Source organism: Helianthus annuus, chromosome 16, assembly GCF_002127325.2.
Source record: "Helianthus annuus cultivar XRQ/B chromosome 16, HanXRQr2.0-SUNRISE, whole genome shotgun sequence".
In the NCBI taxonomy this organism is placed as follows: Eukaryota; Viridiplantae; Streptophyta; class Magnoliopsida; order Asterales; family Asteraceae; genus Helianthus; species Helianthus annuus.
In genome coordinates this window covers 200098583-200170671 of record NC_035448.2, presented here as the reverse complement: position 1 = coordinate 200170671, position 72089 = coordinate 200098583, and the positions used below count along the sequence as shown (strand labels likewise).

General features: G+C 37.1%; 3 protein-coding genes, 1 long non-coding RNA gene and 1 pseudogene across 9 annotated transcripts; 1 reads left to right on the top strand and 4 right to left on the bottom strand.

The window, feature by feature from the left end:
- Positions 1–14049: 14049 nt before the first annotated feature.
- Positions 14050–17566, bottom strand: LOC110915424 (zinc finger CCCH domain-containing protein 68). 2 transcript variants are annotated; one of them, XM_022160123.1, is made up of 5 exons: positions 17316–17566; positions 17200–17239; positions 16056–16198; positions 15854–15978; positions 14050–15023 (listed from the first exon to the last, which is right to left on the bottom strand). In XM_022160123.1, exons 3-5 carry the CDS (start codon positions 16191–16193, stop codon positions 14186–14188), a joined length of 1101 nt encoding a protein of 366 aa, XP_022015815.1. In that variant the 5' UTR covers positions 16194–16198; positions 17200–17239; positions 17316–17566; the 3' UTR covers positions 14050–14185. The 2 variants fall into 2 exon arrangements, with proteins under 2 accessions (XP_022015815.1, XP_022015816.1); XM_022160124.1 differs by lacking the exon at positions 17200–17239.
- Positions 17567–19280: 1714 nt separating this feature from the next.
- On the bottom strand, positions 19281–20031 carry LOC110920370 (basic leucine zipper 23). Its single transcript, XM_022164581.2, has 3 exons — positions 19684–20031; positions 19385–19596; positions 19281–19287 (listed from the first exon to the last, which is right to left on the bottom strand). The coding sequence occupies exons 1-3, from the start codon at positions 20029–20031 to the stop codon at positions 19281–19283; spliced, it is 567 nt and encodes a 188-aa protein (XP_022020273.2).
- A 21681-nt stretch (positions 20032–41712) lies between these two features.
- LOC110915397 lies at positions 41713–43992 on the top strand. The gene is made up of 3 exons (XR_002578957.2): positions 41713–42455; positions 42546–43024; positions 43442–43992. It is a non-coding gene; the product is annotated as an uncharacterized LOC110915397 (long non-coding RNA).
- Positions 43993–45408: 1416 nt separating this feature from the next.
- On the bottom strand, positions 45409–50377 carry LOC110915400. Of its 4 annotated transcripts, XR_004883424.1 has the most exons (8): positions 50223–50377; positions 50050–50139; positions 49826–49919; positions 49125–49213; positions 48914–49025; positions 48526–48763; positions 48049–48126; positions 45409–45575 (listed from the first exon to the last, which is right to left on the bottom strand). XR_004883424.1 is itself a non-coding variant. In XM_022160093.2 (6 exons), the coding sequence occupies exons 1-6, from the start codon at positions 50256–50258 to the stop codon at positions 48543–48545; spliced, it is 642 nt and encodes a 213-aa protein (XP_022015785.1). In that variant the 5' UTR covers positions 50259–50377; the 3' UTR covers positions 48312–48542. The 4 variants fall into 4 exon arrangements, 3 of the variants coding, with proteins under 3 accessions (XP_022015785.1, XP_022015787.1, XP_022015788.1); XM_022160093.2 differs by lacking the exons at positions 45409–45575; positions 48049–48126 and having other exon boundaries at positions 48312–48763; XM_022160095.2 differs by lacking the exons at positions 45409–45575; positions 48049–48126 and having other exon boundaries at positions 48312–48763; positions 50050–50136.
- Positions 50378–57081: 6704 nt separating this feature from the next.
- Positions 57082–60859, bottom strand: LOC110915401 (annotated as a pseudogene). Its single transcript, XR_002578960.2, has 3 exons — positions 60611–60859; positions 58719–58769; positions 57082–58258 (listed from the first exon to the last, which is right to left on the bottom strand). The product of XR_002578960.2 is annotated as a protein BASIC PENTACYSTEINE6-like (transcript).
- Positions 60860–72089: the final 11230 nt, after the last annotated feature.

The window sequence follows — 72089 nt, the reverse complement described above, 5'->3', positions numbered from 1 at the left end:
AAGGAACGTTGTGTTTTGAGAAAAGGATTTGGGTTCCTCTGTTTGGTGGTTTAAGAGAGGTTATCTTTGATGAAGCTCACAAGTCGCAGTACTCTATCCACCCTGGAGCGGATAAGATGTACCAGGATCTTAAGGATTATTACTGGTGGCCCAGGATGAAGGGCGATGTTGCCATTTACGTGAGCAAATGTTTAACTTGCGCCAAAGTTAAGGCGGAATAACAGAAGCCTTCAGGACTTCTGCAGCAACCGAGAATTCCCCAGTGGAAGTGGGAAGAAATCTCCATGGATTTTATTACAAAGTTGCCAAGAACGCCAAGAGGCCATGACACTATCTGGGTGATAGTGGATCGCTTAACGAAGTCAGCACACTTCTTACCTATCCGCGAGAAGGATAATACAAGTAAATTGGCTGAAATCTACATGAGAGAGATTGTTACACGCCATGGAGTACCTCTCTCGATTATTTCTGATAGAGATGGGAGGTTCGTATCGAGGATATGGCAGTCCTTCCAGGAAGCTTTTGGCTCAAAGCTGAATATGAGCACAGCTTTTCACCCGCAGACCGACGGCCAAAGTGAGCGGACAATTCAGACGTTGGAGGACATGCTGAGAGCATGTGTGATGGATTTAGGCGGTAGCTGGGATAAGCACTTACCCCTGGTTGAGTTTTCCTACAACAACAGCTACCACACCAGTATTGGTGTCGCGCCATTCGAAGCGTTATATGGGCGCAAGTGCAGGTCGCCGCTCTGTTGGTCTGACGCAGGTGATAGACAATTGGTAGGTCCCGATGTAGTTCAGGAAACTACAGATAAGATCGCGCAAATCCGAGATCGCATTAGTGCGGCTCGTGACCGTCAGAAGACCTACGCAGATCTGAAGAGGAAACCTCAGGAGTTTGAGGTTGGGGATATGGTTTTGTTGAAGGTATCACCCTGGAAGGGTGTGGCACGCTTTGGGAAGCGTGGGAAGTTGAATCCACGCTACATTGGTCCTTTCAAGGTTTTGGAAAGAATTGGGACCGTAGCATACAAGTTGGATCTACCTGCCGAGCTGAATAATGTTCACGATACATTTCACGTATCCAATCTGAAGAGAAGTCCAACTCAAGTTAACGTTGCCATTCCTACCGACGAAATTCATATTGACGACACGCTCCACTTCGTTGAAGAACCTGTTGAGGTCACGGATTGGAAAATTAACAAGACCCGCCGGAGCAGTGTCAAGCTCGTCAAAGTTCGCTGGAATGCTAGACATGGTCCTGAATTCACCTGGGAGCGTGAAGACCGAACGAAAGAGAAATACCCCCATTTTTTTCCTGAGAACCCTGCTTCTACAAGCAGAATTTAAAATTTCGGGACGAAATTTATTTAACGGGGGGAGAATGTGACAACCCTCACTAAACCAGGTATCCGTACGACTTAATTAACTATTAATTATTGCCTAATTACTGTGCTTAACTGAGATTTCTGATAAACTGCTACCTGATTGTTGATACTTGTACATATCTGCATCATACTTTGATTTTTCCGTCACTACATTATTCATTTACTGAACATTAGTGACAAACATGATGCACACAAGCACAGTAGCATTTGAACGGATAACCTATTTGACATGCTGATATAGCCAGCATCAGGCAGACACTGCCTCTAAAGGCCTGATTGAGCCAGAAAATATTTTACTACACCCGTAGTGTGTGTAGGAATACAAGGGTTGTATAATTGCGTCTCTAGGAATAAGATACAGAGATTGGATGTGCCAAAAACGTATTTTAAGCACAAAACACAGCACTTTTATCAACACACTAGCTTCTAGCTAATTAATAAAGTGCCAAAACATGAGGAATTATTCCTGACACTTTGCAGAATAAATTGTGTCGCTAAAAATATTATTTACAACGCTTAAAGGATTACTTAAGCACTTTAACGGATTACTATCCGACAGAACAACCGGACTATACCCGGAACATAAAAATATTGCCAAAAATATTATTAGCCTTTTTCTGAGCCAGTTAGGGTCCCTGATTACCCTAACACCCGCTTTATAACGCATTAAACAACTAACGGGGTTAATCCCTAAAGTTAACCGACTTAACCAAACTAAACTCTAACTGTACGATCAAGATCCAACCGGGTGACCCCACACCCCTTAGGGCCGGTTTGGTCCCTTTAGAACTAGAGGGTACAAGCTTTTTATTATTTTATTAGTTTCGTGGATATCTAGAGCAGGAAACCGTTGGACGATGATCTTACTTTTCTCTATAAATACACACACACACTTAAGATAATTACACACACACTAACCACTTCACTCTCTCTCTTGCTCCCTCTCCTCTTCTCGGCCGAACACACCCACACTCCATCCATCCATTTCGGTTTTTGATCTTGCCATTCCGAGCATATACTAGTGTCGGGGATCACGTATAAGGAAGCCGGAAGCAAACGGAAGTTGAAGGACCTCGCTCACTTGCTTTTATCCACGCCGTTTTCGCCAAAGATCTTCCCTAGCCCCGAGCTAGAGGTATAACATTTAAAACTCGTTCTTGAACGTATCTAAAGTGGTTAAAAGGATTTTTAACGGTTAAAAGTCGGTAACCCATCTTTTGAATCTAAAAAGTCTACTAAAACATGAAAATCGTTGGATAAAAGGTCATGTCTTGTGTAAATGTCGTAGTATTTGAATATGTTGATTGTTGAGGCCCGATCTACGATGTGGTGGCTCTTATCATCGTTTAACCCGACTTTGTTAAGATCCCGAATCTTGACATACACTTGTTTCTTTTGTACAAGGGTTAAAAGGTGAAACTCCACCACACGGGAAACATGAACTTGTGTAAAAGTGTTTTGACATGAAAAATGGTATTTAAAACGAGCCGATCTACGTATGTATAAGTGGTACATGCGTAGAACCAAGTGTCGAGAAAATCATGTTTTTATATAAGTTGGATAACATGTTTACAAAGGTGATTTTTATAAACTACAAGTGTATGAACACTTGTGAAACGAAAGATCCGACAAAATAACAATTTTTACAAAAATTGTCGGGAAGTTGTAAAGAGTGATTTGTTCTAAAAACGGGGTTTTTACAAGACTAAACTATTTTATACATAGATCCACTAAATGTAACGAGATCTACACAATAGTTTTAGAAAAACTACAAGTTCATGTAATATTGTGATTTTACATACTAGTCTACGAGTTAATGTGTTGAAACTAGTTTGAAGTGTTGGAAATTGATTGGTTGATTTAAAAGAAATTGTTGAAGTGATTTTGTAAAAGAAAATGATACGCTTGAAAGCGTGGCCACCTCCAGTTACAGGGGAAACTCTGGCGAAATTTTTCTAAAAATCTAACACTTAGAATTATTTACAAGTGTTAAACTATTTTGAGATGTTTTCAAACTATATTTCGCCATGACTTTATTTATTAAATAATCGGAGGTGGGATTTTCACAAAAACTAAACGTGATAAATATTTATTCGATAAATATATTTTTCACAACGCTGTTTATGATTATTTTGTGAAAATGTATAAATATTATTTTTAGAGTAAAAATAATATTTACTAACTTTGTCGAACCCAAAATAATACCAACGCCTCCACGACAAACATATAAGTTACAACGGTAATTACTATTACCATTTAATCGCCAAAACGTAACTTACGCTTTATACGGAAATATTCACGAATGCGTATCTTGTCAACGTATTATTTTGGAAAATATTATGTAAAGAGAAAATATATTATTTTTGAGAAAAATAATTATATTTTGGAATGAGAAATAAAATATATTAAGTGAGACTTAATATTATAAACACGCATGTATTAATTCCCCCATCCTTGGGAAGGAAAGTAAATTACCAAGTATATGCACGGAACGGTTGTCTAACCGTTTCCCGAAAAATTAAACTATAAAGCTAAGGCACGGCCATCCGTCTAATAGAATTAGCACATGTAGGTCGTTGCGCAGCAGTTGGATATTTGGATTACTTGGTATTGTGACGCACTCACTGTGAGTTCATGTCCCCCTTTTCTCTTAACTGTTTTCAGTTTTATAAACTGCGGGGGTGAAATACATGTTACTATGATTATGAATACTTGATACATGGTATGGTTAGCGTAAGGAGGTTTGTTACTCAGATCATGTGAGTGGGTAGGCACAACTTGAGGCCATTAATCCTCGTAGTAGGACCGAGGGACAGGAGCGATAGATCTATCTGGGTGTAGCGAGCCCAGCCCCAGGTCCAGCATAACGGACCTCGGGGTGACTTAGTGCCCGACGCATAAATCCGCTAGGTTTGAGTCATCCCTACTTGCACTTCACACATATCAATGGCCTTGCAAACCATTGGTGATCTCTCTCTTTTTCCTTATTTGCTACATACCAGGTTTTTGATAAAGATAAAGGTTTGTTTACGCACTTTCGCATGAACTCGCTCAACATTATTGTTGATTTTTCAACTTACATGTATTTCAGGAAATTAACGATCTGGCGCGGTATGGCTTGTTTTCCGCTGCATTAGGCCCGAGGTCATCCAGGGTTCGAGGCTTGTGACTCTTTCCTGGACAAGTCACAGTCCTTGAATCATGTTTATGTTAAGTTTGCATTTGTAATGTTTAGACAAGTTGTGGTTGTTGGGTGTTTAACCCGTTAAGACAATGTTTTACTATTTTATTATCAATGGATGATCTTGCATATTTTAAATTCATATAGCTTGTTATGATTAAGCTATGGTATTAAGAAGTCACACCAAATTAACCACGCTTCCGCAAAGCCAGGGTGTGACATAAGACACTAAAGTTAAAAGTAAAAAAATGTTGAGATTAAATTGTAAAAGATGAAAAGATTTGGGTTGAAAGTAAAAAAAATAAAGGGGTTAAATTGCAAAAGATGAAAACTTTTGAATTAGAAGTGAAAAATCAAATTAATCAAAGGGATTAAAATACCAAAGATTTAAACTTTAGACTTAAATTGCCAAAGATTGAAACTTTAGAGTTAAAAAAGAAATCAATTAACAAAAGAGATAAATAGATTTAGTTAAATTGATGTTTAATATTAGTATTATTATTTTATTATTAATATTTAATAAAAAAGATAAATTAAAAAATAATGGTGAGAAATTAGCAGAGAATAACACGTGTTAAAAAAGGATTTTTGTTTATTAGTATAGAAAGATATGTTCTCGCAATACAGAGTGTGTTGTTGGTGCATTATATATTTTCTAGGTTTTACAATTTCTATCTTTTTATATATTAAGTAAATTCAGATTTTTAATATTATTTTGAGTTAATTGCCAAAATCGTCCCTGAGGTTTGGGCACGTTTGCCATTTTCGTTTAAAATGACACTTTTGTACCAAATTGCCCCCAACGTTTGTAACTTTTTGCCATTTTCATCCAAACCACTAACTTAGTTTATTTTTTCTGTTAAGTTAATGATATTTGGATGAAACTGGCAAATATAAAACCACAGGAATGATTTTGGCAATTTACTCAAACCCTTTTTAATTTCTTTTATTTAATTATTTTTTGTTACATATATAATAAAAAAGAATATACATGGAGTTTTTAGAAAAAAAAATTAATAGTTTTGTCACATAATTTTTATAAATTTTCATCCAAATCACTAACTCAGTTTATTTTTTCAGTTAAGGTGAAGGATGTTTTAAATTTTATAAATTAAGACATAAATTAATTTACAGCTTCTTTATATAAATCAGTTTTATAAAGAGAAAACGTCATTGGTGTGCAACACATAACAATCGATTACAACTTTTAGTATTTATCAGTTGTAGAGATAGAAAAAAAATTATAAAACATTACATATTTTTTAAATGTGTTGAGCACCTAGTAAATATGTTGGTAGAAATAAAATATTTATTTAATTAAGATTATGATGGTAACTAACTAATACTTATTCTGAGTGACTTGAGTAAAGAAACTTTTGGTTCATAGCATTATAATTACAATTTGGTGGGTAATTTTAAGGTTTGGTAACGATACGTTGTTTGATAGGGGGGAGGCCCTGGCTTCTGTTTTTCCTTAGGAGTGAATTTAAAAGAGTAGAAGATGAATTACAAACTTGGTACATATGATAAGATTTTTTTATTTGACATTTTTTCAATAAGGTCACCAACATTTTAGTTTTAAAAATTTAAAGGTTTAAGTAGATTTTATTTTTATAAAACTGATCTATATTAAAAATTAGAAATTAATTTATGTCTTACTTTATAAACATTCTTCGCCTTAATAGAAAAATTAACTTAGTTAGTGGTTGGATGAAAATGTATAAAAATTATGTGACAAAACTATTATATTTTTTTCATATAAAAGTTGCATGTATATTCTTTTTTATTATATATGTAACTAAATTAATTAAATAAAAAAATTTAAAAGAGTTTGAGTAAATTGCCAAAATCGTCCCTATGGTTTTATATTTGCCAGTTTCATCCAAATATCCTTAACTTAACAGAAAAAATAAACTAAGTTAGTGGTTTGGATGAAAATGACAAAAAATTACAAACGTTGGGGACAATTTGGTACAATGGTGTCATTTTGGACGAAGATGGCAAACCTGCCCAAACCTCAGGGACAATTTTGGCAATTAACTCCATTTTTTTTTGTATTATGTTATTTTTATCTTAACTTTTTTTAACATTCCTACAAATCATATAATATTAAAAATATATTATTATATTTTCTAAAAAAGAAAAAAAAAAAGAGAGAGAGAGATAAATGACAACACAAATCATAGCTTAATAAAAAAAAAGTTAAAATTTGTTTGATGAATATTATTTTTTTACTTAGAGAAAAAAGACTATATAATTTTAACTATGATATTCTTTTATTTTTATTTTAGCTATTCAACCACAGGAAATAAAAATCTTGATAATAAATATGGATATATGTAAATAGCTGAATCATTTCAAAAATATTTAATCAGACATATGGGGCCGTTAATGATCCAGCAAATGCAACAACCTTGCAAACAATAGCACTGTATGGTTCTGGAGAAAAAACTGCTGAAAACTATCTAGCCAGCTGTGAGATGATGAAAAGACGGTGCAAGAGAAAATAATATATTTTAATGTAATTTTAATTTTATTCTATACTGTTTTTCTGCATTAAAAGATCTTTAACGTGTGTCATTCATTCGTGTTTTTCACTTTATGAAATGAACGTGTTTTGGGCTTCTCACATCTGTCCCTAATCGTGTCTGGAGATGCGACAATTTATCTTCTGATCGTTTGGATTATAAGAGATTTTTGTATTCTTTTACTTATTCTTTTCAATACAATGTGATAAATGTCAATCTTATTTATAGGCTTATTGATTAACAAACAATGTGACTTTAACTAACCAGCTTTACTACTGTAAGGCTATGGGTGTGGGGGTCATGGATTGGAACATTATTTCCACATAGGATCATTAATTATATGATACACCATCCCCCTCCTTGATTGATGGTGGTTTTCATGGATTAAACTACGATTACCACGACCCTCCCATTTGATAATTTTAAGACAAAATTAAATTAAAAAAATAAAGGAGATAGTGGTTTGGGTCATGACCACACCCTTAGGGTAGTGGTTTTGAATTATGGATTAAAGATGGATGATATGGTGCTTCGGTGGACGGTCACGATGGTCATGAAGGTCATGACCACACCCTATAGCCTAACTTTAGATTCTCTTATAAAATATATATCCAAGACTAAGGAGAGAGATGCCCGGGAAGCGCTTCGTGGCGAACCTACCTTATAATAAGGGGTAGCCTCCGCTATCCCTTAACGTTCTGGCGGTAGTGTAAATTTTGGAAAAAATTTTATGTTTTTTTTGACCTTTTTTCGATTTCGTTACCTATTTTCTTAAACGTTACCCATAAGGATTTTTTAGATCCGTCACTGGAAGCGCTTCAATGTGAAAGCATCTTATTACGGCATTTCTTTTATACTCCTGACATAAAAAGTTTTAGTCAATTTATTCGTAACTAAATTAATCGAAATCATATGCAAGGTTATTTGGCATTATCAAAAACTAAAGTGGTTGAATATCCAAACCTTGAGTTATTGGTATTGCATTAACCTATTTAAGTAAGGAGGATACTTGTGGACCGGCTCATTGGTATTGCATTCACCTATTTAACATTTAAGTAAGGAAGATATTTGTGGACCGGCTCATGACCCACGATGGTGCTAATTTGTGTCATATATGAGTTAGATGTTCGGTTATAATACTAACAGAATATCGATTGATAAATGGATACCCTCGTGATCTTAGAATTTATATGTTTTATTCTTAAAATGTTTGTAGACACGAATTGTTTGAGACCGTTTTTATCAAGGTTACACTAGAGTGATCAAATTAGAAGTTATATATGTAAATGCAAATTTGTGAAGATTGAGACTACAAATCATTTCTGTTAATGGAGGATAAAGATTATAATATCCAATCGATGTAGAAAGATACCACTGGAATGTATAGTTTTTTTGTTTGTATTTTATTTTAATATTATAACCAAGTGAAATGTAAATTCTTAAATATTAAAAGTTTAAACATGATAAAAAGAGTTAACTACATGGATGGTCCATTTAGTATGCACAGATTGCATAAATGTCCTTAATTAACACGGATGGTTTCAAAGGTATGAATTTTGTAACTATGGTGGTCCCGTACACCTAATATCCGTTAAATTTCTCTGTTAAGTGATTGTAAAATGTCTGTGTTACCCCTCTAAAAGATAAAACAAATTAATAAACCTTTTTTAAATATATATATAAACACTTATAGGAAATCGACGACGATTAGGGTTAGGGACCGTCACAATTATAAATTGCAAACCACCAGGAGGATCAGTGTAATTTCAAAGTTCTGAGGACCAGACTTGCAATATGAGCATACCACATGGACCATACATGTAATTAACTCTGATAAAAATAAGATCCTATTACTAGGTGGTTTATACTTCAAATAATAATAATAATAATATTAGGTTATGAAGTCTAATATTTATAAAACATTGGTTTACCTTTTATTAAAATATATAATAAAGATATCCTCGTTATTCGTGGAAATGAATTAGTACAATACTGTATACAAAAGAATTGCAAATTATGTAAATAAAAGTTATGTGCCCGTAAATGATTCAAACAAAAAAGTGTTCAACTACTCTGTCCTTGACTATAAGAATGAACAAACAAAATTATTGAATGATTTTGGTTAACGCACGTATACAATACACTTCCCTTAAAACAGATTCCACACTCCCTCTTAGACGAATGCACATTTCTCCCAAGATTTTCCATTTATCAAATTGTTGGAGTAGTACATGGAAGGTTGATCAGACAAGATTAAAGAGGTTCAGCAATCCAAACTATCATCTTCCAGCGTAGTGATGGGCAACCACAACGGGGGTTTTGTACCTATTTGGTTAGTGTTTTGTGCTTACCACCATCTGACGAAGGGGGTTTTCCTTCGATATTTTGCTATTCCTGGCACACCCCAACCGATGAAAGAAACATCAGAGTGAGACGAAAACAAGATTGTTCGAGACTTCATAACGACTAATTGTGATAATATATAAATAATTCAAATTTCATTTCATACTAAAATGGAAAGTACATTGTTTTGAAGTGGAAAGTATAACATATTTTAAATAAATGTAACAGCATGAAATAAAAACGTAAATTAAAGATTAGGCGTGTTTCTAGTCCACCATAAATATCATTCTTCCTGCGTCATCACTAGCTTCCTGCAACATGTATTAAAATATAATCAACAAAAGTTGGCGAGTATACAAGTTTGAATACATAGCATAAGTGTGAATAAAAGTTGTCTCATATCCAACATGTTATTTGCATGCATTGTTTATTAACATACTAGCATGTGTAAACTATAAGTCAAACTAAAGTATACCGCAATCGTGCATATCCTTGTCGTTGAAACAATACAATAACCAGAGAAGAACACCCAATAACCAGTTTTGCACAACTGACTAACCGAAGCAACGTTTAAAGCAAGACTAGGGATATATAATAGACATTAGTGAGAGAAATATGAGGGGTAACAACAGATCCAACATCCTCAACTGTCATTGATGTAGGCATGTAGCACTAGCGGACAACAGAGGCATGTGAACCAGAAGTCAAAGATATAAACGATGATAAGTAGGGTGACATATGATGAGATGCACCATCCAAATGGATGAAGAATTACCTGAGGTATTAGACGAAGACATGCCTGAATGGACAGGACCGAAGTGTGCATTCAAATGTGAAAAACATTGTCTCTGTTGTGTTGTCTTGTTAAGCAAAAATGGACACTGAGACTTCAATGATTCTTATGTTTGCAGTATGCACATTGATCAAAAGCAACGTTAACACCACATGTAGACGAAAAAGAATAATCCATAATGAAAATTATTGAAAGCCAATTAGGACAATGACACAAATGAGAGCAACCAAATACGAAACTTAAATCAAACCAATCAAGTCGAACGGAGACAAATTTTTCATCCAAACTAACTTTTCGCCAGAACCCAATAATTCGTTAGAGACCAATTTTTCACCAAAAACCAACAAATCGTCAAAATCAAACAATTTTTTAGAACCCAGCGACTAAAAAAAACTTTACGAGCGGATCACAATACACGCCTTCCAATGAAACCAATAACACCAAATATGAACTCAACAACTGAAGCAAATACGAATCTTAATACACCAAAAACAATGAAAATAGAATATACGAACCAACAGCGAGCAAAGACAAATATAAATCCGAAAAGAGTAGGGATGCCCAAAAAAATACATACGAATGGACATGAAGAACTACTACCCAAAATATATTAACACCAAAATAAAAGATTACCTCCAAAGAAAACTAAATCGTGTATGTGTTCACAAACCAAAGTGTCAATTTATGCTTTCATGGATAATGATGTCAGCAATAACCATTTAGTAAATGCATTTAACAGGAGTTGAACCGGTGACTCGGGGATTGGATTGTGAAACCCTATGTAGCACGGAAACGGGTACGCGAATGGGGTACGGGGACGATACGGGTACGGGGAACGGTAAAACTCAAAAATTCAAGATACGGGTACGGCAAAAAAAATATAAAAAAAATAAAATTATATTATAAAACTATTCATACATAATGACCTTGTCTGCGTCTTTCAATCAAAATTAAACACATATATTTCAATCAAAATTAAACACATATAGATAAAGTACATGAAATTTTTATTGATAAAATTCTAACACAAATCCGACTTTTTACCCATAATAGATATATAAACAATTGAAAACGAAAAAAAACTTGTGAACCAAAAATTAGAAAACAAAAAACACACTGTTAAACACAATTGACTATCCATTATCCAATATAAAACTCACCACTTGTGTAATTAGTTATATTAACACTTGATATAAGTTAACTTTAGGGAAGTTTAAAATTAAAATTGAACTAAAAGGTTATATTTGTAATTTTATTTGAACTAAAGGGTTTAATGTGAAACTTGGTTTTTATTCATTTCAAATATCACCCACGTCTTCCTCAACCCTGTAACTTCCATCGCCGACACCACCTGAACTCCATAACCGATCTCTTTGTTCTTTGTTTCTTATCATCGGTCGACATTATAGAATCTCCAAGGCCTTGATTCGGTTTTATTTATAATTAAAACCCTAATTTTAATAAGGAAACGTCCCCGAAACGCGGAACTGTCGTCCCCTTATTCCCGGAAACGTCCGGGGGACGTCCCCATGGCGTTTCCGGCGCGTTTCCGTCCCCACGCCGTCCCCGGGACGGGTACTCATGGTTCCATCACGTCCCTATGCTTCATAGGTGAAACCGGTCGGTCGGATCGGTTTTTGAAAAGGGTGGACCGGTTTTTTATATACTTTTTCAGATTTAACCCTATTAATTTTTATAATATTTACGATACCTTCCGGTTCTTACGTCCGGTCGGGCCAGTCGGACCATTGAACCGGTAAGAAGACCAGTTCGACGTTCGGTCCGATTCTGAAAACATTGCCTAAATACCAAGAACAACTATGAACCAATAAAATTTACCGCCACTAATTATGAAGTATCCATCATATCACGTGAACACATATTTTATATTAGCAAAGTCTAGATACAATACCGTTTAGCGGTGACAAATCTTCAACAATCACTTGCACTATAGATCGAACACAGCTCTGATATCATGTTGAAAGACAAACATGTACAGAGGAATAAGGAAACATGAGGAACAATTAAAAGAGAAATACAAATTATATAGTAGGGCTAACTAGCTAATGGGCCAAGCCCACGCTAACAATCTTCATTATTCTAACAGATTGATGGAAATCGTAAGATCACACCCAACGTGTTTTCCCACTGTTGACATAAACGTGTCCCTACTTATTGGTCCTAATATACTGTATACACACCCCAAGCATAATAGTTGACTATTCTAGCCTTTTGATTAAATCTATATATTTTTGGCAAATTAGATTTAAATAATCTCAACTTACTGTTATTGGCCAATAATAATCCCAACTCATTTAATCATCAATAATAATCCGAACTATTCACTTTTGTTTGTAAAATACTCCCAGTTAAAAAAACACTAACTAGGTTAAAAGTTTGCTGATGTGGCATCTGATGTGGCCCTTTTAGCTGATGTGTCATATGACGTGGCAGCTGATGTGGCAGTCTATGTGGCATTTTTGATGACGTGGCAGCTGATGTGGCTGTTGATGTGGCATTTTTGATGACGTGGAAACTGATGTGGCAGGTGACGTGGCAAGCCACATCAGCAAATTTTTAACCTAGTTAGTGTTTTTTTAACTGGGAGTATTTTACAAACAAAAGTGAATAGTTCGGATTATTATTGGTGATTAAATGAGTTGGGATTATTATTGGCTAATAACAGTGAGTTGGGATTATTTAAATCCAATTTGCCTATATTTTTCAAGTAATAAGCTAAGAGATATGTTGAATATGAATTATTATCATTGAAATCGATGTGTCTTGATTGTTTAAGAATGCATAATTATGTTGTTAAATTGAATTTCAAAGATCAACATATTCAAATGAGGGTAAATTTCATGATCCAAACTCTACATCAGATCTCTCTCCCTCTCTTGTCACTCATTTCAATTGTTCTTAATCTCGAATAGAATTCTTTTTTTCTTTTTTTGAATTCCAGACTGTTTGATTATTAGACATTTATAGTTGATATATATAACTTAGTATATAAACATAGGATTAGGATCAAATACAAAGGATCCTAATTGTAAGAAGTGTAAGAAGGATTTATAGAGTGACAAGTGTCCAATAACCTAAAACAATCCACTACACAAAAAAACCCCACTACAAAAAAAAAAAAAAAAAAAAAAAAAAAAAAAAAAACCCTTAAACATCCACCACCACCAAAAACCTAACCCCCCCCCCCCACATCACCCACCCAAATTTTTTTTTTTTTTTTTTTTTTTGCCGAGGGGTGGGGGTTTAGGTTTTTTGGTAGGGGTGGGGGTGGGTGTTTAGTTTTTTTTAGGTTTTCGGGGGGTGGGGTGGGGGGTTAGGCTTTTTTTAGGTTTTTTTTTTTTTTTTTGGGGGGGGGGGTTAGGTTTTTGGGTGGTGGTGGGGTGGGGGTGGGTGTTTAGGTTTTTGGTGGTGATGTAATAGGTTTAGTTTTAGCTTATTGGACACTTGTCACTATATAAATCCTTCTTACACTTCTTACAATTAGAAGCCTTTGTAGAATAACTTGACCCAACATAACAGTATTTATATTTCACATATATGTTAACCTTTAAAATTTGTTATATTATTATTAAATTAAATTAAATTAAAATTAAATTAAAACAGAATACAATTTGAAACAGGTTCCGGTTTCTATACGTTTTTTAGAAACTGATTTGGTAAATTAAAAACGACACCACCTTTTGTAAGCAGAATTTGGGACCGAACCGCGGTATAGATTGACCAGTTTCCAGTTCCATTGTTCGGGGTATCAGTCGAGTTTCGACCCAAGGGACGCCGCAAACTTGATACAGAATGAGTCGGTAAAGCATTTATAGACGACTTCAGATATATCTCAACTAAAAAAGCTAAAACCATAAAATCTCGAAAACAAATTTTAAACCGAGAACTAAGAAATTTAACTACACTCTCCATCAAACCGATCTAGATGTTCATGTATGTCTACCAAAAATTCCACCCGAAAACTTCATCCGTTTCTCACCGTGCTGTTCTTGACCACCTCCCCCAACCCCGCCCTTCACATGCTGGAACCGGCAACCAGACCCATTCCTGCAACCATTCGGGCCATTAAAAAACACACACGGTCTCTGTTCTCGGGACCCTGTCAGTTTCACAGATCCTTGAGGTTTATCATTCTCTTGAGCCATCCCATGTAGCGAGATAAGTCTCCGGTAGTAACCCGCATCCTTGACTGCAGCAGGTCCGCGTTTGACCGAATCATCTCCTAACCCGTACTCATTGATTAGCTTTCTTAGCTTTCCGACATCAACTTTTTTGTTGGAACTCGGGTTTTGGCTTTCTGAGTTGCTATGAATCTGCTCTATCATGTTTCTTACGTCTCGAGGCAGAGAACGACTAAACGGTGCTGATGGCGAACACGTGCTGTAACCACCAACAGCTGGCACGGGAACCGATGAATGTTCATGAGGTTGAGCACGGGTGATTACGGAGCTCTGATTGGTCTCGAGTCCGTGTTCCTTTGTCAAGTTCTCGAGCATACCTGGGTTACAAAGAAGCTGAATAAGCAACTCGAGGTCAACTTGACTTCCGGGTTCCTTGGATTTAATTAAAGCCACGAGTGCGATAGCCGTTCCGATCACTTCATCTCTTGGTAAAAGAGGTTGTGTGGTTTTTTCTCCTGGTTTTGCTGTGGGGCCAGGTGGGATTAACGGGTCATTAGGTGACGTTTCATCGTTAATGACGTCAAGGGGGATGACAGGGATCCTGCTACCATCGTTAAAATCGAGCGTGTTTGGTGCAACATAAGGACTACAAGAAAGTAGATTAACATGTTGATTATATTCATATTATATTAAGATAAAATCACCATAAATAGTCAATTTTCTGTGTGTTATAACAATGAGATTCGCCTTTTACTCGTGTATTAGACTTTTATATGATTAGCTGTCACATGCGATAGTCTTCTGTACACCTTGGTTAGAAAAGGCTAACACGAACATACCATATAATGTGAACGGTTTACATCACGTATTAAATGATACGCGAATCAAATTCGTGTATCCAAATATTAGATTCGCCGATCCCTAAAAATGTATTTTCCTCTTTACATTTAAAAATGATACGCGGATATAAGTTGATACGCATAATTATTATTTATGAAACTGTTCTGACATGACCATACATAGAAAACTTATTATTTTCTTGAGAGTTAATTGCCATTTTAGTCCCTGTGGTTTGGCCCATTTTGCCAGTTTAGTCCAAAGGTTTCATTTTTAACATCTGGATCCAAAAATGTTTCATCGTTGCCATTTTGGTCCAACTGACTTAACTCCATCCATATTTGTTAAGTCTGCCAAGGGCATTTTAGTCATTTAGCCATAAAGGGTTAATAAAAAGAAAAATGAAATGACTAAAATACCCTTGGCAGACTTAACATATATGGATGGAGTTAAGCCAGTTGGACCAAAATGGCAACGATGAAACCTTTTTGGATCCAGATGTTAAAAATGAAACCTTTGGACTAAACTGGCAAAATGACCCAAACCACAGGGACTAAAATGGCAATTAACTCTTTTCTTGATTTTCTTTTACATTAAGCATGTCAAATTTGTTTAGAAAAAGGGTTAAGAAGGTCTTACTTAGGAGGAATGGCAGACTTGTGATAATAGATTGCTTCAGCAATTCTTGATTCTCTATGGAGTTGGATATGTTTTTCTTGGCTCTCTGAGCCTGCTTCCATTTTCCAATTAGGGTCCACCAAAAACTGTTTCATTTAAGGATTTAGAAACATGAAAGATAAACTATAATTAAGTTACTAAGAAATCATGGATTATATCTTACCCGAGGTGGACACGTCCAAGCTATTTGTGGAACATGATGAATATGCGTTTTTATGGGTTGAACCCAAGATGTCCTAAAATGGTGTTTCGGAGGATGTTCGCAACGGGTTCTAAGTTCACTTCCCCTTTTTCCTAACATTTCATCTAAAAAACAAGCAGAGTTAGGGGTTGTTTGTTTAGATCTTAATGAGGCTCTTAATGGTTCAGACCTCTTACTGGTTCAACACTTAATGGTTCAGACTGTTTGTTTCGCGAGCAGATGTCTGAATGATTCACACATTTGCCTCTGAATGGTTAAGCATTATACTGAATCTGAATAGTTAAGACCTCTGATATGAATTTGTCAGACATTTGCCTCTGAACGGTTAAGCATTGTACTAGCTCTTAATGGTTCAGACCATAGTCACAAGAAACGCTAAAAGACCCTTGTATCGCGTACCAGATCGCGGTACAGAGTCGTCCCAATCGCCTCCGGTACACGTACCGGATCGCTAATTTGGACCGTTGCCGAATTAGCGTTCCCAAATGAACCTACCCCCCCCCCCCCCAAACGTACCGATTTTTAGAAAGGCCCGAATTGCGTACCCGTTTTCATACCGCGTACCGCGTTCCATGTGACTATGGTTCAGACCTCTTACTAATTCAGCACTTAATGGTTCAGACATTTTATTGGTTCAGCACTTAACTATTCAGAAGTTGCCAAACAGCCCCTTAGACAATTATTATGCACAATGAAATGTTACAATCTAATAGTGTTTACCAATTAAATCTTAATATGATCATCGCTATAGACATCTTAATAAACAAACAGATACGATATTCGGTTAACAAATAACAAACACCAAAAGAAACAATTCATAGGGCTATAAATTTTTGGTTACTCAAGTGTTACATAAAATATTTAACATAATCATATTATTCATTTATACCTAAAATATTTCTTTTGATTATGATTAAGATATGGTATATCTTTCCTTACTAACACAAATGATAACATAATTTCATAACCACCCAATGGAACAGTGCAAGTGGCAAACAAATAACAGAATATGTGCAGGGTATTTATGGAAAATCATATCCCCCCCCCCCCCCCCCCAAAAAAAAAAAAAAAAATTACAAATACATAAAAGTTTGACCACACATACCTCACAACAGCAGTTAATGAGAAACACCAAATATAAACTCCTGAAAACATTAAATGAAAATGCATCAAACAAACAGAGGTGAAAATCAAAATGAGCAACGAGTTAAGTGTACAAACCTATGAGAAGTGATAGTAACAAAACCCTAGAATTTGTAAAAGTGGATGAAAAACCCTAAGGGTCATTTTTGAAGAAAATAAATGTAGAGGAAATTGTTTGGTTGGCAGGTGCTGATGAAAGTTAATGTAACAGGTGCATGACATACAGCTGTTTTGGAGTGTAGTTTCTGGTTTTCAGGCGAATGGATTCTGGTTTTCCGATTCCCGGAATGTGAGGGTTTAAGGGATATGGACGTTGGAAGGAGGTGGAATTGTTTATTTTTTGCTTTTCTTGTTTTAAATATTATCTTTTACCAGCCCAATATTTTCTTTTTTTCCATATTACTTTAGTAAGGTCGTGAGGTATGGGGCTTGGTTTGGGTAAACGCCTAAGCCATCACTCCGGGTAGGCTTGGGTTGGGGCGTGGTCTCTTGGGGCTTGGCTTTCAAGCCGGGCGTGGGGCGGAATGGCCAAGCGAGCTGGCGGTATTTCATTGGTTCACCCCGCCACATCAGGCGGCTAATTCAAATTTTGAATTTAAAAATTCAAACGGTCTCCCCATACCACCAAACCGCCACCCCGGTCTCTCAACATCCTCTATATATTTGTAACCCTCAACCCACTGGTCCCCCCATCCTATGAACCGAAACCCCACCAGCTACCCATTCTTGAACCCGCTACCTCACTGGTCCCCCCCCCCCCCATCCCACGAACCCAACACCGCTATGGCATCCTGGACCCGTGAAGAAGAAATGGCACTCGTCACTAGCGTCGTCGACGCTATGAAGGGGCGGCCACCGGGCCAAACAAAATATTGGACGGAAGCATTCGCGGCCTACCGACGTAACGTCGGTAACAACCGCCACAACCTCAACGCGTGCCAACATAAATGGCGCGAGCTACGGCCCAAGCTCGAGCATTTCAAGGCTTACTACGAAGCCGTTTCAAGGCTTCCAAGTTAAACTTCAATTTTTCACCCATGCTTTGACTAAAATACATTTTGGCCCTTTGCTTTTAGCTTTGTTAAATTGTGTTTTGAGTACTTTTCCTTTCCAAGTTAAACTTCAATTACAATGCAATATTAGACCATTGAGGTTTAATCTAAAAAATTTATAATGTTTTAACTTTATCATTGTACCATATATAATATACATTTTTTACTTATTGTTTTTAATTATTTTCGTTCGCTAATTTCTTTTTTAAAGAACTAAATGTTTGGATTCAACTATACATTGAGTTGAACAAAGTACGTCAAGACATGCGCTTTCATTTGATTTGCGCATGACATAGTGCTTGGACTAATCTATTTGCAACGTACCCACGACGTATCGCCCGCGGGTTGTATTATGAATATTAAAATTTATGTGTCGGTATAAATTCGAGTTGGTATACGTTTCGATGTAACCTTTTTTGGGGAACAAGTCAGGTCAAATATAATATGTTTTTTGATTGTTTTATTTATGTTTCTAATTCTACGTTTCGACCCCACCGCAACACGCTAAGGGTATAATTTTTTTCGTTGATATGAATATCACTTTTGGTTACACATGTTAGTTTTCCCTTGATACACATTTTATGCTTTTTTGTCTGTTTCTTGTGTATAAGTCGGGTCACATATAAATACGATATACTTTACATTTTTATCCGGCTACAATGCTATTGAGTTAAATTGGATACGTCAAAATCTGCGTTTTCATATGTTTAACGCATTACATAACGCTTCGACTAATCTATTCGGTGTTTGCAATGTACTCGCGCTGCAATACGCGCGGGTCTAATTACTAGTTTATAATTATATGAAAGACAAAAATGCCTGATAGTCCCTGTGGTTTGCCAATTTTTCATCTTTAGTTTTTAACTTTCTAAAATTACAGCTATAGTCTCCAACTTTTGCAATTTCGTTCCCGGATAGTCCCTGGCGTGGATGGGGGTTAGTTTTTGGTGTTAAGTGGATGTGAAATGACCAAAATACCCCTAGTGTTAAATTAATACCTAAAAAGTTAAAAAAAATATAGTTAATATTAAATAATTGATGTGGGACCCACCACCAACCTCACCCACTTTATCTTCCCCACTTCATCTTACTCACTCTTCACCAGCACCACCATCTCCACCTTTGACCACCACCAACATCCACCAACCACAGTCATCCACACATGTTACCATGTGCAAACACTTCAGAACCTTAGAATCACAGTCATTTACATCGAAACCAGGGTCCATCGATGCACTTCGTTGCATATAACACGGATTTAGCAAGAACCTACCTGCTAAATTCGGATTAACAACACTCTGATCAGCCTGATGTTATTTCTGATAAGGAAAGGACCAGATTTTTCCATCGATTCTCCTTTTAATGTCCACAAGCAAACACTTGAGTATCCTTACTTCTGATTCTAACCCGATCTGACTTTGAATCCTCTTCATTAACTGTTGATTCAATGCCCTTAATCTAACCACTTCATCTTCCAATGAAGCTGCTCGCACTTTCTTTTTTTCATGGTACTTTCTCACGGCTTCCCGGTTGCCCAAAGAACGTATCTTGGTTTTTTTCACAAAGGATTCAGCAGTAGGGATGTTTTCATCATTGCTCAAAGCGGGTAGAATCTTGGTGTGCACATGGTAACATGTGTGGATGTTGGTGGTGGTGAAAGGTCGATATGGTGGTGGTGGTGAAGATTGAGGAAGATAAAGTGGGGAAGATGAAGTGGGTGGGGTTGGTGGTGGGTCCCACATAAATTATTTAATATTAATTATATTTCTTTTTACCTTTTTAGGTATTAATTTAACACTAGGGGTATTTTGATCATTTCACATCCACTTAACATCAAAAACTAACCCCCATCCATACCAGGGACTATCCGGGACTGAAATTGCAAAAGTTGGGGACTATAGTTGTATTTTTAGAAAGTTAGGGACTAAAAGTGAAAAATGAGCAAACCACAGGGACTATCCGGGCATTTTTCTCTAAATGGAATGAAATGTGTGATGCATCTGTGTCACCCTACTCTCAAATACATAACCTTAGGTCCTTTAAGTTTTAATAAATTTTCAGATATTGTTCTTTAACTACGAAAATTACACTGGTTGTTCATTATGTAACTATTTTTCATCTGACAGCGTCCTTATGGCTTAACTTGGTTAAATTTTGACATTAAGTTTAACCATATGCCTCTCACATGAGAAATTTTGGTCTTTTTACCCTTTTCCTTGAAAAAAAAACTAATTACATTAAGGGGTTGTTTGTTTACCTCTTAATGGAGCTCTTATTGGTTCAGATCTCTTACTGGTTAAGCACCTAATGGTTCAGACTGTTTGTTTCACAAGCAGATGTCTGAATGGTTCAGACATTTGCCTCTGAATGGTTAAGCACTATACTGAGTCTGAATGGTTAAGACCTCTAATCTGAATTGGTCAAACATTTGTGTAATAACTCTCATCAAAATCCATAATTAGGATGATAATTAGTCAATAAGAAAACCTTAATTGAGACACCCAAGTAATTCTGCACTAACCCTAAAATTTCCAGAACAATCGGAATTAGGATCAGGGCCCCTAAAACTCAGGGGGGATTAAACCCTATTGATAATTATCTTAAAAATGTGTTGTACAGATTGAATTTCGATTTTTAGATGATTCATGCAAGCTAGTCCCGTTTCCAGCTAGTCTACGTAATTAGACTGCACCCCTTACGGACCGTAAGGGGAAATGCCATACGGTCCGTAAGCCTGTCCAAAAATCACTATAAATAGCATACATTGGCACTTGCCTTCTGTTGTTAATACGACGCACAAATTCTCTGTAGACGTCAAGATATAGCAAGAACAGTCACAAAACACACACCTTAGTATCAAATTGCTGCCGCAAAACAGGGTAATCACTCAATCGCTATTACGATTCATTTTCCGACTGATCAATATATCCAATGAATGTTTAAGTGCCGCCCACATCAGGGTGATACTTTCTCGTTCGTCGCTAAATCGATGGATGTTTAAGTATCGCACTTTGTCGTTCGTTGTGAGAATTTGATCTCGTGAGTTATCGTAACTGCTGTATTGATTACTAACCCGGTTTTGTGTGCATTATTATTAAATTAGGTTAACAAGGCTAAATCCATATTCTGCCCGTGTTAAATCTGCAATGTGAGTCATTCTCTTTTTATCAAATGTTTTACAATACTCCAAATTATTTTCAGAATTATAATTACAATGATTAAGTTTATGTAATCACCAAATTACAGCCAGTATGTGGGGTATTGTGCACATTACTACTGTTTTAATCACATTAGGTGGGCGAACCTAAAATTAAGTGATATACGTCATTCATTGGGGCAGCCAATGGTGATATGACCACAGTCACAGATACGGTCGAGTGACAAATACTTTGGGTAGTTGGTTGATATCTGAAACATATGTAAAAACTCTTAATACTGTAAATTATAACAAATGTGTCGTTTTAGTAAAATGAATGATTCACTCAGTATTTCCCCGCTGACAAAATCTTTTTCAAACATGTTTCAGGTGATCTATTGTAATTCAGGAAAAGTGCTGAGAAGCAGTGCAGGCTTAAAATAATGGCTCATTATAAAATAAAGAAATATGCTTTGTAAAAATAAGGATTTCTCAGTAAAACCATGTTATTGTAAATTACCGGGAATTTATCCCGAGTTGTGAAATAAAATAATCGGGAAAAGTTTTTAAGCTTTAAAACGATCCTGATGATAAAATTCCGCTGCTAAAATCACATAATTAAAGGTCACGGGATTTCTGTCCCGCGGCTCCTGAAACGGGTCAAACCGGGTCGGGGGCCGTGACAGAAATGAGGTGGTATCAGAGCCACTGAGTTAAGCTAATTAAGTATTTAGAGATACTTAATTTTTTCCTGATTACTATTATGTGATTATGTGTTTTATTAAACTGATTATTTGTTAGTTACAGTATGGGTAAGAAAAAGCTACAAGATATCTATCTTAAATTAGATAGGTCAATCTATGAAGAGGGAAGTTCATCTTCAAAACTCCCTACAATTCCTGAAGAAGGAATATTTGTGCGAAAAGCACAATATGAGAAACCGCTTTCTCCTAGAAAAAGGAGTATGATTATTAAGAAAAGTAAAGAGCAAATCCGAGAAAAGAGGATTAAAAAGGAAACCCAGGAATTACTTAATAAATCACCCTGGGAAGACAAGCTAGATGAGAAATGGGCAAATTTGTATATGCTAGCTACAGTAGCAGAACATGCAAATCTTTAAAAAACCCTAAGTCTAGTAATAGCACTTCCCAGTAAATAAATAAATAAATCCGAGTGTGTTCTTTCCTGTATTTTGTACAAATAGTGTGCAATAAAACTTTGATGTTTATTTGTTAAACTTTGTTCCAAAGTTTTAACTTAGTATTTTGTGCATTTTGCATATATGCTACACAGCATGAATGAGATATCTGAAGCCTTTCAGAACCTCGATCTTTACCCGGTGAATGTAGAAGTTTCCCAAGATTTCACTGGATACTTTGCTGATGTGGACCAACCTGTAGAATTCAAGGCTCCACCCTTGACAAAGCCAAAACGAAAGAAAAGAAAGAATTATGTATGGGGTAGTCGTATCCGTAGGAAAAAGCCAGCTCCGAAACTTCCTAAAATAAACAACCCTTTAGGAAAAGGAAAAGGAATTGTAATCAAAGAAAATTCCAAACAGCAAGAAATAGAAACTGAAGTCAAGAAAGATTCTAGGCAAATGGAAAAACAGTTTGAGGAATATTCTAAGGATATAGAAATGGAAGTAGGACAAGGTTCTAGAACAACTCAGATAGAAATTGGAGAGAGCTCCAATCAAAACCAAAACCAGGGAATAACTTTTCAGGATGAAATAGATTTTCTATTGGCAAACTGTGAAACTATTCAGCCTGTCAATACGAATGTTTTTACCTATCCTGCTGAAAATCCACTTCCTATGAACTTTGAACCAGCAATTCCAGAACCAATAGTCCACTCTCAACCTGTAGAAATGGACGAATGATGGACAAATGATTGGCAATTTCAAAATATTGTCAACGACCCTTATTCTTTTTTTCCACAATTCGATCCAGAACCCCTACCTAATCCACCAATGAGTAACGAAAATATGGCGGAACTTCGTCATTATGGTGAAGAATTGATGGATGCAGGAAATAGAATCAGGGAGATAGGAGGACAAATTGCCTGGAAATATGATGAAAGGGAAATGCGTTTTTAGAACGACAAGTGGCAAGAGATAGGAGGGTAGTAAAACTATAGTTGTGTAAATAGTGAAATCAGTCTGTAACATAACTCCGAATAAAACCTTGTAAAATATCTGTATATAGTGATGCATACTATAACGGATATGAAATAGAATCGAGAAATCGATAGTTTTAACTATATGTGTATTGTAAATTGTCTGATTGTTTATGTATAAATGCTATTTATCAAATACTAATAAAAATTATATATATTATCAGATAGCAAATATTGGTAATGAACCGGTAAATGAGGTTAATCAATCGGAGCAACATCCAGGAGATCAATATATGACTAGACAAGATATTGAAAATATTGTTGCTCAAGGGATAGCCAACGCTATTCCAGCATTCGTTGCTGCTGTAAAAAGTCCAATCGAAACGCAACATATCGTTCCTAGTAGACGTACTTCTGAAGATAACTTCAGTAATAGTATAAATGGGGGCAATAATCATGATAATGAATCTCAGCACACGCCGCTCCCTAAGAAACAGAAAGCTGCAACACCTGGTTGCACTTTCAAGGAATTCCTTGCTTGTAAACCCACTGAATTTGCAGGCAATGAAGGGGCAACTGCATCACTGCGTTGGTTAGAGAAAACCGAAGCAGTAATTGCAATAAGTAAGTGTGCCAAAGATGATCAGGTCATGTACGCATCAAATCTGTTTAAAGAAGGAGCACTCGAATGGTGGAACACTGTGTTACAAGCTAAAGGAAGAAATAGGGCTTATGCGATGAATTGGGAAGAATTTAAGAGTCTTGTCGAAAGAAAATTCTGTCCCGAATACGAAAAGGAACAAATGGCAAATAAGTTCCTAACTCATCGGATGTTAGGTGTGGATTGTCGTGGTTATACTTCGACATTCTTTGAATATGCTAGAGTGGTACCAACACTGGCTTCGCCAGAACCGGTACTCATTTCTCGTTATTTGGGGATTAATTAGCGAAATTCGAAATATCGTTAAGGCTGCGAGACCTCGCACTATTGACGATACAGTAGAATTAGCTAACACCCTAACCGATGAACTGATACGCACAAGAGATGACGACGGAAAGAAGGAATTAGCTCAGAAAATTACCCAAGGATTTAGGGTGGGTAATAATAGTAGCTTCAAGAAAAGAGGTGCAGGGCAATCTTCAGCACAGCCATTCTGCAAAATTTGCAAAAAGAAACATTTTGGAAAATGTAATAAACTTTGCAATTTTTGCAAAATGATAGGACATCGTGAAGAAAACTGCAGAAAGAAATCCATAATTTGTTACAATTGTGGAGAAGTCGGACATTTCAAAACAGAATGTCCTAAGTTAGTCAAACCAGTAGACAACAAAACCAAGGCGACTGAAGGAGCTACTAAGAAGAATGCCAGAGCATTCCAGCTAACCACTCAGGAAGCAGAACTCATCCCGGATGTGATAGCCGGTACGTTTTTAGTTCACAACATTTATGCAAAAGTATTGTTTGACTCTGGTGCAAACCAAAGTTTTATAAATACTTCATTCTGCCAAGCTCTTAAGTTACCCTTAACTACCATTAGGCAGATTTTTACAGTCGAAACCGCAGATGGGAATTCAGTAAAAATCAATCAGGTTTTGCAAAAAGTAGGAATAGAACTTGCAGGTCATAAATTTGCTGCAAACCTATTACCTATGAAATTAGCTGAATTTGATGTTGTGTTAGGAATGGATTGGTTAATAGCCAACCATGCTCTAATCATTTGTGATAAGAACTCTATAGAAATTCAATCACCTACTGGAGAAGTAATCATGATTACAGGAGATAAACCTCGAAAGCCACTGAAGTTCATATCAGTAATGAAAGTTGCTAATTATGAACGAAAACAAGGAATAGTATATATGATTTCAGTAATCATTAGTACTAAAGGTAAGGAACTTAAGGAAATTCCTGTAATCTCAGAATACCCAGATATATTCCCGGAAGATTTACCTGAGTTACCACCAGATAGGGAGGTAGAATTCAGAATTAATCTAATTCCAGGAACTACACCGATAGCCAAGGCACCCTATCGATTAGCTCCTACCGAAATGCTAGAATTGAAGAAGCAATTAGATGAATTACTAAGCAAAGGATTTATACAACCTAGTTCATCCCCTTGGGGTGCAACAGTGTTGTTTGTGAAAAAGAAAGATGGATCGATGAGAATGTGTATCGATTATAGAGAGTTAAATAAGGTTACAATTAAGAATCGATACCCATTACCTAGGATTGATGATCTTTTCGATCAATTGCAAGGCGCTAGGTACTTTTCTAAGATAGATTTGCGCTCCGGATATCATCAACTAAAGGTTCAAGAAGAAGACATACCTAAAACTGCTTTTAGAACTAGGTATGGACACTATGAGTTTACAGTCATGCCCTTTGGGTTAACTAATGCACCTGCAGCATTCATGGACATGATGAACAGGATCTGTAAACCATATTTGGATAAATTTGTAATTGTTTTCATAGACGATATACTTATTTATTCAAAAAGTCAGGACGAACATTGTCAGCACTTGCATGCACTCTTAACTTTATTAAGAAAAGAAAAGTTGTACGCTAAATTCTCGAAGTGTGAATTTTGGCTACAAGAAGTGCAATTCTTAGGACACATGGTGAATCATAAAGGTATTTACGTAGATCCTGCTAAGATAGAAGCAATTACCAATTGGAAGGTTCCGCAAACTGCAATGGAAATTAGAAGTTTTATAGGTTTAGCCGGATATTATAGACGGTTTATTAAGGATTTTTCCAAGATAGCTGTACCATTAACTAAGCTAACCTGTAAAGCCATTAAGTTTGAATGGGGACCTAAACAAGAAGAAGCCTTCAGATTTTAAAGCAGAAATTAACCAATGCACCAATCTTAGCCTTACCAGAAGGAACAGAAGATTTTGAAGTATATTGTGGTGCTTCAAAATTAGGATACAGACGTGTGTTAATGCAACGCAAGAAGGTAATTGCGTATGCTTCCAGACAATTGAAAAAGCACGAGGAAAACTATACGACTCATGACTTAGAATTAGGAGCTATAGTTTTTGCCCTTAAGATATGGAGACATTATCTGTATGGAAGTAAGTTTACTGTTTATACAGATCATAAAAGTTTAAAGTATATATTTGGGCAAAAAGAGTTAAATATGAGGCAAAGAAGATGGATGGAAATCCTGAGTGATTACGACTGTAATATTCAATATCACGAAGGAAAGGCAAACGTAGTCGCAGATGCCTTAAGTCGTAAGGATCATGAGAAACAAAGGCGAGTCCGTGCTCTTAGAATAAATCTACAAGTAGATTTAATGGAACAATTGAAGGAAATTCAGGAAACGGCGATCAAGGATGATACCGAAGGAATGAAAGGTTACCTAAAAGAATTGGAACAAGGAAATGATGGAATTTGGAAATTCCACAAAAGCAGAATTTGGGTACCTAAACAGGGAAATTTAAGATCAAAGATTTTAGAGGAAGCTCATAAATCTAGGTATACTGTACATCCAGGAAACAATAAGATGTACCAAGATTTAAGAAAGAATTTCTGGTGGATAGGAATGAAAAAGGATATAGCCGAATACGTATCTAAGTGTCTAACTTGTTAACAAGTTAAAGCCGAACACCAGAAACCTTCAGGACTACTACAACAGTTAGAAATGCCTGTATGGAAATGGGAACTCATAACAATGGACTTTGTTACTAAGTTACCCAAAACCAGAAAAGGTAATAATGCGATTTGGGTAATTGTGGATCGATTAACCAAATCTGCTCATTTTCTACCAATGAAAGAAACCTTTAGCATGGAAAGGTTAGCCAAGCTGTATGTGGATGAAATAGTATCCTTACATGGAGTCCCACTCTCCATTGTATCGGATAGAGATAGTCGTTTCACTTCCCGTTTCTGGACAAGCTTCCAAGAAGCAATGGGAACCCGACTTAATCTAAGCACTGCATATCATCCACAAACAGATGGACAAAGTGAAAGGACAATCCAAACTCTAGAAGACATGCTCCGAGCATGTGTAATCGACTTTGGTGGTAATTGGGATACCCATTTACCATTAATTGAATTCTCCTATAATAATAGTTATCATTCAAGCATCGAAGCCGCTCCATTCGAAGCACTGTATGGACGCAAGTGCAGAACTCCCGTATGTTGGGCAGAATTAGAAGAAAGTCAATTATCAGGTCCAGAAATCGTACAAGAAACCACTGACAAGATAACTCAAATCAAGGAAAGATTGAAAACAGCCAGAGATCGCCAGAAAAGCTATGCAGATAATCGCCGTAAGCCACTAGAATTCCAGATAGGAGACAAAGTACTATTGAAAGTTTCTCCTTGGAAAGGAGTAGTACGATTCGGTAGGAAAGGAAAACTGAGTCCCAGATATGTTGGACCATTTCCAGTGATCCAACGAATAGGACCAGTAGCTTATCGCCTACAACTACCAGAAGAACTAGCTGGAGTACATGATGTATTTCATATATCCAATCTCAAGAAATGTCTATCAGACGAATCCCTGGTAGTACCTCTTCAAGACGTAGAGGTAAATGAAAAGCTGAAACTCATAGAAAAACCTTTACAAATAGAAGATCGAAAAGTCAAGTTTCTCAAGCACAAGCGACTAGTACTGGTGAAAGTCAAGTGGAATTCAAAGAGGGGACCAGAGTATACTTGGGAACTGGAGTCAGAAATGAAACGGAAATACCCTCATCTATTTCAATAAATCTCGAGGACGAGATTTTTCTTAAGGTGGGGAGGATGTAATAACTCTCATCAAAATCCATAATTAGGATGATAATTAGTCAATAAGAAAACCTTAATTGAGACACCCAAGTAATTCTGCACTAACCCTAAAATTTCCAGAACAATCGGAATTAGGATCAGGGCCCCTAAAACTCAGGGGGGATTAAACCCTATTGATAATTATCTTAAAAATGTGTTGTACAGATTGAATTTCGATTTTTAGATGATTCATGCAAGCTAGTCCCGTTTCCAGCTAGTCTACATAATTAGACTGCACCCCTTACGGACCGTAAGGGGAAATACCATACGGTCCGTAAGCCTGTCCAAAAATCACTATAAATAGCAGACATTGGCACTTGCCTTCTGTTGTTAATACGGCGCACAAATTCTCTGTAGACGTCAAGATATAGCAAGAACAGTCACAAAACACACACCTTAGTATCAAATTGCTGCCGCAAAACAGGGTAATCACTCGATCGCTATTACGATTCATTTTCCGACTGATCAATATATCCAATGAATGTTTAAGTGTCGCCCACATCAGGGTGATACTTTGTCGTTCGTCGTTAAATCGATGGATGTTTAAGTATCGCACTTTGTCGTTCGTTGTGAGAATTTGATCTCGTGAGTTATCGTAACTGCTGTATTGATTACTAACCCGGTTTTGTGTGCATTATTATTAAATTAGGTTAACAAGGCTAAATCCATATTCTGCCCGTGTTAAATCTGCAATGTGAGTCATTCTCTTTTTATCAAATGTTTTACAATACTCCAAATTATTTTTAGAATTATAATTACAGTGATTAAGTTTATGTAATCACCAAATTACAGCCAGTATGTGGGGTATTGTGCACATTACTACTGTTTTAATCACATTAGGTGGGCGAACCTAAAATTAAGTGATATACGTCATTCATTGGGGCAGCCAATGGTGATATGACCACAGTCACAGATACGGTCGAGTGACAAATACTGTGGGTAGTTGGTTGATATCTGAAACATATGTAAAAACTCTTAATACTGTAAATTATAACAAATGTGTCGTTTTAGTAAAATGAATGATTCACTCAGTGTTTCCCCGCTAACAAAATCTTTTTCAAACATGTTTCAGGTGATCTATTGTAATTCAGGAAAAGTGCTGGGAAGCAGTGCAGGCTTAAAATAGTGGCTCATTATAAAATAAAGAAATATACTTTGTAAAAATAAGGATTTCTCAGTAAAACCATGTTATTGTAAATTACCGGGAATTTATCCCGAGTTGTGAAATAAAATAATCGGGAAAAGTTTTTAAGCTTTAAAACGATCCTGATGATAAAATTCCGCTGCTAAAATCATATAATTAAAAATCACGGGATTTCTGTCCCGCGGCTCCCGAAACGGGTCAAACCGGGTCGGGGGCCGTGACAATTTGCCTCTGAAAGGTTAAGTATTATACTAGTGTCACACCCCGACCACGTGTAACAACAAAACGTGGCGGAAACGTCAGGGAGTGTTGTAACAGAATCATTGTTTCATAACACATGGAAATTTAAATATTGTTTTATTGATTAAATGAACTCGTTGTTCTATTACAATCACATAAGTACAACTATGATCTTCCAAGTTTTAAAGTTGCTAAGGCACGAGTCCATCCTAAATGTAGCATGCATCAACAATCATCTCAAGACAGCACCTGAAACATGTGTAAAAATAGGTACGTCAGCATAAAAATGCCTGTGAGATACATAGGTTTTGTGAAAACGGAGTTCATGACTTATGTTTGAGAAAATGTTTAGTCATGAACTTTGTAAATTTGCTTTGTCTTGTAAATCATTTGAAAAACGATAGGATCAGATGATATGTATAAATAAGAGAATAATGTATGGTTAACTGAATAACCATGTAAAATGAGTTTGTATAAGTTAAGTTTGTTTGAAAAACAATGTTTTAATAAAACGTTTATGGTATATATAAAATATACCTTGGTTTTAAGAAAGTTGAATAAGTAATATATTAAAATATATTTCAGTTCCAATATTGTTAACCCAAGTGTACTAAATAACACCACGGTATGTAATGCAATGAAAACACTTATATATAAGAAGTACCAGCGGCGTATCTACCATGTTTTCATCACATTACACTCGTTCTGTTATCTAAACACTAACCAAAACCAAATCGTTTGATAGATAGTATATTAAATATACTTTAGTTGTTCAAAATAATAGTTTTCAGTAGTATACTACAGGTATACCTTGGATTTATAAATAACACATTAAACTATGCTTTAGTTTTGTAAGTAACATATCAGAATATGCTTTGGATGTGATAAATAACATATTAAACTATGTCTTGGTTTGTAAATAACATATCAAAATATGCTTTGGATGATTACAAAATATATGTTGGTTCTGTACAACACCACACATGAGAGTATATCAAACTATACTTTAAAGGTGCGATTTAAGAATTCATTCAGACCTGGTGCATCAAACTACACCTTTGAGACTATAAGGATACCACAAAGGAAATCCCTATTTGGATGGAGAAACAAATTGGTTTCAGACATTCCATGACAACAGGAATGGGGTGTCTAGTCCTATAGCGCTATATCATACTACCAATCGGTCTGGTGAAGAAAATAAGTACTATTCCAACAATTACTTTTGTAATCTTTGAGAAATCAGTGTTTAAACCATAGATAGTCATTTAGTTTGTCAAAAGATAAATACTAACATGTATAATCAATTATACTTTGAAATCATGAAAATAACAGATAGGTACACATGCTTCACCCCAAAACAGTTTGGAAAACAGTAAAAGAGGGGTTCAATGTACTCACCTGGGATTGCTTTGGATTCCTTGTATAATAACCGGATAATGCTAAAGATCACGGAATATCAACGGCACCTAATAGGTAGCTTATGTTAATATACCGGACCAAATCGGAAGGATCGGACAGTACGCGGGTTCGTAAACCAAACGAGTATGGAGACTCGTGTAATATGGCTTAGCAAAGCCAACATACTAAAATGAAACCTAATCTAAGTGCTTACGGTCCATCACGACCCGTTTAGGTAGCTTATGCTACCTTAACGCGTCGTTCGCGTAGAACGCGTTCGGAACGCCTAACATTGCGACCACACGGTATAACCTCGGAAGGTTATAGCTATGGTCACCAAATGTGTTTGGTCGGGTCCTAATGACCGACCAAATGGTTCGGGTTCGAAAGTATAAGCGATGGTTTAAATCGCTTACCTTACGACCCTATATAAGCACTAAACTAAAAGTGACGAGCTAAGCATGTTAGAACATGCTTAACTAAGTTTAGAAACAGGTTTGGCATCAAAACAAACGGCTTTGATGCCCACGAGTAGTTTGGTTACAAAATACGCAAGAATGCGCATTTTGGCCGAAACTACGACTCGTCACTGAGCCTAGATAACGTGGTAATCAGTAGGTATGGTCACTATGGACCATAACCATCGTGATCACGCTCACGTTATGAAGTTCCATGAACTTCACATTGACCAAAAGCTGGTCAATGCAGAAAGTCAACAAAACGTTGACTTTCGGACTCGAAAAGCGAATAAAAGAGCGAAAGAAGACTTACGGAGGGTCCCCGAGTGCTAATCAAGACCAAATAGCTCAGGTATGAAACAATGGTTTCAACTTAGAGCTCTAAGATCTGATTTTGTGAATTTTACACTAAAGGGGGGGGGGGTATTTATAGGAAAAGTGGAACCGTTAGGATCGTTTTATCGAATATCGTGCCTTGATCTCGTGCGTACATGTGTCCAAGTGGATAAGTTCAGTGAACTTGACCCTTGGCTCTTCATTGGGTGAAAAGGCATCGCCCTTTGATCGAACGAAAGGCCAGATTCTGCATTAAATGCAAAATCTTTCTGTCAGACATGTTCACGCAGCCCGCCTAAGGATTTGGCAAATCCTTACGCGCCCCGCCTAAGGTTCCCAGACCAGAATTTTCAATTTTGGTCCCTGCACTTCAGAAACACGTATTTTGGCCCATTTTTGGCATGTTTAAGCCCCGTTAACCTCATTTCAAGGCTCTAAGATGAAGTTAAAGTGTAGGGGACTTGAAATATGCTTAAAAATATTACGGATGTCGGTTCGTTTGGCCGTTCGATCGCGATGTTCGCTTAATTACGACGGAATGCGCATAAGCGTGAAAGATGATCCAAATGACGCGACGAATGGATTTTTCTCATGCCAAACACTAAGGCATAATATTAGGATGCTTACATAAATTTTTGGATGTCCGGATGTATTCAGAACGTGAGTTATGCGCGAAAGTGCAAACTTATGCACTTTTTGACACTTTTAGTCCCTGAATGATCCAAAAGTTTGTTTTAGCATACCAAACCCCTCAAAGCCTATTTCTAAGCTATGTAAAGGATATATATGGTATGTTTAACTTATGGACATGTTCCGGAATGTTCGTTACAGTTCAAATTGGCATACTTTCGCAGTTTGTCAAGTTTAGTCCCTGTAAGCGAATTAACTTGTTTTTGCCATACCAAAGCCTTCAAAACTTATTTCTAAGTTATGTAAAGGTTATTTAAGGTATGTTAAGTGTATGATGGTCTCCCGGAGTATTTTTCGCATTAAACTGAGTACGTTTATGCACCAGTTTGCGTATAATTCTCCAGAAAGCGTTGTAGAGTATGAAATTGAACAAGAATTGATATGTGCAAAGCATACACATATTTATACAAATCCCAAGTATGAAATACAATATTTCCTTGGTTTGGCATTTGTTTGATGGTTGGAGTGACACAGGTGTCACAGTCTCCCCTACTTTAGGAAATTTCGTCCCGAAATTTAATTCTAGAGGAAACTCGTGAGGACAGCTGTGAAGGTTTCGCCTTATAATAGATCCATTGAACCCTTAGGTAAAACCCTGGGCCATGTTAGGATTCTTTAGCGAATTTGTTAACCCTCAGAGTGAATTCCTTGAAATAGTAAAACATGAAATTTTGAACTACTGATTGACGAACGTTTCTTATGAAGGCTTATCATAGGAAAACTTGGTGTGTGATTGAGATCAGAATTGGGGGAGTGTGAGAATAAATGACATTGGTCGAGGTCCGAGACTTCTCCCGTATCATTATTCTTGTCACTAGGTCTTAACACATGATGAAACTTCCTGTGGTTCCTGTGCACTGAATTTCATAATTATGTAGGCCTCCATAATTACGTAATTCCTTGCACAGTCCGCACAGTCCATTTCATAATCCGTAGGAAAAATTACTTGAATAACTATGAAGCGATTTGACTAGACCACCAAAGGATCCTTTTAATTCGATCAACGAACGATCTTTTTAACTAGATCAACACATGATCTTCTTAACTAGACCGTCGTACGATCTCTTTAAACAGACCGCTTAAGGGATCATTTTTTTTATATCATTACATGATATTTCTAATCAGATTTTCAAAATCAATCTGTTTAAGCAGACCTTTCAAGAGGTCCAATTATAGAATAATACTTTATAACCCGAGGGACTTAACTACACTGTTGAAATCCATTAAGGGTTTAAGATAGTATCTTTGGATATCCCATTATGAATCTCTCGTATGAAGATATGAAAGATTCTATGAGGATTTGGATGGATCACATACAACCACAAAACATGTAAGAAAATACATAGGCACAAATTTAGTTAACTTGATTCTTTATTTTGTTATCCTTAGGTATGGATATTAAGGCACACTAGGAATCCAACCTATGGATTTCATTTGGCACTTTAACGATTTATGAAGATCTATCTATAAAGATAGAGGGATTCTCAATAAGTGTTTGACTTTGTTTCTTAAAAGAAACGAGAGTTTAAGGTTCTTGGGGAGATCACAAGTGATCATAATATGACAGAACCATACTAGTAGTTTGTCTTTGGGTTGACATCATAAAGTTGCATCAAGCATTCACACAAACGCATAAATTTTGCAGAAATAAAAACAACAAATCTTTATTTATGTAACAACGGAATTGTCTTGAAGTGTCAAAAGATAGCAACTAAGGTAATACAAAACACTAATTGTTCACTGCTGCATCATTGTTCATGTTTGCCTCATTGATGTTGAACACTCGTCCATGCGCTGGAGGTATGTTAACAAGCCTTGGGCAATTGTTCCTGTAGTGGGTAAGGTCACCACAGTTATAACATGACCCTGGAGGGAACCGTGCTTGAACAACAGCAGGGTTTGCAGCAGCTTGATTTGCATAACGACAAACATTGATCAAATGTCCCAACCGCCCACAGTGGGTACATTTGTGACACTGCTCTTGCTCTAGATGATGACGGTTGCATTTGTTGCACAACGGTGCAGTACCAACATAGTTTTGTCTTTTACGAGGTTGTGTTGGCTGGTTTGGTGCAACTTGTTTGTCTTGAGCAGTTACAGCGTAGCTTTGAGAGGCTTTGCGCTTTTTCTTCTTGGGCACCTCAGCACTTTCTTCCTTTGTTTCCACATGAGCAGTCTTGTCAGATGGTCTTAAGTCGCCCTTCCGAAACAGCTTGTGCTTCCTGATTTGGGATTCAGTCAGAGTGGCAGCCAATTCAATGGCTTGTCTGACAGTAGTAGGGTTGCTGCCTGTAACGATGTCCTGAACTACGTCAGGAAGCCCATCAATGTATTTCTCAATCGCCTTATCCAGAGGCGTAACCATAGTAGGGCATAACAAGCTCAATTCCTCATAGCGATCAGTATAGGCTCGATGTTCCCCACTGTCTTGCTTTAAATCATCAAATTCCCTTTCTAGAGCCCTAAGCTCATGACGAGGACAGAACTCCTTCATCATAAGAGCCCTAAGCTCGGCCCAAGTCTGTGCTAATGCAACCTCTGCACCGCGGTCTCTCATAACCCCGTTCCACCATGTAAGAGCCCTCTTCTGAAACACACTCGAAGAAAACTCGACCTTGCGATTTTCAGGACACTGAACGTGACGGAAAGTATTCTCAATGCTCTCGAACCATTGAAGAAGACCAGTTGCTCCCTCAGAACCATTGAACTTGAGCGGTTTAGCTGAGTTAAAAATCTTGAAATTGCATGGAGCATTGTTGTTGTTGATGGCTTGAGTTATTTGAGCATAAAGAATTGGGAAGGCAGCAGCCATTTGTTGCGCGATGATTTCCGCCAGTTCGGCATTCGCCATCTGATTGTCGCGTCGAGGAGGCATTCCAAAAGAGGAAACATGAGAGGAAACGAGTGAGAGAATTAGACGAAAAGAATGAGATGAAACAAATCTGATGAAAGCAAGGATAGTGGCCGTCTGTCTGTTACTACAATGCAACAAACGACCTGGTGATTAATCAAAGCAAATAGGTCAAAAATAATGTATCGCGAAGACATGCTCGCCTATAAGTGGACACTCACCCCAAGAGTTCCCAGGTAAGAGTGACTGGTCCGATTATGTGGATTTGTACGAACACTCTAGCCTTAGACAGAAAACTCAGGGTACAGGCACCCACCCTTCCAGTTTGCATGTGTTCACAATATTTAGACCAACTTTGACGAGAGTTTTGAAAATTCAAAGGGGTTCAAAACCTTATAACAGAGGGTTCAAAACCTAGTAATCAATCATCCTAGAACAGATGATTAGTTTTCAAAGCGGTTTTGAAATTTATGTTCTTGTTGCGGTCGTCGCCTAAGGATAGGTGACGGTGTTGTTTTATGACTAAACGCAAGTAAACTCGCGTTAGGGTCCTAGGAAGGTTATAGACTAGGTCAAAGCATTACTAATAACCTAATTCCCTATAACCATGAGCTCTGATACCAACTTTTCTGTCACACCCCGACCACGTGTAACAACAAAACGTGGCGGAAACGTCGGGGAGTGTTGTAACAGAATCATTGTTTCATAACACATGGAAATTTAAATATTGTTTTATTGATTAAATGAACTCGTTGTTCTATTACAATCACATAAGTACAACTATGATCTTCCAAGTTTTAAAGTTGCTAAGGCACGAGTTCATCCTAAATGTAGCATGCATCAACAATCATCTCAAGACAGCACCTGAAACATGTGTAAAAATAGGTACGTCAGCATAAAAATGCCTGTGAGATACATAGGTTTTGTGAAAACGGAGTTCATGACTTATGTTTGAGAAAATGTTTAGTCATGAACTTTGTAAATTTGCTTTGTCTTGTAAATCATTTGAAAAACGATAGGATCAGATGATATGTATAAATAAGAGAATAATGTATGGTTAACTGAATAACCATGTAAAATGAGTTTGTATAAGTTAAGTTTGTTTGAAAAACAATGTTTTAATAAAACGTTTATGGTATATATAAAATATACCTTGGTTTTAAGAAAGTTGAATAAGTAATATATTAAAATATATTTCAGTTCCAATATTGTTAACCCAAGTGTACTAAATAACACCACGGTATGTAATGCAATGAAAACACTTATATATAAGAAGTACCAGCGGCGTATCTACCATGTTTTCATCACATTACACTCGTTCTGTTATCTAAACACTAACCAAAACCAAATCGTTTGATAGATAGTATATTAAATATACTTTAGTTGTTCAAAATAATAGTTTTCAGTAGTATACTACAGGTATACCTTGGATTTATAAATAACACATTAAACTATGCTTTAGTTTTGTAAGTAACATATCAGAATATGCTTTGGATGTGATAAATAACATATTAAACTATGTCTTGGTTTGTAAATAACATATCAAAATATGCTTTGGATGATTACAAAATATATGTTGGTTCTGTACAACACCACACATGAGAGTATATCAAACTATACTTTAAAGGTGCGATTTAAGAATTCATTCAGACCTGGTGCATCAAACTACACCTTTGAGACTATAAGGATACCACAAAGGAAATCCCTATTTGGATGGAGAAACAAATTGGTTTCAGACATTCCATGACAACAGGAATGGGGTGTCTAGTCCTATAGCGCTATATCATACTACCAATCGGTCTGGTGAAGAAAATAAGTACTATTCCAACAATTACTTTTGTAATCTTTGAGAAATCAGTGTTTAAACCATAGATAGTCATTTAGTTTGTCAAAAGATAAATACTAACATGTATAATCAATTATACTTTGAAATCATGAAAATAACAGATAGGTACACATGCTTCACCCCAAAACAGTTTGGAAAACAGTAAAAGAGGGGTTCAATGTACTCACCTGGGATTGCTTTGGATTCCTTGTATAATAACCGGATAATGCTAAAGATCACGGAATATCAACGGCACCTAATAGGTAGCTTATGTTAATATACCGGACCAAATCGGAAGGATCGGACAGTACGCGGGTTCGTAAACCAAACGAGTATGGAGACTCGTGTAATATGGCTTAGCAAAGCCTACATACTAAAATGAAACCTAATCTAAGTGCTTACGGTCCATCACGACCCGTTTAGGTAGCTTATGCTACCTTAACGCGTCGTTCGCGTAGAACGCGTTCGGAACGCCTAACATTGCGACCACACGGTATAACCTCGGAAGGTTATAGCTATGGTCACCAAATGTGTTTGGTCGGGTCCTAATGACCGACCAAATGGGTCGGGTTCGAAAGTATAAGCGATGGTTTAAATCGCTTACCTTACGACCCTATATAAGCACTAAACTAAAAGTGACGAGCTAAGCATGTTAGAACATGCTTAACTAAGTTTAGAAACAGGTTTGGCATCAAAACAAACGGCTTTGATGCCCACGAGTAGTTTGGTTACAAAATACGCAAGAATGCGCATTTTGGCCGAAACTACGACTCGTCACTGAGCCTAGATAACGTGGTAATCAGTAGGTATGGTCACTATGGACCATAACCATCGTGATCACGCTCACGTTATGAAGTTCCATGAACTTCACATTGACCAAAAGCTGGTCAATGCAGAAAGTCAACAAAACGTTGACTTTCGGACTCGAAAAGCGAATAAAAGAGCGAAAGAAGACTTACGGAGGGTCCCCGAGTGCTAATCAAGACCAAATAGCTCAGGTATGAAACAATGGTTTTAACTTAGAGCTCTAAGATCTGATTTTGTGAATTTTACACTAAAGGGGGGGGGGTATTTATAGGAAAAGTGGAACCGTTAGGATCGTTTTATCGAATATCGTGCCTTGATCTCGTGCGTACATGTGTCCAAGTGGATAAGTTCAGTGAACTTGACCCTTGGCTCTTCATTGGGTGAAAAGGCATCGCCCTTTGATCGAACGAAAGGCCAGATTCTGCATTAAATGCAAAATCTTTCTGTCAGACATGTTCACGCGGCCCGCCTAAGGATTTGGCAAATCCTTACGCGCCCCGCCTAAGGTTCCCAGACCAGAATTTTCAATTTTGGTCCCTGCACTTCAGAAACACGTATTTTGGCCCATTTTTGGCATGTTTAAGCCCCGTTAACCTCATTTCAAGGCTCTAAGATGAAGTTAAAGTGTAGGGGACTTGAAATATGCTCAAAAATATTACGGATGTCGGTTCGTTTGGCCGTACGATCGCGATGTTCGCTTAATTACGACGGAATGCGCATAAGCGTGAAAGATGATCCAAATGACGCGACGAATGGATTTTTCTCATGCCAAACACTAAGGCATAATATTAGGATGCTTACATAAATTTTTGGATGTCCGGATGTATTCAGAACGTGAGTTATGCGCGAAAGTGCAAACTTATGCACTTTTTGACACTTTTAGTCCCTGAATGATCCAAAAGTTTGTTTTAGCATACCAAACCCCTCAAAGCCTATTTCTAAGCTATGTAAAGGATATATATGGTATGTTTAACTTATGGACATGTTCCGGAATGTTCGTTACAGTTCAAATTGGCATACTTTCGCAGTTTGTCAAGTTTAGTCCCTGTAAGCGAATTAACTTGTTTTTGCCATACCAAAGCCTTCAAAACTTATTTCTAAGTTATGTAAAGGTTATTTAAGGTATGTTAAGTGTATGATGGTCTCCCGGAGTATTTGTCGCATTAAACTGAGTACGTTTATGCACCAGTTTGCGTATAATTCTCCAGAAAGCGTTGTAGAGTATGAAATTGAACAAGAATTGATATGTGCAAAGCATACACATATTTATACAAATCCCAAGTATGAAATACAATATTTCCTTGGTTTGGCATTTGTTTGATGGTTGGAGTGACACAGGTGTCACAACTAGCTCTTAATGGTTTAGACCTCTTACCGGTTCAACCCTTAACCATTCAGAAGTTGCCAAACAGCCCCTAAATACAAAAACTCTTGATAAACAAATAGAATTTAAGATATAAATAAATAAAAATCCTAACCTACTCTCCCTCGCTCTCTCTCTCACTCACTCGCTCATCTCTCCTACTCTTTCCACCACCACCGACACCATCTCCTCATCTTTCTTTCATCTCTGTAAATTGGTTCCTGTGAAAAATCAAGGAAGGTGAATAACAACCCTAACCTAAACTTCCTAAATCGCTCTTCAGAGGCCAGCCGTAAATCACCTCAAATATGACCACCATTTTGTTTTGGGTTTTGCTTTGAATTGAACCGACAAGTTCCGAAGATTTGGATTTGTATAAACTGAACTCTTATGCATAACAATCAAGAAGTATATAGGGATGAGACAGATGTCAGTGTAATTTCTGTAGTTAAAGAAAAGCGTCTGCAACTTCATTAAAACTTAAAGGTCGTTAAGTGTAATTTAGCCAATTGATAAATAATGTTTAAGAAACGAGCATCAACTATTATATAAAGGAGTAAATTACAAGTTTTATCTTTTATATTAACACCCTTTCTCTGACGGTGTCCTTTGACGCTAAAATTAACGAGTTCTGTAACTTAACGTTTCAAGATCTTGCACGGTATTTCCTTTAAGCCTAACCCAGTTAATTTTTCTTGTTAAATCTGGTCATGTGTCTTGCACATGAGGACATTCTTGTCATTTCACCTTCTTAGAGATATTGAGTAAATAACTTATATCGAGGGACTATTTATGTGAAAAATAAAAAAGATAAAGTACAGATAAAGAAAACCTCTGCACTTTCTCTTTCTCTAAACCCCTCCCCTCTCTCTCCCCCTTGTTCTCTCCCTCTCTCTCTCTTTCTCTCAACCTCTCCCAACCACACCACTGCAATGCCACCTCCGTTGCCGCCCGACCTAACCACAATCAACAACCGCCACCTCTACTATCGCCTGATTTCTAGATCGTTCGTTGCCCGCCGTGCCAAAATAGCTCCACCACTACAAAAATTTAGGGGCTGTTTGGTTGACAGGAATCCATAGGGTTTCAAGGGAATTGGAATTTGAATTCCATTCCTTTGTGTGTTTGGTTGGACAAATTAGTTGAAGGGAATTGGATTTTAATTCCAACAAAATCCTTTGTTTAAGAGAATTCAAATTCCTTCTAAATTTCAAAGGAAAGTTTAAAATACCGCGGGAATGTTTCCAAAGTTACAGAAATAACCCCCGGCTTCTTTCATTTTTATCTAGGGTTTCAGCCTCTTTCATTTTTGTCTGAGATTGATCGCTCTAGGGTTTCATTCTCTTTCATCTCTGAGATCTCGATCTTCAATAGCAAGATCTTTATCGCTCGTATAGGGTTTGCGGATCTCCCCCATCAAGTTCATCTTCAAACTTTTGCAAAATTTCAATGAAATCATCCGATAAAGAGGTTAGAATTAAACGCAGTTCATTTCCGTCTTGTTTCGTGTATATGATTAGTATTTCTTCTGGTCTATGTTTAATTTAGGGCTTCATAACCATTTCATTTTATTGATTCAATCACTTTGTAATGAAAAATAATACCTTCTTCACATTTTTATATAACTAATATACTTAGCAGTTACTTTGTTGATTTTATTGATTCAATCACTTTGTAATGAAAAATAATACCTTCTTCACAAAATAATATGATTAGGCACATACGCAAAAAAGCGAGGGCTTGAGAAAAAAAAAGCGCACCTAAATGAAATAAGAATTAAACTATATCATGTAATGAAAAATAATACCTTCTTCACATTTTTATATAACTAATATACTTAGCAGTTAAAATGATTTAACAAGTATCAAAAAACTTCAAACCTTTTAAAATAACTTAAACTTAAAAATACTTCGAAAGAAATAAGTATGATGAGCTTGTATTGTAGTTATCTAATAGTACACTTCTGAAACTCTTCAGAACTTTTTCACTTTTTCTGAAATCACTTTTCAGCTAAGTAGCAAGTTTTAAACCTTTTATTGACCTTTAGTCATATACAAGTACATCTGTTGTTCAAAAAAAAATATACAAGTACATCTTCAGATATTCTTCATCTTCTCATCTACATCTTCATTTTCTCATCTTCTTCTTTCTATCTTCTTCAAGTTTTAGGCTAAATCTTTTAATATTTATGAGCTTGAAACTTAAAGGCTATCTAGAAAAATATTCTGGTAACTTATAGGCTGATTAAAGCTGAATCTGGCCGGAATATTGCCAGAATCCGGCCGGACACTCACCGGAATCACGCCTGCACTGCCAAGGGGCGTTTTTCCGGCACCTCGCCTTGCCTGAGCGCCTAGGCGCAAGAAGCGAGCGCTTTTAATAACTATGAGTGATAGTATGTCTATATCCCAAATTAGGATGAATCGATCATGTTTCATCAAGTTGTGTGACATGCTTAAAGAATTTGGAGAATTAAGATCAAGTAAGAATTAAGAATATGGATATTGATGAGCAAGTAGCCATCTTCCTTCACATTATAACTCATAATGTTTAAGAATAGGGTCATCGTATGCCGTTTTCATCGTTCGGAAGAAACCATTAGTAGATGTGTTTCTCGGGTTTGCAATGCGGTGATTAGATTGCATTCACGTTTGCTTAAGAGACCCGAGCCTATTCCCGAATATTCTACTGATCAAAGGTGTAATCATTATAATTTTTAATGTTATACTTATGTTAGGATTTATAAATATATAATAACAATTTTTGTATATATATATATATATTTTTGTTTTAGAATTGTTTAGGAGCTTTAGATGGAACATACATAAAGTGCTTAGTACCGAGTGAAGAGAAACCTAAATATAGAACAAGAAAGGGAGAGATTGCTACAAATGTGTTAGGTGTGTGTTCGCCGGATATGCAATTTGTTTTTGTGTTACCGGGTTGGGAAGGGTCGGCGGCCGATGGTAGAGTCCTTCGAGATGCTCTTGATAGGCCACATGGATTGAAAGTTTCAAGGCCGGGTATGTAAATTTATAATATAAATAATCATTTAGGTATAAACTTTTGTATTTGAAGTTGTTGGGTGTTTATTGACTATAGTGTAATTTTAGGTTATTATTTGGTAGACGCAGATACACAAATGGAGAAGGTTTTCTCGCCCCTTATAGAGGTCAAAGATATCATTTAAATGATTGGTGTGATGGACATCAACCCACTACCCCAAAGGAGTTATTTAACATGAGACATTCGTCTGCAAGAAATGTTATCGAAAGATGTTTTGGTATTTTGAAAGCAGGGTGGGGAATTTTGAAAGACCACTCATACTATACCATTGACCAAAAAAATAGGATGATAATGGCATGTTGTCTTCTTCATAATTTTATAAGAAGAGAGATGCCGGTTGATCCATTTGAGACGGGAGTTTTGCTAGATGAAGGATTTGGAGATGGACATGGAGATGGGGATGGGGATGGGGATAGAGATAGAGATGGGGATGAGGATAATATAACTTATATTGAGACTTCAAATGAGTGGACAACGTTTAGAAACAATCTAGCCCAAAGCATGTTTGACGCTTGGAATGTTTGAGGTACATGCTAGATTTTTATATTATTACAATTTTTTTGTATTTGGTTAGTTATAAAAAGATATTAATGTTTTGTTTATTTTATTCTTATCATGTGAAATAGAATCATAAACATGCCGGTAAATGGAAAGAAAAATGTGTTAGGTCATTTGAGATTGTTGATACTTGTTTAGATTAGTTATGGATTGTTTTAGTTATGTTTTGTAGATTTTAAAAGGTCCAGGGGTCAAATATGTAATATTTTGTAAGTTGATAGACTGACCTGGCGTAATTAAGATGCCAGCGTATTAATTAAATACGCTGGCTAGTCAGATCTATATATATGGAAGTTATGAAACCCAAGTCAAGCTTTTTGGCTAGTTCTTTGGTGAAACCTTGTGCTTCTTGTGATCTTGTGTCTGTGCTTATCCGAATTTCCAGGTGCCTATCAGTGATTATATCTGTTTGGAATCAATACAACACTAGTTGTAAATCATCAAACCAAAAGCTTCATCTTCATCTTTTGAGTTTTCTTAACTTTTGCAAGTTCAAGCACCTAATCAATAGGTGTTTGGATCAAAACAATCAAACCACTGTGATCCGGATTGATTTTGGGATCTACAAAATGTCTTCCGTATTATGAAGAATTGTGAATTATTTTTGGAAAAGATCGAGTTCAAGGCAATAGAGCCAAAAGCGTGGTCGAGATGGAACAAGAGGTGAACGTGGAAGAACAAGAGCACCAAATGGATGATGATTTTGGTGAACATAGCCATAATGAGATACAAATTCTAGTTGTATGTTTGAGTTAACTTTTAGTCGCATGTTTGAACTACTTGTAGTCGTATGTTAAACAACTTTTAATTGTACGTTTGAACTTTCGGTTAGTATAATATGTTTATAAGACATATGTTTGGTAATATGTTCATTTTTAATTTATTTTGGTTGGATACTTTGTATAACTTTAGTGAAGATTATTTAAGATTTTTTTTTGTTTTCTTATGTAAAATCATATAATTTTTAGAATTTCTTATGGATAATAAATATTGATTTTTTTTAAGTTACGAAATTCAGTTTTTTTTTTTTTTTGTTTTTTTTTTACGATGGGTGGGGGTGTCGGTTGTTGAAAGACTTTTTATCTAAATTCAATCCTAAACACCCTCTAAGTTTTATGGTGGTGGTTGTTGTGGATTTAACCGGAGATATGGTGGTGTCTCCTCGAAGATGATAATGGTAGGAGGGTGGTGGCGGTAGGTAGGGGCGGTGGTTACTGGTAGTGGTTGCACGTAGAGAAAGAGAGAGGGGGGGTTGAGAAAGAGCATTATGTGTGTATATAGTTTTGTTTTATTAAGTAAAATATTTTTAAACAAATTAAAAAAGTAGCAAACGAGAGTTAAACACCGGTTAGTACCGGCATTTACCGATTTTACCTTCGTATTCTGGTACTGTACCAACACCAAACCGTACCAAGTATTGAGTTGAACCGCTGCCATTTGCGTAAAAGGACCATATACAAACCACTTTACTGGACACCTAAACACATCAAAGGGTGGGCAAAGAAAACATATATGAAAAAAAGGAGCAAATCACAAATCACCACGTGGCAAGCGAACTATTCAAAAGCATCACATATTAATAGATTTAAAATTAAAATTAAAATTAAAATTAAAATTAAAATAAAATGAGTAAACATACTAAAATGCCCCTTTATCACTTGATATAACAAGAAAAATTAACTAGGTTAGACTCAAAAGACATATCGAGCAAGATTTTGAAATATTAAGTACAAAACTTGTCAATTTTAACGCCAAATAAAACCTACTGAAAAAGGGTGTTAACATAAATGAAAAAACTTTGAATTAAGAAAACCCTTCAAGACTTATTATATGGATATATAGCATGGTGTATTAGAAGTTTATAGTTTAATCTTATTATATGGATATACCATGGTGTATTAAAAGTTCATAGTTTAATAAATTTTGAAGCATAGTCCACACATGTTTTGCAAACTAGGTCGTGCAATATGGTTTTGATTCTTTGTAATGGGGAATAGGGATGTCGTTCGGGTTAGTAGATCAGGTTACATATTTCTTGGGCCGGGCTTGGGGATATGGAATTCCTAACCGAAACCGACCCTAATAAGCAGAGGTGCACAAACCAGTTAATTTCAATAACCGGTTCGGTTATTTTTTTGCTTTAATCGGTTAATGCTTTGACCGGTTATTACTTTAACTAGTTTTTTTTTAACTGGTCCGGTTAATTACTTTAACCGGTTATTTTCGGTTAATAACCTGTTTTTTGCCTTTTTTTTTTGAAATTTTCGGGTTTTTTTTCCCGGTTAACCAGTCTACCAATTAAAAACAACCGGTTACTATACTAAATATTTATAACCGATTACTAACCTACGATTTAAAATAACCACTAAAACAAATATTTGTTCGGGTATTGCAGGTAGTCGGGTTCTTACTCCTCAGGTTCATTCTTAGTTGAGTTCGGGTCAGCTTCGGTATAAAATGACACCCCTACGTCCTCATGCAATTTACGACCCAAAACAGAACTTTTTCTCATTTATCGTTGTGACACTCCGGGTTTTCCCGAACAACCTTCTTGTATTAGCACGGTGTGTGCATATATTATTAAATGGAAATTTGTAAATTATATGGGTGTGCTATGTGATCCTTGTATTAAACTATGTGAATGTAATACATATAAATATATATATATATATATATATATATATACGGTTATAATAGTGAACCGAGACCAACGAACCCGACTCGAGACCACCCGGTCTCGAGTAAACAGGAAACAGTTGGGCCGGTTGGGATGCAAACCCCCTTTGAGCCCACTCGAAACCCACTTAGGGTACACCACCTTATATATACCTAAAACCCACCCACACTCTCCTCTACTCTCCCTCTTTCACTTCATCCTCTCTCTAGAAAACCTTAAACCCTAGCAACACCACTCTCTCCTCTTATCTCGGATCAAGTGTAGCAAAGATCAAGCCCTTGTCCTAGCTCGAAGGTCCTCCTTTCGGTTGATTCCGTGCCACTCTCACACCAAACACCATTCGGTTAGCATTTCACACTTTTAGAAATTGTGAAGCTTGATTGTTAAATGATATGCATGCTTTGCTTAAATGTTTTCCATGAATAATTTGTATAAGTAAATAATGTAGATGATCGGTTAAGGATGTCGAGTGATTATATGTCCTTGGTTGAAAATGATCTACATGTTGGTTATGTGTTAAATTGATTAAGAATGTTGTTAATAATGGTGTGCAAGATTCATATGACAAATGCATAAATACACTTGAATCTAAGGATGAAAATCGGTGGCTATGTGCTAGATTTACGACAGATGTTGATGATTGAATTGTGACCCGGTTTGAGGTTATGTTGGAATGAATGAACATAGGTTGATAAGATGAACATGTTTGATTTAAAATGATGAACTGTTTGAATGTGATATGAATATGATATGAAGATTTGAAAAACTTGTTGTTTGATCCATTTTGGTTAAGTGTTAGACAAGGGAACATGTTTGTGAAACCTTATTGGATAGTACATAATGGCATGAAATCAGAATTCTGTTGCATAGTACAATTCGGGCAGATGCATCAGAATCAGCAGGTAAACGACTCGAGACCAACGGTTGCGACTCGAGACCATGGAGCTACAACTCGAGACCGCAACGGTTGCGACTCGAGACCTAGGCCAAGCAACCTCAAAACGGACTTCAGGGACTCGAGACCATCAAGGTCTCGACTCGAGACCACACCGTGACAACTCGAGACGGGACTCGAAACCTCTGGGGTTGCGAGTCATGCCTGCACCACTCGAGACCAACCATTACAAGCCGAGACCTCCTGGTTGCGACTCGAGACCGCATGTTCTCGAGTCAAGATCACCTTGTCTCGACTCGGCTGTTCACTTTAGTTATTGGGCCACAACTTGATTCGTTTGGGCTGCTTGTTTAACTAAACTGTGTGTTAATTGTTACTGTTGACTGATCCAATAGTAGAGCAGGCCCAATAACTCAACATGTAATTGTATGCATTCTATGTGTTAGATTCTAGTAGGATATACGTGATTACTTGTACCCCCAAACCAGACCTATACTGGTAACCATGTTAGGACGTGGTGACCAACAAGTTTGACCAAGTAAGCTAATCTGCCGAGCAACCCAAGGTGAGTTCACAACTTAAAGCGTGCGTTCCCGGTGGATTGGGAAACGGAACTAAAACAACACTATCCCCTTGTGAGGGATACAAACTTACTTTTCTTCCCTTGTTTTTTTTGGGAACTCTTAGTTAATTACTGTTTATACGGAATGCAACAAGCAACACTAAACGAAACTCTATCACTTAAGTCCCTACTACTTAATACCGATTAGTCGCCGGGGCCAGGCGAACGGGTTATTAGTTGATAGCGCTATTTAGGTCTTACCAGCCTCACACCGTGCCAGTGTATGGGATCGGGAGTGAACTAATAGACTCTGGCAAATCCGTCAATGATGATAGAACATTGACAAACGGGGCACTTTACGGAAACGTACGGTTACATGAAGTATTCGGTATTGGAAAAACAGTTTAGTCGCTTACTTATGGGGTAGCTCCCCATGGCATGTATAAACGGGTAAATTAACTGGTGAAACAAGTTTTTGATAATTAAAAACTGGACAACTCGTGAACTCGCCAACATTCTTGTTGACACTCTACTGCATGCTTTGCAGGTACCCAGTGACTCAGGAGCTTGCTACTTGGGGATGTGTAGTGGTCGTCTAACTCGTGTGTTGGGTTTTTAACAAACTGGAACTAAGAACTTTGTTTTAATCCATTTGTCTATGCTTCCGCTACTTATCTGAACTATTATTTAAACTTAAAACTTTTGAACTTTGACTATGATATTTGCTAACCTTGTGGTTGGTGAGTATTACTTATGTTATTATTTATATTGCTCAGTATAATTGGTGGCTGGATCCTGGTCAGTCACGCCTCCAAGCGGTGGTACTCCGCATGTGGATTTTGGGGGTGTGACAATCGTGTCTCCCGTCTATATGGCGTGCCATATCATTTTTGGGGTCCAAAACTATCACCTTTCACATATACTTTGAAGGCATAGCCCCCCCCCCCCCCCCCCCCCCCCCGCGTTTTAGAAGGAGAAAAATGCATGTTTGAAGGCACCCTAGCTTTTAAGACCACAGTTTGTTGTTTGAAGGCACCGCAGTCTTTGAGATCACAGGTCGTAACTTATGATCCGGTAAACATCAAAATCTAGTAAATTACCTCGTCAATGATGGTTGCAACTTTTGCGAAATTCCATCCGTCACTGATATTAAACATCCCTCAGGACCTGTTTAGAAAAAAGTAACGCATTTTAACTCATTATCCGACCCGACCCATAACCATTTGGCTGTGAATGCTACAATAACAAACTCCTAGGATTACATGTCACCATCTCTTATATGCAAACACCAGGTGTATTCATCAAATCTCGTGTGAGTATTTATTTAGCAACTAGACAAGAGATAAAGGGACCTAAGGTTCGGGCTTAAGTTGTAACGGTGCACCATCTAAAGCTGAGGGATGGCTCGTCGTTGTTCTTAAATCAGCGGCTGCTGCTGCTGCAAATGGCTTGACGGACGAGCAGAGCGGTTCAGGTCCATCAGCAGCAATTCTTTTGCATAAAGCATCACAGTTACTAACCACTTCAGTTAGCCTTCCTTTCAGCACCCCAAGTTCCACCTGCAACTCGTCAACTGATTTCGATGTTAATATCATGCATTTTACTTTCGGTCTAGGAAACCAAACTTCATGATATGAGCCGAAAAGGGAAAATGGGACTAACATCATATGCGCAACCGCAGCATTTCGAGTTTTTTAATATAAAAAATAGCTGAGTAAAATACCTCCAGATAAGTGAGTTGCGGTTGTCTTCATTGCTGAGACCGAGTAATTGTATCTTTGAAGAAGTTTTAGTGCCAAAGCGTCTGCAACTTCTATCTTGTTTTCTATTTCTTCCTGCAGAAACCATGGGTTGACCAACAGATAGTCAAAGATACGGTTTTTAAAACTTTATTATTCAACATGTTTTTTTTTTTTACTATATCAAAAGCAAACCTGTCTTTTGTTGATGTTTTGAGCTTGTTTTTCTTGCAATTCTTGGTACACTGTAAATAGTTCTAGTAGCACCTTTGGATCTACAATGCCTATCACAAGCACAAGAAAAAAAACATGAAGATTAATACAAAATATTTGTCGTGTACGTTTGAATTATAGAACGTTTAGCTAGTTCCAACATCTTTAACCGACTTAAGAACAAGTTTCTCCTATGACGTTAGAAAAGTTCTTCAATGATAACATCTATCGTTAGCTCTCTTATGTAAACTCTGACCTGCCATACTAACCAATATGATCTGCTTTGCCCACGAGCGGCTGACAGTGGTGGATGCAGGATTTTATTCTAATGGGTTCGTTTTGGTAAATTCTCACTAATTTTTTCTAAATTCTACAAAGTTGTCACTATTTTTTTCCAAACGCACTGGTTCCTGGGAGTGTAGAGTTCTCAAATAATCCACACACCAATGCGCTCAAAACGCATTTACTCCCACCCGAACAGTCTTAATTATGCACTACTTCTCAAACCATCCAAAGCCATTGCGCCCAAAACGCATTGGTTTATATTTGAGGTCGGTCCAACAGTATGCGTGGAATTCGCCTACGGTGCCACATTTTAACTAGTCTTACTAATAGAATATCAAGTGACACAACAACTAAATTAACTAACATTGCAATCATCATTTACAACATAACATCCATACCTGTTGTATTAGAAGAAGTTGATGGCTTCCTAACCAAAATATCAGTCAAACTGCTCTCTGTTGTTGAGGCAGATGTCGTCAATATAGGAGACGCCTGCTCCATAATATGAATCACAAAACATTAGCAGTAACAACAAAACAAAAGTTGAATTTTTCAAACTATAAAACAGGCAGGCAGGCATATATATGATTTTGCGTATGAAGGGTAATGAATTAAAACTGACGATTGTAAGGGAACTAAGTTTCTGTAGCACGGGATCAACGTCTTTTATTCGCTCCGATACGGTGGTGATTCCATCTTCTTCGCTATTCTTCTTCACCGGCGGAAGAATAATTAGGGTTACGTGATTGAGGTTAAATAAATAATAATATTAATGAAGAGTGGATGATCGATCACCTGTGAATTGATAAGAGTCGATTCTGATGAGCCCATTGCCGCTGGATACGGAGGATATTATATTGTGTATTAGTTACGGCGGCCGGAATAGTCTGCCTTTTGACGGATCACGGTCATCATCTCCCCCTCGGTCTTGTAATTCACTGTGGATCCTGTTTGTGTTTTTTTCTAACAGACGAATAAAGCCCCTACCTATGGGCATTTTACGACATGTGTTATCCCAGTCAGCAAAAGGGTATTATGGGCGTTTTTCACAAATGGACGTTGGGATAATCTGCCTTTTACGATATTGTGTATTAGTTACGGCGGCCGGAATAGTCTGCCTTTTGACGGATCACGGTCATCATCTCCCCCTCGGTCTTGTAATTCACTGTGGATCCTGTTTGTGTTTTTTTCTAACAGACGAATAAAGCCCCTACCTATGGGCATTTTACGACATGTGTTATCCCAGTCAGCAAAAGGGTATTATGGGCGTTTTTCACAAATGGACGTTGGGATAATGCGCAATAATACCCCATCAATGATTACCTAATTAATATTTTCTTGTTTCTTTTTAATTTAAATATAAAGGTATTTGAGTTGAAATTACATGATTGGTCAGTCAAATCCTCCTTCGGCGTTATTCAAAAAACGTCAAACACAAAATCAGGCGAGATCACGCCCAATAACGCCTAGGGGGCGGGTGGAGGGTGTTATTTGGCGTTTTGGGCAATTTTTTTTAAAAAAACACGCCCACTACGGGTGGTCTAAAATTTAACTACAAAATGCCATTTTCTATTTGTAGTTTGGTTACTACAAAATGTCATTTTGTAGTTTGGTTATCTTTGCGAGTTTGGTTTACAAAGTTTTTTGGTACCCACATTTTGGCCCTTTCGCCCAACTTAACTAACACGATTCAATTTTAATGTTAAACTAGTTTCGCTGACGTCGCGCGTTGCGGCGAAACGAAACGAAACAAATAACAATGTAAAACAAACGTTATTTGAAATTGAAGCATGTTGTTTAGAAAGGCAAACCGTTAGAATTGGTTTAGTTTATCATCATACCGTTTTACGACACCAAATAAATACTCTATTTTGAATACAATTTTCATTTTAACAAAACTTATACCGGAATGTAGAGGGAAATAATTAAACACAACTCATACCAAAGGTTTTAGAAGAAATTAACGTAAACTATTAGAAAAATTTGAAATTAATTGATAATGAAAATATAATTAAAAAAGAAAATAAATTACTAAAAGTAAAAAATAAATGATAAAAGAAGTATAGTTTTAAAAAAGTAAAATAAAACAAAGGGTATGTTAAAATTTAAAAGTAAATATAATAATAAACTATTATAATATTAAATAATAACATATTAATAAAGTATATATCATTATAAAAATAAAATCATTGTTTATGGTCTTAGAAAAAATTAACGAACATGAGTTAGTACAAAGATATCAAACTAATTGAAAACAGAAATATGATTTAGGAAGAAAACATAAATTAAAAAATAAATATTAAATGAAAAAGAAAAAGAAAATATGTTTTTATAAAAGTAAAATAATAATATAAAAATATGTTAAACTTAAAAGTTAATATACTATTATAATATTAAATAATAGAATATTTAAAAGTTATATATTAATAAAAATAAAGTTACTATTTATGAAAAAATAAATTAAAAAAATAAATAATACATGGGAAAGAAAATATGGTTTTGGAAAAGTAAAATAATAATATAAAAATATGTTAAATTAAAAGTTAATATATTATTATAATATTAAATAATAGAATAATAAATAGCTATATATTAGTACAAAAATAAAATTACTATTCATGAGCCTTCGTCACCGAGAGGCAATTTTGTTAATATGTTTTTTTACTACTTTTTAAAAATAAACCTTTTAGATATTCATGACCAACCTTAGTAAATGGTAAAGCTAATTACGAACCCCGTTTGAGCTGTACCGTACAAATGTAACACATGTCATAAATTAATAAAGGCTATATTTTATTGAAATTGGTGTTAATATGTTGTATTTGATGTGTTGGAAAAACCCAAACTTTGATAAAAATTATGTTGGCAATAATAAGATAAACGTTTATCGCGTAATGAACAAAATGCGAAACGAACGTCGGTGACCGCCCGATTAATGTTAAAATCCAAAAAATAGTCCATTATGATTAAAATGTTATTTTTAATCATATTCGTGAGGAAAAATAAATTAAAACACCTAAAAACTCTATTTTGCGAGTTTAATCGCGTACCGCGCATATATAACAAAATACAGTCAACGCATCCAGTTTAGGCAAATAAAATATTGTTCAACAATATTACGACGAGTTTATTTTTATAGAATGATAAAAATAATTTTAAACGCCTTAAAACAGGATTAAACGGGAAATCTCAAAGTCCATATCTTGATTTAGGGCATGCGGGGCACCCGCGGTAACTCCCTTCGGGGACCATAGTTGCCGCGCGGTATGGTGCTGCCAACCAAAGAGGGGAGGTAGAGAGAGGGAGGAAAGCGGTGGGAGGCTACCGAAGAGAGGGGAGGAGAGAGGGATGAGTGGACCAATCAAAAGTTTTCCTTTTTTTTTTTTAATAAAAACCAAGTCACCTAAGAGGGGAGTGCCGCCATCAATTTAGGGTGTTAGAGGAGTTTAAGAGGGAAGTTGACGTGGCACACGAGGATTGGTTATGCGTAAGAGAGGGGACTCCCCTCTTAGGGGAGTGCCCCTTACACCCTTAGGTGGGTAATCAAAACGTTTCTAATTTATAAGAAAAAAGTAAGGAGTGATGTTTCAAGAAATCTAATATATGAGCATAAAAGAATGTTTTGGTTTTAAATTTGGTAAAATACTAGTCATTAAGAATAGTATTTCAACCCAGCAGGATAGTAATTCCTAACTTAGAGTATAACTTTCAATTATTTACCAAAACTAAAAGTAACTTGATTCGACCCGTTACCAAACCAGCTCAACCCTGTATTAATCTATATATAATTCATGTAATAAAAAAATTCTAAAAATCAAACTTAATTTTAGTGGTTAAATTGTAGCAATAGATTTAAACGAAATTTAGATTACGTTATGAACGAGTTGGCGCGACCCCGCGCGTTGCGGCGGGATGTTGATTATGAAGGTCATTCATATCCACCGCCTCAAACCGATCGAACCTTTTATGATTTTTCTTCTTCAAAAGCTTGGTTCAAGCCGGTCTCCTTAGTGGTTAACTGGTCTGTCTAGTTGAACCTGATGCGAGAATCGGATTTATGGTTATAAAAATTAATTAGTCAGATTTTTAAGTCTATTAAATGTATTAGCAATAAGTAATGAAAAACTAAACACAACTACTAAACCAGCCATTGAAACAACAAAAAATAAAATTTATTTGGTTTGACCTTTTTAATTCTTTCTATATTCCCAAGATAAAATTTTATGTCGCTTCAATTGCAACCATATTCGCAAACTATGCTAACTGTGAATACAATTAGCGTGCTTCTTCCTTTGAGTTGATGGGTACTCGAATTGAAGCACCCCCGATCGTTTTTATTCTTTTGATTTCTTCAAAAGTACCAATGTATAAGCGAGATGTCACCACTGGTCCCATCCCGAGCAGCAGAAACAGCAAGCATCACGACCACCGAGGCAACGCCCCAACCATAATCGATGTTCTCCATCTTCTCTCCGAATTTGTCTGGAGGACTCGGTAAATTTGTTTGCATGTGAGTTTTTATGTGTATGTTCGGGTAGGGCCTGGTCGAAGAGATACGACGGTTGGTTGCATGGGTTTTAAATTGAATAGCAAATTAGCAATTAAGAACAAATAAACAGAAACTGAATAACAATTTAAGAACACATGTGTTATCAAATGTAACATAACTAAACTTAAGAACACAAACATAAATTGAATAAAAAGTTTAAAAACACAAACATATATATAACAGAATTTGTTAATATATATTAAAGAACACATAAACAACAATTGAATAACAATTTGAGAACACAAAAACAGAAATTAAATAATAATTGAGGAACACATAATCAGAAACTTTTATTGAATTTGTGTTTAAAAAAATTAACAACACATAAACGGAATATGTATACATATACATATACATGTAGAGAGCATATACATACAGAGAGCAATCAAAGAAGACGATAAACAACGTGAAAAAGTCTGGCAATATCTCTTACTATTATCTATAACTCTCATACGCGCTTGCGATCGAGATGCAGGACCGAATACGAATCAGAAAATCCAACAAACCCTAGGGTCCATGCCGGCGTATCGCGAGAGAAGTCTTCATTAGTGAGTTTCAAGAACGGAATAATTGTTATCAAAGAGAATAGGATTTCGATGTTATTGGGAACATTCGAGAAGAAAAAGCCGTTGCTAACGCCGTCATGGTTACAGAGATGTCGTTCAGATTGGTGGTTGACTGGCCGGAGAAGGGGCATCTTATGTGATGTAGATCTTGCCAAAAGTTCTAATCGCCGGAAGAAACCTGAAACGTAGCCGGAAAGTTTGGGTAGGGTTGAGTTTGATAAACTGAAAAAACTCTTCCATTTTTAATTGACTGAAAAGGTGGGAAAAAAGTGGGAGGAGTAACGTCTCTTACTTGACACAATGGTTGGTTAGTTGACAGTTTTTTGGTTGGTAATTGTATAAGGATATAATTAGGCAGTGTAATCAAACTTTCAACATTTGTTCTTGTGAATTTTACTAAGAGGTCGACAAATAAATCTAAGATCATCCGTAGTGGGGCGTTATTTTTGAAAAAAATTGAAAAAAAACGCCCCCAACACCATTACACTAGGCGTTTTGGGGGGTTATTTTTGAAAAAAAATTGCTTTGGCGTTTTAAAAAACACGCCCAAAGGTGGTAAAGTTGTGTGGTTCAGTTTAGGACTTGGCCAATAAGAAAATTGTTAGGTTTTTTTTTTTTTTTTTTAAACGCCTAAAAGGGATTATTGGGCATTATACCCCACTACGCCACTTTTGCTATAATGCCCCAACGCTGACTAGGATGCCACGTGTCGGATAATGCCCCATGGTGGGGGCATTATACCAACTTACCACTACACATGGTCTAAGTATTGCATTTATATTTCAAATGTAAATAATATGCAATTTGGAAACAAAGAACATCTGAACCTTACCTTGCTTGCCGAATTAGCATACTTGAAACCTAAATCGCTCGGTGCAAAGCCTGAACATATTAGGAAAGAAAAAAGGTAGAGCATTAACTCATAAATTGCAACAAAACATATAATCGACATATTTTTATGCGCTTTGGAATGCTTAGGGGCATTTAGATTTTTTAAGGGCCAAACAAACACATCAACATACAGCAAACAAACTAAAGTACATCAACATGAACTGTCAAAACACGACTCGAACTAAGGCAACCAAAAAAACCATGATTCAAAAACTTGTAATAGATAAAAATATATAACCAAACTGCGTGTAGTTTGTTTTTGTTAACCGGCTATGTTCTATTTACTTTTTGACAACCTGATACCACATATATTTTCAAGAAAACAACTTTCAATTAAGGGTAACTTTGTAATCGTTAATTACAATTCCATGTTTTGAAAATAACCTAAAACAACTCAATAACTTTCCAATTTATTTTGTTAATTCTACACATTCAATATGGCCCAGATCACAGATTATAGCTTGTTAACTACATGTATCTTCACATCACAATTTCGAACCCCCTGTTGTTGTACAAAAGAAATTGTTTAAATGAAATAACTTGAAGCCCTAACATAAACTACGAAATTTACTAAAATAACTGTTAAATGACTCGGGAACATAGTGTAAATATCAAGATCGGAGACAACTACGGTTATCACCAAACAAAAACAAAATCAAAATGAAACGACAAAATTTGCCACAAAATGGTGATAAATAACAATAACCATAGTAGAGGTTTTTTTAAATAAAAAAACCTATCAAAGCGTTTTGTCGAACACCTTACACGCATAGTGCATCATCAGTTCGAAACGTACACCGAAAGTAACGAATGACCTCTCCAAAGCAAAAGTGGGTTAGAGATCAATTAGACCTAGTAAACGTCGTTTGAATTGTACTTCAAAATTAATAGCAAACATAAATTGTAAGTGACAAATCACCTCACAATCAAGCTACATCGACGGGATCAAGGGAAACAGATATGGGGATTAGGGTTTTATAGGGCATCGAAGTAGAAAAACGTATAAGGAATAAACATACATGTGCAATCCGGATTGGAAAGCTTTGTTGAACACGTATATGGATGAAACCCACTTTTGTTAAGCGTAAGCTTCGCCTGAGAAGCCCCTGACAAAGCTAAATGAAGTACAGACAGTTGCACTTCCACCTGAACTCTGTCAATGACCCGCGCGATCCACCCAAAAAACCAGAAGACGGACAACACAGACAGAAGCAGGACCGGTCTGTACCGTAGATCAGAAAATGGACGGACCAAATGCATTACTGTAGCTAAGAAACTACAGTAATTGTTATAATAGATAATTATGAACATAATACCATGTTTAGCCATATTACAAGAACTACTAATCTTAAAGATACAATACAAGCTAAAAGTCATGAACATTCATGTAAGCAATATATTCACATCTTAGAGAATATTAGTATATAATATTATAGATAGACCATAACAACGTTACGAATAACAAACGTATTATGCGATATCTCATGAGATATACAATATATTACGTGATGATTGATAACCTAACAAAAATGAGTATTGCGTTGTAAATTGTCGTCACCACTGCATCGCGCGGGTTTCCCACTAGTATATATATACACACACACACATACAAACAATTCAATACATAACAAATTTTAAGTAGATGCACTGCATAACAACCTCACCCTCTCTCACACAATATTTGAAAGCATTAAATACAAGTGTTTATACAATTCTCTACACAAATATATATTTTAACCATAATGCCTAAAGACAAGAATAAGAAATGGTAACACAACACATAATCCTCCCTCTAGCTTTCTATTGAATTACAATTCAAGATTCATTTCTGTCAAATAGAAAAACATAAAAAGGCAACAACAACAACTAATTTATACCTTCTATGCAATCCATATGTCTCTCCTTTGGTAGCAAAACATGTAATCATTCCTATACCACAATATTATACTTTTTAAGGTAAAACCATAGACTTTGTAACACTTGATGAAGACTTCTGCAAGCTATTTTAGTTTGCTGTAGCGGTTAGTACCATGTTTGGCCCAATGGTCCTTCAAATCAAGAGGGGTAGAAAGGTCATAACCTTCAGAAGCAAGTCTAGTCAGCAGTTTGGTAAAAGCACCACCACTCATCTTTCTACCACCAACTCTTGAATACCTTTTGTTGGTCACCAGGGGTAAAGGATACATCGACATGGTGGTCGTGCAGCATGCCGACTGCCAGCCGCCACTGCCCCACCTGTAACAAGGTTGCGGTACACCCGTGCATGAGCATACCGGCACTGGCATCGCTGTTTCGTCGAAATTCACTTGGTTTAATCCCAATTCGTCTTTCCATGCTTCAAGTTGTGCGTCGCTGGAACTCTCTTCATAATCGGAGTTAACGTTTGTAACATTTGTAACATCAGCCCGTTTGCTACCGACGTGTGGTGATTGGGATTTAGTCTTTTTCGGTACCTTTCTAGGCTTGGTGTTCTCAGGGGGAGGAAGTTGGTAATCTTCCGGAATTTCAAACATGTGATGCATTTCTTCATCGTTAAAGCCACGTTTTGATCCATGGTTTTGTATGTTTTCGGGTGGTTCGGAGGTTGTGGAGATCATATTTTCGTTGATGAAATTGCTTCGGAAACGAATGGTGGAGATTGCTTCGTCTCGTTCTTGCATAGCGGTGTTACGTTCCGCTAGTGCGGCGTCCCGCTGTAGCATTGCCATGTCACGCTCGGCAAATGCGCGTTTTCTCTCTTCTAGTGCTAAGTTTCTTTCCTGTATGGCAGCGTCCCTCTCGGCCATAATGGCCATAAATGTCTTTATGGTGAAGTGATTGTGATCCTTTAAGGAAAAAAATCATCACTTTAATTGTGAGTTTATTCAGATATGAGTAAAAGTTTTATAAGAATAATGATTTGTTATTTTTATTAGAGTTAATTGCCCGGATGGTCCCTGTGGTTTCACGTTTTTTTCACGTTTAGTCCCCACATTTTGAAAATAGCAGGTATGCTCCCTATGGTTTGTTAGTTTGTTACTCGGATAGTCCCCGAGTAGATGTCGGTTAGTTTGGAAATAGCAGGTATGCTCCCTATGGTTTGTCATTTTGTTACTCGGATAGTCCCCTAGGGGACTATCCGAGTAACAAAATGACAAACCATAGGGAGCATACCTGCTATTTCCTAAAGGTGGGGACTAAACGTGAAAAAACATGATTCCACAAGGACCATCCGGGCAATTAACTCTTTTTATTATATATATAAAGTGATGAGTAATATAGTAGTTGAGAAGCCTAGGATCTTACCATTGCTCCGAAAAAGGCAAAACTAGAATATCATGCTTGATTCGCCCGTTCCTGCACAAATTGTGAACTTGTTTATCAATTCTAAGAAACAGTTTTACATCTAATAAAGATCAACAGGCGGAAGATGTTGGTTGCATTTGAAAAGGGAACCGTAATCTGTGTTTAAAAAGTGTGAGACACTGCATGGCAAATAACAGATTGCACAGACAATAAACAGACAAACAATGAACTATATGCATATAAGCCTTTGAAAACTTTGGGACTTTTTAAAGATTAATAGCATGCACAAGAAGTGGCCCAATGTGTAACGGTCCGTTTCATCATGAAGGCGCTAAAAAGTACACCGCCTCGCTTCATGTACCCATGTCACCTCAGTCACTGCGATTGGATAAACCTAATCGTCTAGATGCACCTCAGCGCCTCAAGCACACTTTTAAAAACACAGACTGTAATATGAATCCGTATAACCACAACTAACATCATTTTATAATATATAAAAAAAAGATGATTAAACACTCATCGGACTCCGATGACGAATATGACAAGAAGCCAACTAGATTTCAGTTAACCTCCGTCTTTCCAATAACATATTCAATCAATCCCGAGTCCTAAATACAGATTCCAGGAGAAATGTGGGTTCTGAAAAGTGGTTTAGATTTGAGATAATATTGTTTTCGTAGCATTCTTTTTCTATATAACTATTCTTATTGGTTCCTTAGTACAGTTACTTGAACATGATCAAAAACGCTAACTTGGAAGTTTAGAAAAGTTGATTAATGAGCACAATTTGAGAAAACCGATTAATCCTTACTTCATTCTTTTCAATGCTTAATTCAGCAAATGACGATGTACAGACACCACCTTTTTTTTCTTTTCTAAAGAAAAGAGAAAATACGCATTAACTTATACAGCTGAGTTTAGTGGTCGGTTTCTTGGTAGCTAATAGCCTAATATAATAGACATTTAACAGTTTAATGTAAATCAGTGTGGAAGATGCTTACTATACACAACAATACCCCTGTCTAGACTCTAGGCGCAATGTGCAACTAAACCGGTGTTTTTTAAAAAACAATGCTGCTTATCCACAGTCAACAATACATTACATTAAAGATGGTCTCAAAGAAAATAGCCAAAGCCAGGTAGCACAATCGGCGTGTATAACACGAAAAAACAATACATTTAAACTAATGTAGGCATCTATGCAGTTAATGCGGTAAAATATCGGATATCGGTCAAGGACCGATATTTGAAATATAGGTTATCTCGGTAAGATATCGGTAATTTTAATATAATGCAGAATTTATATATATAGCAATTTAACACCAATAATTCGGTGATATATCAGTGATATATCGGTTATATCAGTCAAATATCGGTGATACATCGGTTATATCGGTCAAAAATCGGTGATATATCGGTCAATATCGCCGATAATATCGGTACCGATATTTTGACCGCTATTTGACACCGATATTTTACTAAGGGACCAATACGGCCGATATATCACCAATATTAACATACATTATTACAAAAAAAAATATATATATATATATATATATATATATATATTTGTTATACTAAATCTTCCTCATTTTCACAACTCAAAATCAACCTCATATTACCATCTAATCCTTACAAACACTCAATTTACACAATTACACCTGGTCACCCCCAATTACACTAACATCCACAATACAATTATCAAACCCTCAAAACCCTAATCCGTACAATCAAAAGCCTAGGGTTACAAACTTAAAAATGCGGCAACCACTGAAGCCAGCCAACAACCTCAAGTCAAAACACCGTACAACTAACAAGTACATCAACAACATCACAGATCGAACAAAATGCAAAACAAACAACACAGTCAACAACAAAAGGATAACACTAACCGGAGAATAAAATGAGGCGCCGGAAGAGGACGACGGAGAAGAGAAATAGAAGAGTTTTCCGGTGATCTGTTGGTGGTAGCTACATTATAGGGAAAAAGGGAGATTTGGCGGGACCGGCGTGGAGTATACGCCGGCGAATGTGTGTGAAGATCCCGTTGGTGATTGATTTGATTTGATTTGATTTGTTCTTGACACGTATTGACCGCTGGTCTCTGTATTTATATTCTCTTTTCGTGTATCTATAGGTTGCTTGTAAGATTAAGTTGGTTTTTCATTTTCTATATTTAGGAGGAAATAAGAATATTGATTTATTTAAAACTGGACGAATTGCGTGAGTAGGTTTATTGTTATTTACCAGACTAAATTACTTTTTGAGTCCCTGTGTTTTAGTGGTTTTAAACACTTGAGTTCAAAATCAAAAAATTTAACGCTCTGAGTCCTTAGTCATTTATTTTATAACGTTTTGAGTCCAAGTTTGTTCATTTTATAACGATTTGAGTCCAAAAAATTGGACTCAAACGGTTAAAATTTGGACTCAAAATGACTCAAATAGTTAATGAAAATGCTTATAGGGACTCAAGTCGTTAAACTTTTTGCTTTTGGACTCAACTAGTTAAAACCACTAAAACACGGGGACTCAAAAAGTAATTTACCCTATTTACTATTTAGAGTTGCATACCATTTTAGTTCTTACGGTTTGATGATAAAGTTTTTAATCGCTTTGCAACATATGAATGGTTAAGTATTGAATCAGTAAGAGATCTGAACCATTAAGTGCTGAATCAGTAAGAGATCTGAACCATTAAGAACTTGTATAATGCTTAACCGTTCAGATGCAAATGTCATCAATTCAGATTAGAGGTCTTAACCATTCAGACTTTGTATAAATCTTAACCATCTAGAGGCAAATGTCTGAACCATTCAGACATCTGCTCGTGAAACAAACAGTCTGAACCATTAAGTGTTGAACCAGTAAGATGTCTGAACCATTAAGAGGCTCGTTAAGAGGTAAACAAACAGCCCCTAAGAGTTTCTGAACATCGATTTTGGTTAGAACTGCAAGGGAACTGAACGTTCAACGAACCGTTTGTGAATAGTTCGACCAGGGCCGGCCCTGAGAATTCGTGTATCTTGTTCGAGCTCGAAAAAATGTGCCCTTACGCCTTAAGGAAATTGGGTATTTGGTTCACTAAAGGTCTAAACCTAATGTCAATGGGCTAATAACTAATCTAAACCATAAGAATAATTTTGTAAGTGGGCCTATGTTGGTGTTTGTATGAGTCTACCCTATTAAAAAATATATTTTACATATACATATCGGGTTTTTTTTCATAAAGTAAAGTGCTCTTCGAAATATCGGGCCCTGGCCGGTGGTCCTCCCTGCCCACCCCCAAGGCCGGTTAATAGAATGAACATAAACAAGAAAATGTGTTTGTTTAGTTAGACGAATGAACATGAATAGAGACTGCGATCGTTCATATATGTTCATGAACGTTTGGTAACATGCTCGATTATGTTTGTTTGTTTATGGTCCTTTGTGCTCGTAGATTCATTAGGGTTTTTAATTTTTGTATTTTATTTAGATACTTTAAATTTCCAACTAATAAATATTAGTGTATTGCATATTGCATACCGTTTGATATATGTTCGTTTATGTTCACTAACCTTTTGTATGTATTTGTTTAACAACTTAAAACTAAACCAATGAAAGTGCCAAATCACAAACAGCCAAAACAAAGGGCTGCAATTAAGTTATAAGCTATAAAAACCAAGTCGTAGAGGTGTTTACATGGTTCCATGCGATGAACAAAACAACCACACCAAGAGTTAATAGACATCTTAGCCTATGTTGTATAAAGTTACCTCAATAAAGCATAAAGCAACCATATCAATCTTCTTAGATCAAAAACAAAACAACAAACCACTAAATCTTAGAAAATGATTTACATACAAACTCAAACCTATGGCCGCATGCAATTAACAAAGATGCCAAACCAAAAGTTAACAATCATCATAGCCAAACCTGCATACATACATCTAAATATATGGAGCAAATAACAACACCACCAAACAAGAAAAAATGCCACCAACTTTGGCCATAAATAAAAACAGAAAATCAAAGAGAACCATTTTACGATCGACAAAGAGAACCATTTTACGACCGACAAAGAGAAATCACAGAATGATCGTGAACACGCCAGAGCCAAAAAAGAAAAAGAGAAAGTGAACGTATAAGGCAACCATATGAGGGACCAAAGAAGCCAAACCACCAACATATGAAGGGTCAAAATGTAACCACCAATGAAGAGGGTCAAGTGTAAATGCCATCGCCATGACTCGACGATCATCATTGCCCACGTTTTCAGGTTAACCAACAAATAAGCACCATCACAGCAACATGGAAGGCCAACCCGAACACCACCAACTGTTGTTTTTAAGGCATTAAAGCAATCTTAATGCTAACAACAAATATGATTTATCTAAGAACCTCAAAACAAACACATATAATGAAAAGTCATGAAGGACCAAACCATCCAAACCGCTAACATAAGAAGGGTCAAATTTAAAAACAAATAAAGGCACAAGATCTAAAAACCACCATCGAGGCATTGACTACAACCATCTCTAGTTGGCTCAAGACTCATGGCTGTAATTTAGAGCTACCTTGCCATGAGTCAATGATCATCATTGCCTACATTTTCAAGTTACCATTCAAATAAGAACCATCAAAGCTATATAACACCATTTAAAGCATCAAATATCAAAGCAGAAATCGGATAATCGAACAACCCAAACAACATGTTGAATGATAGAAGTTTCATTTTCCTGGACATTTTAATAACATAAAAAATGAAAAAAAGTCAAAGTACAATCGCCTAAAATTACGGTAGCCAACACTCATTTAGGAAAAAAGTCAAATCAGAAATGAACGATAAATCACAAATTAAAACGAACCCCTACACGATGTTAGTAATAACGATTCGAAACATAAAAATCAGGCAACCCTTGCCTTTAACAAGAAGAATTATGGTCGGAGAAGAAGACAACAGACAAAGAGAAACTGGGGCATCGAATGAGACAATACGTAACATTCTGTTATTTCATTTTTTTAATTCTCATTTCCTTGTAATCGTATTTCAATTTCAATCTTGTATTCTCGAGACTTGGATCATATTGGAAAATCATATTTTATATCCCAATCTTGTTTAATCATGTTTACAATATATATACACACACACAATCATTTGATACGTGCAAGTTATACAAAACCCACACATTTTATGATTGAATCAATATTCGGAAAATTAATCAATCATGCATCATGTTCATAGTATGCCTAATTATTGTAAGACTCGTCTCACATTAGACAATTTTATACAAAATACGCATTTTTATATATAAAATACGACGATTCAAAAACTTTGTAGAGTTAACGTTCAAACATAACTAAGTTGTTCAAGTTACACCACCATACTAGTTTAAAAATATTCAAGTATGTACATGTTTTACATTAAACTAAACAAAGGTTATCATTGCGGAAGCTTCAAAATCTTGTGTTCGGTTCTTGATATTTGCTTGATCACCATCCGGAATATTACTGACATCACCTAAGATCAAATACCAACTTAAAAGTTAGGTTTGACAGTATAGAAATAAGTATAATCGGTTCCAACAACATATAAATAAAAATAAAAATTTTTGCCATTAACAGGGTCTCTCGCGGGCCGCGAGAGACTAAACCTTAAGTCTTCGCGGGCCGCGAGCACGTTAAATTCGCTGGATGTTTTGTTTTGTCAGCTGCATTTTCCCATCTAAGTTTCAAACAAAACAACAAACTTTAAAGTCCCATAACTTTCGTTCTATAAGTCCGTTTTTCGCGGTTCTTTTTCCTACGCGTCCGTAATTTAAATACGGACCCGTCTATTATCATTACTTGCATAAAATCTCGTTTATAGGCTGATCGCCTAAGAATTTCTCTTTTTATTTATTCAACCCGTTTGGTTATATATCAAACCTTACATAATTTACTCATAATGGTTTCTAAACAAAATTACCCCTTTACCCGGGCTTGTCAACATTGGTGTTCACTACCATTCCCAAAACTTATGCACACTATATGTCGTGCTTGTTATGAACGATTTCAATCAAAAACATTGTTACTAATCAACAAATTATGATACTTTTCTTTTGACCCATATCATGGGTTCTTTCAAGAAAAGTTATGCTCTTGGCGCGTCCGTTCAACGGACTACGTTTTCATAATTCATAATCAACGAGTGACTATCTAAATCACTTCAACACTACTAATTTACCCAATATTTGACCCGTTTGGTTGTCTAATGGAAACCACCACTTTACGACACACTAAACTTATTTTACCAACATTTGACCCGTTTGTTTATCTAGTGAACTTCGTCACTTCAACTATTTATCAAGTTTACATAACATTCTAACACAAAGTCGACTAACAAAATACATGATCAAACATAATGTAACGAAACCGTAGTTACGTACCTTTAGAGCGTTCCCTTCAAGCGCGTATCCGCTCCGGCTTGTCCGCTCGAAGATTCGATCTTTTTGCCTATAGAGTTCAACCAATAACCCGTTTAGAACTCTAATAACAACACATCACGCATAATTCGTCGCATCATTCAAACATGCGTTTTTGTCCAAACTTTCAACATTTTGTTTTCTTTTAGGCATTATATCAAACACCTAATGAGCATAATTTATAAAATTAACAATCAAACTCCATGACTAATTATCTTGCCAATTTCATCATCTTTTACTAAATAATCATCTAATTCATGGTTTAATGTCAAGATTAACTTCATAGAGTTCAACTAACACTAGTTTGATAATCATGATTCTAGTGTTAATCATGTTTCTACAAAACCTATTAAACACACATAATGGATGATCATGAACTTCATAATTTAAACACTAATTCAACAAGTTATTGACTAGGGTTTACTCATAGACATGTATTCATTACTAATTTCATCTAAACATCAATCAATCAAGTTCAGATTTCGATTTCTAATGTTCATCAAAATTTCAAGATGTAATCAAAAGACAAAATTTAACATACCTTGTGATCCCTTCACTTAGGTGATCACTAATATAAGCTTGGATTTCAATTGGGACTGATTTTGCCTTTCAATTTGAGCAAGTTAGGGTTTGAAGTTGAGAGCTCCTGGCTTCTCTAGAAATTTTAAGCAGAACTCACACTCAAGGTGTGTGTTTTGGTGTTTTATGTTTTATTTTATTAAAACTTGTTTCACATTTATCACTTTTGGCCCCTATACTTTACCCTTGTTGCATATAACATGTTTTAACCAAAGTTTCTCATTACTACAAGACTTATAACTAACTAGGTTATTTATTCCTAGTTACTTTACCTTGTTTATTACCGATATCAAATTCTAAAAAGAATTATATTTTCAGGGTGTTACAATTATCTCTTAGAAACCCTAAAATATGCTCAACATATAAGTTTATTGCATAATATAATCAAACCACCAACAAATAGGGGCTAAAAATGAAATTTTGTTTTCTGGCATGCCTTACGGACCACCTCAGGCGGGCAACAACTTTGAACAGCTCGCGTAATTTAGCACTTAATCCCTTTTTTTCTCAACTTCCAACCACCTAAACACCCAACTAACTCCATTTAAACAGAAACCCTAATCCTACCTTGTAAATAGGTGTCTTCCACACCTCCCTAACACCTTTACACACTCCATAATCTCTCCAAGAACTCCCAAATCTCTCAAGAAATCCCAAATTCAGGCAGATTACCTTTGAGCATAAAAGTGAGATTCTAACTCACTTCTCTTCATCTTTCTTCACTTTTTTTACTTCAATCTCCTTGGACAACCTCTGAGGATGTTATTCAATGTTTACCTTGATAAACCAAGCTTGGCACATCACTAGAAAAGGGTCTAAAGTGAAGTTTATTTTCTGTTTGATTTAAACTTTTACCACATGTTCTTGTTTATGTCCACCTTGTGGAAATCTTGTATCAACCTTGCTCCCAATCAAATTCATGGTTGTGGGGCTTGTGTATGATTGATAGAGGTCCAAATAACTCACGTGGTTACTGCATTAAAGATTCCAGGCAACCTATAAGTGATGAAATCAACAAAGCCATCAACCTTCAATGTTGAAAGACTTGAGTTTGACTAGGTATGAACAATGGAAGCTTTGGATTTCCAACTATGGTTCCACCACTTCACTTATCCATCCATATAAGTCACCAAGTAACTTGCTAGTATCCATAGTGTCCAAACTACACCAAGTCTCTAAACATTTGCCATGCCCGGAATGCACTAGTCTAATTTGAGCCCTGAAGAAACACAAAACTAATTTTAGAGTTAATTAGTTTGATTTATGTTTCAAGCATTAGGGTTAATCTTCTTTAACTTTCCTGAGCTCCTTAGTGATCTGATCTTCCTGCAAAACAGAACACCGTTAGCTCGTTAAGAGGGGAATATAGGGGTTTCCCTCTTAACCAGACTCCAGCGTGAGAATAAGTATCTGCTTTGAGGAAATAAGTGTGTTAAGAGTGAGAGTGAAGAGAGCAGAATAAATTAACCTGTGCATGAAGGTCTCTATTTATAGCCGGAGAGGTGTAAGAAGAGATGGGCTGATGGGCCTTGGGCTGGAAGGCGACAACAGAGAATATCCTTCTTGTCTCACTTGTATCGACCGTTAGTGCCTTCTAGAAGATCTCCGGTGCTGGCGCACCTTGATTGGAGCCACGTGTCCCTGTTGTCGGCCTTGTTGTCCCTCTGCCATCAGCAGGTAAGTGGAGATCATGGGGCAGGTGTCGCCGCCCCCTGATTGGTGCCACGTAGACGTCCTTGTGTACTTATTGTCTCCTGCACGTCAGACGATTGTGGAGCACGATAGAGCACAGCCTGGTGGACGCTGATTGGCTCTTTCTTCTGCCACTTGTACCTTGTGTACGTTCTGAAGTAGCCTTGCGCCCTAACTCCTGCGCGACCCTTGTTGAGCACGTAACTAGCCCGCGCAGGGGTCTAGGGGTTAAAGGCTCTTATTCAGAACACAAGTGTGAAAATTGATATCTATCCTTTGTTTCGACCTCGCGCGAGGCCAGGGTTTGCCCGAACAGCTCGCGCGGGTCAGGGAATTGATCAGCTTGCTGAGTATGGTCCATCACGCGACCTGAATGGTCTGCACGACTTTTTGGGACCATACCCCTTCAAGTCCCCCCAGTCCAGTGCTGCACCATGCGCGAAGTAAGTGGTTGGAGCTCTGGACTTAGAAAAAAAAGAAAGTGCTAGCTGTGAGAAACGCTTGTTTGATCTTGGTGGGTGGCGCGCGTGTAAGTGTTTGTCAGTTACTACGGCGCGACCATCAGCTTTGGCTGTTGATAGTTCTCTGCTTTTAAGTGTGAGCGCGCAGGTTCAATGGATAATTATGAATGTTGCGCGGCCTGAGTAACTTCTGCATGAAGTTTGTAGTAATTTTGAGCGGGAAAAGCCTCGAATTTTGAATTCTAACAGGTTGGTGAAAAAAGTCGTTGACGGCGACGTTTGAGTTGACTGCTGACACGACCATCATCATGCTGTCACTGACGGTTCGGCTTTCTGTCAGGCGAGTGAGGCCCACCCGCGTGTGATAACCGTCACTCCAGGAATCTCGCCTTACGTGGCATCTGCTGATTGGTTACGCGCGCGGTTAATCCGGCACGTTTACCCATCGCATTAAATGCGATGAGTATAAATAGCCGAACTGAGGATAGAAGGAATCACAAACCTTTCTTCTGCCCCACTATTTTCTCTCTGTTCTTCTTTGAATCTTCAAACCTTCAAAGTGTCACTAGCAGAGCTTCAAGTTTTTCAGGGGGTAGTCTTCAAACTTTCCCAGAAGTTAAGACGGTTTTCTTCCAGTATTCGTTCTCTATTACAAATGGCTGAAGAAGAATCACATCTTGAAGAGGGACCCCTTCCTGTTCTCAGATGGGATCAAGGGTTATTTGAGCAAATAACCCAAGGTTTCCAATTTCCATCGAAGTGGGACGCACGATATCCCAGTCAAGGGCAAACAGCCGCCGATGCACCGCTGAGGTATATTACCCTTTTCGAAGACTTTTTTCTTCAAGGAAATTTCCGATTGCTATGATCTTCCACGCACCGGATGTGATCGAGAAAGAGGAGTTTGCCATCCCCAAGCATGCCGATTGGTATTTAAAGCTTACTGCGACGCCGAATCGGATCTTTGGAGAAAACGTACTAGTTGCGGCGCAAATGAGTGACAAGTGGCCGGAGACTAGCAAAAAAGTTCCTATCCTAAAGTTCGAAGATAGTGGTACGTTGTTACTCGAACTCATCTTCCTTGATTATTTTTCTGTGTTTTAACTGTTGAAATTGGTTGCAAAAGCGCATCTGTATCAAGCTGCTTTCCCCACCTTTGGTGGGTCTATGGGGGTGCGCCCGCTGGAATCCGGGGAGCAATACTGGTATGAGCGGATCAAGGGTCACTTCCTTTATCCTCTTCCCGGGGCCTTTGCCAATCCTCCGACTGCAACCGAAGGTGCGCATCTACCCAACCCCAGGCCCTTGCGTGCTGTGACTTCCGCTGGGAAAGAAATTCTCTATCTTTCCAGGGAGGAGTCTGTAGGATCATCAAATAGGGAGCTAAGTTCCTGGTCTAACATCTTTGCAGGTGTGTTGCGTGACCTTGGCATAGATCCTGAGGAAAAGAAGAAACCGAGCAAGAAGAAGAAGAAGGTAATAACCATAGACGCTGAAGTGACTAGCAAGAAGGGCGGGAGTAGCCGCGCGACTACTGGGGCTTCCGATAAAGGTACTCTTAGATTTCGGCAGAGTAACCTAGAAGACTATGTTGTTGCGAGTGACTCACTTGAGGGTTTGTCCCGTATAGGTGAGAAGAAGACCCAGGGTCAAAAAACCCAGATGCTGGTGCTACTCCCTCTTCAATCGCGCTGGACGAATAGGAGGAAGAAGAGCAAGAGGAAGAGCCTGCCCTCAAGTTAATAAGCCGGAAGAGAGGTAGAGGAGAGACTGCTGCGAGCGTCAAAGCAGTGCAGGAGGCTGAGGGAGTCCCTGTGATAGGGAAGTAAAGCAAGTTGTGCTCCCTTTATAAATTCTCTCTAGGTTAGTATGGCATTTCGATACTTGTATTCTTGTCCAACTTTTCTAACACTTGGTTTCTGCAGAGGCCCAGCAGAAGACCCCTGAAAGAACGAAGGGTATTGAGTTGAGGATCCCAAGGAACCGGCACTGAAAAAGACGAAGTTTACCATCAAGCATCCCCAGACAACTGTGGGGACGGTTGAGTGGTGGTTGAGAAGAAGAGAGAAAAAGAGAAGGAAAAAGAGAAGAAGAAGAAGAAGAAGGCTATTGAGAAGCCTGTAGGTGATAAATCCAAGGAGACCGAGACCATTGCTATTACCGTGCAGGATAAAGCGCAGGGTCCGGAGGTCGTCCACATTACGGGGCTTGACCAGCCCCTTCATGAAAAAGAGAAGGAAACTACCCGGGGGAAGGGACCCGAGGTTGTTAAGCCAACCAAGCCTGCGTAGGTTGATGCCCCCACCCGCACTGTGCAGGTGACTTCTGCTGCTGGGGGATCAACTGATGCTGCGCATAAAGAGACTACCACCGCTGCGGGTGGTGCGAGTGCTGGTGTGCGTTCAGGCGCTTTCGCGGCCAGGCAAGCTGGTGCGGGGAGCCAAAGCTTGATGCCGCATCCTCCGATAGGTCCTAAGGATACCTAAGGGGATATTTATTATAAGACCCATACCGAGGAAGCATGTGGCGATGCTCCCCATCATCCTCAAGACATGTTTCTGGAGTTTGCTCCGTGTCGCGACTGGTACTTAAATTCTTTCCCCCCGGTGAGGTTAACCGGTAAAGGGCGCGAACCCATGATGGGTTATATCATGCGTATGTTGTTGGAGAAGCCAATACCAGCGCCGTTAATCACCAAATTGTGCGTGAGTGGCATACAATGGTTAAAGAGAGGGGTGATTGGGAAAAATACCGTGATCGTCTGCTGAGGCATGTTAAGGACTTTGAGAAGATGAAGGCTGCACTTGCTGAAGAGAATGCCGCCTTTGAAGCGGAGAAAAAATCTGAGGAGTGGGGGCGCGAGGGCCTAAGGAGCAAGCTTCGTGCCGCTGAGGAGCTCTTGTCTAAAGAACGGGCTGATTGGAAAGAAGTGTGCCAGAAGGACAATCAGCGCATGCATGCTGCTCGCGCCAAGATTACCGACCTTGAGGCTCAAATTGCCACATTGACAAAGAAGGTTGAGGATGTTGAAGCTGACAAAGAGCGCGTTGAGGTTCAACAACTTTAACCCTTTCTTCTTTGTTGTTTTTTTACTTGTCAAAATATTACTAAGTCATTATCTCATCCCTCGCAGGCTGAGCTGAAGGCGCAGGTGGCCAGCAAGCACAAGGACTTGCATGCCAATGATGTGGAGATTGCGGAGTTAAAGCGTAGATTGCGTGAGCAAACTGACAAGAGTGAATCCTTGGAGATTGATTTGGAGGCTGAAAGTTTGAAAGCTACTACTGCTGAGGAGGCCAAACAGAGGGCCGAAGAAGCGCAAGATATTAGCACTTCTGCCCTCAACGTAGCGCAGAACAATTACTTCGAAGCCCAAGGCATCGTTGACACGCTGGTCTCCGAGGCTGAATGGATGCGCAATAGAGGGGTAGCTCTGGTAAGGTTCCCCTCTCTTAACTTAGGCATTATTTTTTGTAACACCACGTAAAAACGTGTCCAATTATGTAAAGACACGTGTCCTAAACTCTGAATATGATATAAATTGAGTTTTAAGGACTAAAGTTGACAAACAAAAAAAAAAGATGCATGCGAAGGGACTAAAAGTGTCAACATGCCAAACTTGAGTCTCTGAATGACCATATGTGAAGAATATATTCTTAAACGAATGATTAATTGAATATAAGAAGCCGTTTGTGAAAATAATCGGAAGATTATAAAACTATAGGGGTTAAACGTGTCAACATGTTAATTCTTACCTCTTAGTGACCTTTTAACGAACCTGAGGCTTCAAAATATTCAAATATACTCTCAAGAATAAGTGGTATAAATTTCACGTGGTTTCGAGATCGTTAAACAAATTTTCAAGACTTTGGGTGAAAAAGTGTCAATTTGATGAAACTTGTGTTTATAGTGATATTAAATGAAACCGAGCCTAACGGAGTTTGGTTATACTCCCTTGAACCTCTACAAACTAACTACAAGGGCCTTATATGCCAAAAATGAAAGTTATATTGAGTTTTAGAGCATAAGGACTAAAACTGCCAACTTTGGAAACTTATTTGAGGCCGTGGCGACCCATGAAGGACTAAGGCTTTGCCCGTCGCGGGTAGCCATACCTTACCAGTTCATAAATAAACTGCTAAGTGCCTATTAAAGCTGTTTAACCGACTTATGAGCATGGATTTTGATACCAGAGG

Coding starts and splice junctions, on each gene's coding strand:
- LOC110915424 (XM_022160123.1), bottom strand. CDS start 16,193: ATGTTAGGAAAAAGGGGAAGTGAACTTAGAACCCGTTGCGAACATCCT. Junction 15,979..16,055: donor CTTGGACGTGTCCACCTCGG/GTAAGATATAAT, acceptor TAAATGAAACAG/TTTTTGGTGGACCCTAATTG. Junction 15,024..15,853: donor AAGTCTGCCATTCCTCCTAA/GTAAGACCTTCT, acceptor ACTTTCTTGTAG/TCCTTATGTTGCACCAAACA.
- LOC110920370 (XM_022164581.2), bottom strand. CDS start 20,031: ATGTGGGACCCACCACCAACCCCACCCACTTCATCTTCCCCACTTTAT. Junction 19,597..19,683: donor AGATCGGGTTAGAATCAGAA/GTAAGGATACTC, acceptor AAATAACATCAG/GCTGATCAGAGTGTTGTTAA.
- LOC110915400 (XM_022160093.2), bottom strand. CDS start 50,258: ATGGGCTCATCAGAATCGACTCTTATCAATTCACAG. Junction 50,140..50,222: donor CGACTCTTATCAATTCACAG/GTGATCGATCAT, acceptor CCGCCGGTGAAG/AAGAATAGCGAAGAAGATGG. Junction 49,214..49,825: donor AACTTCTTCTAATACAACAG/GTATGGATGTTA, acceptor TGCTTGTGATAG/GCATTGTAGATCCAAAGGTG.